We start from the raw sequence: 69893 nt of genomic DNA, 5'->3' as shown, positions 1-69893 counted from the left end.
TTTCTAGTGTCCTTCGTTTGGGAGAAAAATGCAATGGTACAAGACAGCTTTTCCTTGCCAATATCTCTCTTTTGCAAAGAGCTGCGCATTGGAAAATTCAGGGCTATGTCGTGTAGATGATGGCCTAACAGGAGGCTTTAAAATTTTCTTTCTAGTGTCCTTCGTTTGGGAGAAAAATGCAAAGGTACAAGACAGCTTTTCCTTGCCAATATCTCTCTTTTGCAAAGAGCTACGCATTGGAAAATTCAGGGCTATGTCGTGTAGATGATGGCCTAACAGGAGGCTTTAAAATTTTCTTTCTAGTGTCCTTCGTTTGGGAGAAAAATGCAATGGTACAAGACAGCTTTTCCTTGCCAAGAGCTGCGCATTGGAAAATTCAGGGCTATGTCGTGTAGATGATGGCCTAACAGGAGGCTTTAAAATTTTCTTTCTAGTGACCTTCGTTTGGGAGAAAAATGCAAAGGTACAAGACAGCTTTTCCTTGCCAATATCTCTCTTTTGCAAAGAGCTGCGCAATGGAAAATTCAGGGCTATGTCGTGTAGATGATGGCCTAACAGGAGGCTTTAAAATGTTCTTTCTAGTGTCCTTCGTTTGGGAGAAAAATGCAATGGTACAAGACAGCTTTTCCTTGCCAATATCTCTCTTTTGCAAAGAGCTGCGCATTGGAAAATTCAGGGCTATGTCGTGTAGATGATGGCCTAACAGGAGGCTTTAAAATTTTCTTTCTAGTGTCCTTCGTTTGGGAGAAAAATGCAATGGTACAAGACAGCTTTTCCTTGCCAATATCTCTCTTTTGCAAAGAGCTGCGCATTGGAAAATTCAGGGCTATGTCGTGTAGATAATGGCCTAACAGGAGGCTTTAAAATTTTCTTTCTAGTGTCCTTCGTTTGGGAGAAAAATGCAAAGGTACAAGACAGCTTTTCCTTGCCAATATCTCTCTTTTGCAAAGAGCTACTCATTGGAAAATTCAGGGCTATGTCGTGTAGATGATGGCCTAACAGGAGGCTTTAAAATTTTCTTTCTAGTGCCCTTCGTTTGGGAGAAAAATGCAAAGGTACAAGACAGCTTTTCCTTGCCAATATCTCTCTTTTGCAAAGAGCAAGGCATTGGAAAATTCAGGGCTATAATGTGTAGATGAAGCACTAACAGGAGGCTTTAAAATTTTCATTCTAGTGTCCTTCGTTTGGGAGAAAAATGCAAAGGTACAATACAGCTTTTCCTTGCCGATATCTCTCTTTTGCAAAGAGATAGGCATTGGAAAATTCAGGGCTATAACGTGTAGATGAAGCACTAATAGGAGGCTTTAAAATTTTCATTCTAGTGTCCTTCGTTTGGGAGAAAAATGCAAAGGTTCAATACAGCTTTTCCTTGCCGATATCTCTTTTTTGCAAAGAGCTAGGCATTGGAAAATTCAGGGCTATAACGTGTAGATGAAGCACTAACAGGAGGCTTTAAAATTTTCATTCTAGTGTCTTTCGTTTGGGAGAAAAATGCAAAGGTACAATACAGTTTTTCCTTGCCGATATCTCTCTTTTGCAAAGAGCTGCGCATTGGAAAATTCAGGGCTATGTCGTGTAGATGATGGCCTAACAGGAGGCTTTAAAATGTTCTTTCTAGTGTCCTTCGTTTGGGAGAAAAATGCAATGGTACAAGACAGCTTTTCCTTGCCAATATCTCTCTTTTGCAAAGAGCTGCGCATTGGAAAATTCAGGGCTATGTCGTGTAGATGATGGCCTAACAGGAGGCTTTAAAAATTTTCTTTCTAGTGTCCTTCGTTTGGGAGAAAAATGCAAAGGTACAAGACAGCTTTTCCTTGCCAATATCTCTCTTTTGCAAAGAGCTACGCATTGGAAAATTCAGGGCTATGTCGTGTAGATGATGGCCTAACAGGAGGCTTTAAAATTTTCTTTCTAGTGTCCTTCGTTTGGGAGAAAAATGCAATGGTACAAGACAGCTTTTCCTTGCCAAGAGCTGCGCATTGGAAAATTCAGGGCTATGTCGTGTAGATGATGGCCTAACAGGAGGCTTTAAAATTTTCTTTCTAGTGTCCTTCGTTTGGGAGAAAAATGCAAAGGTACAAGACAGCTTTTCCTTGCCAATATCTCTCTTTTGCAAAGAGCTACGGATTGGAAAATTCAGGGCTATGTCGTGTAGATGATGGCCTAACAGGAGGCTTTAAAATTTTCTTTCTAGTGTCCTTCGTTTGGGAGAAAAATGCAAAGGTACAAGACAGCTTTTCCTTGCCAATATCTCTCTTTTGCAAAGAGCTACGCATTGGAAAATTCAGGGCTATGTCGTGTAGATGATGGCCTAACAGGAGGCTTTAAAATTTTCTTTCTAGTGTCCTTCGTTTGGGAGAAAAATGCAAAGGTACAAGACAGCTTTTCCTTGCCAATATCTCTCTTTTGCAAAGAGCTACGCATTGGAAAATTCAGGGCTATGTCGTGTAGATGATGGCCTAACAGGAGGCTTTAAAATTTTCTTTCTAGTGACCTTCGTTTGGGAGAAAAATGCAAAGGTACAAGACAGCTTTTCCTTGCCAATATCTCTCTTTTGCAAAGAGCTGCGCATTGGAAAATTCAGGGCTATGTCGTGTAGATGATGGCCTAACAGGAGGCTTTAAAATGTTCTTTCTAGTGTCCTTCGTTTGGGAGAAAAATGCAATGGTACAAGACAGCTTTTCCTTGCCAATATCTCTCTTTTGCAAAGAGCTGCGCATTGGAAAATTCAGGGCTATGTCGTGTAGATGATGGCCTAACAGGAGGCTTTAAAATTTTCTTTCTAGTGTCCTTCGTTTGGGAGAAAAATGCAAAGGTACAAGACAGCTTTTCCTTGCCAATATCTCTCTTTTGCAAAGAGCTACTCATTGGAAAATTCAGGGCTGTGTCGTGTAGATGATGGCCTAACAGGAGGCTTTAAAATTTTCTTTCTAGTGCCCTTCGTTTGGGAGAAAAATGCAAAGGTACAAGACAGCTTTTCCTTGCCAATATCTCTCTTTTGCAAAGAGCTGCGCATTAAAAAATTCAGGGCTATGTCGTGTAGATGATGGCCTAACAGGAGGCTTTAAAATTTTCTTTCTAGTGCCCTTCGTTTGGGAGAAAAATGCAATGGTACAAGACAGCTTTTCCTTGCCAATATCTCTCTTTTGCAAAGAGCTGCGCATTGGAAAATTCAGGGCTATGTCGTGTAGATGATGGCCTAACAGGAGGCTTTAAAATTTTCTTTCTAGTGTCCTTCGTTTGGGAGAAAAATGCAAAGGTACAAGACAGCTTTTCCTTGCCAATATCTCTCTTTTGCAAAGAGCTACGCATTGGAAAATTCAGGGCTATGTCGTGTAGATGATGGCCTAACAGGAGGCTTTAAAATTTTCTTTCTAGTGCCCTTCGTTTGGGAGAAAAATGCAAAGGTACAAGACAGCTTTTCCTTGCCAATATCTCTCTTTTGCAAAGAGCTAGGCATTGGAAAATTCAGGGCTATGTCGTGTAGATGATGGCCTAACAGGAGGCTTTAAAATGTTCTTTCTAGTGTCCTTCGTTTGGGAGAAAAATGCAATGGTACAAGACAGCTTTTCCTTGCCAATATCTCTCTTTTGCAAAGAGCTGCGCATTGGAAAATTCAGGGCTATGTCGTGTAGATGATGGCCTAACAGGAGGCTTTAAAATTTTCTTTCTAGTGTCCTTCGTTTGGGAGAAAAATGCAAAGGTACAAGACAGCTTTTCCTTGCCAATATCTCTCTTTTGCAAAGAGCTACTCATTGGAAAATTCAGGGCTGTGTCGTGTAGATGATGGCCTAACAGGAGGCTTTAAAATTTTCTTTCTAGTGCCCTTCGTTTGGGAGAAAAATGCAAAGGTACAAGACAGCTTTTCCTTGCCAATATCTCTCTTTTGCAAAGAGCTGCGCATTAAAAAATTCAGGGCTATGTCGTGTAGATGATGGCCTAACAGGAGGCTATAAAATTTTCTTTCTAGTGCCCTTCGTTTGGGAGAAAAATGCAATGGTACAAGACAGCTTTTCCTTGCCAATATCTCTCTTTTGCAAAGAGCTGCGCATTGGAAAATTCAGGGCTATGTCGTGTAGATGATGGCCTAACAGGAGGCTTTAAAATTTTCTTTCTAGTGTCCTTCGTTTGGGAGAAAAATGCAAAGGTACAAGACAGCTTTTCCTTGCCAATATCTCTCTTTTGCAAAGAGCTACGCATTGGAAAATTCAGGGCTATGTCGTGTAGATGATGGCCTAACAGGAGGCTTTAAAATTTTCTTTCTAGTGCCCTTCGTTTGGGAGAAAAATGCAAAGGTACAAGACAGCTTTTCCTTGCCAATATCTCTCTTTTGCAAAGAGCTAGGCATTGGAAAATTCAGGGCTATAATGTGTAGATGAAGCACTAACAGGAGGCTTTAAAATTTTCATTCTAGTGTCCTTCGTTTGGGAGAAAAATGCAAAGGTACAATACAGCTTTTCCTTGCCGATATCTCTCTTTTGCAAAGAGATAGGCATTGGAAAATTCAGGGCTATAACGTGTAGATGAAGCACTAATAGGAGGCTTTAAAATTTTCATTCTAGTGTCCTTCGTTTGGGAGAAAAATGCAAAGGTTCAATACAGCTTTTCCTTGCCGATATCTCTCTTTTGCAAAGAGCTAGGCATTGGAAAATTCAGGGCTATAACGTGTAGATGAAGCACTAACAGGAGGCTTTAAAATTTTCATTCTAGTGTCTTTCGTTTGGGAGAAAAATGCAAAGGTACAATACAGTTTTTCCTTGCCGATATCTCTCTTTTGCAAAGAGCTGCGCATTGGAAAATTCAGGGCTATGTCGTGTAGATGATGGCCTAACAGGAGGCTTTAAAATGTTCTTTCTAGTGTCCTTCGTTTGGGAGAAAAATGCAATGGTACAAGACAGCTTTTCCTTGCCAATATCTCTCTTTTGCAAAGAGCTGCGCATTGGAAAATTCAGGGCTATGTCGTGTAGATGATGGCCTAACAGGAGGCTTTAAAATTTTCTTTCTAGTGTCCTTCGTTTGGGAGAAAAATGCAAAGGTACAAGATAGCTTTTCCTTGCCAATATCTCTCTTTTGCAAAGAGCTACGCATTGGAAAATTCAGGGCTATGTCGTGTAGATGATGGCCTAACAGGAGGCTTTAAAATTTTCTTTCTAGTGTCCTTCGTTTGGGAGAAAAATGCAATGGTACAAGACAGCTTTTCCTTGCCAAGAGCTGCGCATTGGAAAATTCAGGGCTATGTCGTGTAGATGATGGCCTAACAGGAGGCTTTAAAATTTTCTTTCTAGTGTCCTTCGTTTGGGAGAAAAATGCAAAGGTACAAGACAGCTTTTCCTTGCCAATATCTCTCTTTTGCAAAGAGCTACGGATTGGAAAATTCAGGGCTATGTCGTGTAGATGATGGCCTAACAGGAGGCTTTAAAATTTTCTTTCTAGTGTCCTTCGTTTGGGAGAAAAATGCAAAGGTACAAGACAGCTTTTCCTTGCCAATATCTCTCTTTTGCAAAGAGCTACGCATTGGAAAATTCAGGGCTATGTCGTGTAGATGATGGCCTAACAGGAGGCTTTAAAATTTTCTTTCTAGTGTCCTTCGTTTGGGAGAAAAATGCAAAGGTACAAGACAGCTTTTCCTTGCCAATATCTCTCTTTTGCAAAGAGCTACGCATTGGAAAATTCAGGGCTATGTCGTGTAGATGATGGCCTAACAGGAGGCTTTAAAATTTTCTTTCTAGTGACCTTCGTTTGGGAGAAAAATGCAAAGGTACAAGACAGCTTTTCCTTGCCAATATCTCTCTTTTGCAAAGAGCTGCGCATTGGAAAATTCAGGGCTATGTCGTGTAGATGATGGCCTAACAGGAGGCTTTAAAATGTTCTTTCTAGTGTCCTTCGTTTGGGAGAAAAATGCAATGGTACAAGACAGCTTTTCCTTGCCAATATCTCTCTTTTGCAAAGAGCTGCGCATTGGAAAATTCAGGGCTATGTCGTGTAGATGATGGCCTAACAGGAGGTTTTAAAATTTTCTTTCTAGTGTCCTTCGTTTGGGAGAAAAATGCAATGGTACAAGACAGCTTTTCCTTGCGAATATCTCTCTTTTGCAAAGAGCTGCGTATTGGAAAATTCAGGGCTATGTCGTGTAGATGATGGCCTAACAGGAGGCTTTAAAATTTTCTTTCTAGTAACCTTCGTTTGGGAGAAAAATGCAAAGGTACAAGACAGCTTTTCCTTGCCAATATCTCTCTTTTGCAAAGAGCTGCGTATTGGAAAATTCAGGGTTATGTCGTGTAGATGATGGCCTAACAGGAGGCTTTAAAATGTTCTTTCTAGTGTCCTTCGTTTGGGAGAAAAATGCAATGGTACAAGACAGCTTTTCCTTGCCAATATCTCTCTTTTGCAAAGAGCTGCGCATTGGAAAATTCAGGGCTATGTCGTGTAGATGATGGCCTAACAGGAGGCTTTAAAATTTTCTTTCTAGTGTCCTTCGTTTGGGAGAAAAATGCAAAGGTACAAGACAGCTTTTCCTTGCCAATATCTCTCTTTTGCAAAGAGCTACGCATTGGAAAATTCAGGGCTATGTCGTGTAGATGATGGCCTAACAGGAGGCTTTAAAATTTTCTTTCTAGTGACCTTCGTTTGGGAGAAAAATGCAATGGTACAAGACAGCTTTTCCTTGCCAATATCTCTCTTTTGCAAAGAGCTGCGCATTGGAAAATTCAGGGCTATGTCGTGTAGATGATGGCCTAACAGGAGGCTTTAAAATTTTCTTTCTAGTGTCCTTCGTTTGGGAGAAAAATGCAAAGGTACAAGACAGCTTTTCCTTGCCAATATCTCTCTTTTGCAAAGAGCTACGCATTGGAAAATTCAGGGCTATGTCGTGTAGATGATGGCCTAACAGGAGGCTTTAAAATTTTCTTTCTAGTGACCTTCGTTTGGGAGAAAAATGCAATGGTACAAGACAGCTTTTCCTTGCCAATATCTCTCTTTTGCAAAGAGCTGCGCATTGGAAAATTCAGGGCTATGTCGTGTAGATGATGGCCTAACAGGAGGCTTTAAAATGTTCTTTCTAGTGTCCTTCGTTTGGGAGAAAAATGCAATGGTACAAGACAGCTTTTCCTTGCCAATATCTCTCTTTTGCAAAGAGCTGCGCATTGGAAAATTCAGGGCTATGTCGTGTAGATGATGGCCTAACAGGAGGCTTTAAAATTTTCTTTCTAGTGTCCTTCGTTTGGGAGAAAAATGCAATGGTACAAGACAGCTTTTCCTTGCCAATATCTCTCTTTTGCAAAGAGCTGCGCATTGGAAAATTCAGGGCTATGTCGTGTAGATGATGGCCTAACAGGAGGCTTTAAAATTTTCTTTCTAGTGTCCTTCGTTTGGGAGAAAAATGCAAAGGTACAAGACAGCTTTTCCTTGCCAATATCTCTCTTTTGCAAAGAGCTACGCATTGGAAAATTCAGGGCTATGTCGTGTAGATGATGGCCTAACAGGAGGCTTTAAAATTTTCTTTCTAGTGACCTTCGTTTGGGAGAAAAATGCAATGGTACAAGACAGCTTTTCCTTGCCAATATCTCTCTTTTGCAAAGAGCTGCGCATTGGAAAATTCAGGGCTATGTCGTGTAGATGATGGCCTAACAGGAGGCTTTAAAATTTTCTTTCTAGTGTCCTTCGTTTGGGAGAAAAATGCAAAGGTACAAGACAGCTTTTCCTTGCCAATATCTCTCTTTTGCAAAGAGCTACGCATTGGAAAATTCAGGGCTATGTCGTGTAGATGATGGCCTAACAGGAGGCTTTAAAATTTTCTTTCTAGTGACCTTCGTTTGGGAGAAAAATGCAAAGGTACAAGACAGCTTTTCCTTGCCAATATCTCTCTTTTGCAAAGAGCTGCGCATTGGAAAATTCAGGGCTATGTCGTGTAGATGATGGCCTAACAGGAGGCTTTAAAATGTTCTTTCTAGTGTCCTTCGTTTGGGAGAAAAATGCAATGGTACAAGACAGCTTTTCCTTGCCAATATCTCTCTTTTGCAAAGAGCTGCGCATTGGAAAATTCAGGGCTATGTCGTGTAGATGATGGCCTAACAGGAGGCTTTAAAATTTTCTTTCTAGTGACCTTCGTTTGGGAGAAAAATGCAAAGGTACAAGACAGCTTTTCCTTGCCAATATCTCTCTTTTGCAAAGAGCTGCGCATTGGAAAATTCAGGGCTATGTCGTGTAGATGATGGCCTAACAGGAGGCTTTAAAATTTTCTTTCTAGTGCCCTTCGTTTGGGAGAAAAATGCAATGGTACAAGACAGCTTTTCCTTGCCAATATCTCTCTTTTGCAAAGAGCTGCGCATTGGAAAATTCAGGGCTATGTCGTGTAGATGATGGCCTAACAGGAGGCTTTAAAATTTTCTTTCTTGTGTCCTTCGTTTGGGAGAAAAATGCAAAGGTACAAGACAGCTTTTCCTTGCCAATATCTCTCTTTTGCAAAGAGCTACGCATTGGAAAATTCAGGGCTATGTCGTGTAGATGATGGCCTAACAGGAGGCTTTAAAATTTTCTTTCTAGTGACCTTCGTTTGGGAGAAAAATGCAAAGGTACAAGACAGCTTTTCCTTGCCAATATCTCTCTTTTGCAAAGAGCTGCGCATTGGAAAATTCAGGGCTATGTCGTGTAGATGATGGCCTAACAGGAGGCTTTAAAATTTTCTTTCTAGTGACCTTCGTTTGGGAGAAAAATGCAAAGGTACAAGACAGCTTTTCCTTGCCAATATTTCTCTTTTGCAAAGAGATGCGCATTGGAAAATTCAGGGCTATGTCGTGTAGATGATGGCCTAACAGGAGGCTTTAAAATTTTCTTTCTAGTGACCTTCGTTTGGGAGAAAAATGCAAAGGTACAAGACAGCTTTTCCTTGCCAATATCTCTCTTTTGCAAAGAGCTGCGCATTGGAAAATTCAGGGCTATGTCGTGTAGATGATGGCCTAACAGGAGGCTTTAAAATTTTCTTTCTAGTGCCCTTCGTTTGGGAGAAAAATGCAATGGTACAAGACAGCTTTTCCTTGCCAATATCTCTCTTTTGCAAAGAGCTGCGCATTGGAAAATTCAGGGCTATGTCGTGTAGATGATGGCCTAAAAGGAGGCTTTAAAATTTTCTTTCTAGTGTCCTTCGTTTGGGAGAAAAATGCAAAGGTACAAGACAGCTTTTCCTTGCCAATATCTCTCTTTTGCAAAGAGCTACGCATTGGAAAATTCAGGGCTATGTCGTGTAGATGATGGCCTAACAGGAGGCTTTAAAATTTTCTTTCTAGTGACCTTCGTTTGGGAGAAAAATGCAATGGTACAAGACAGCTTTTCCTTGCCAATATCTCTCTTTTGCAAAGAGCTGCGCATTGGAAAATTCAGGGCTATGTCGTGTAGATGATGGCCTAACAGGAGGCTTTAAAATTTTCTTTCTAGTGTCCTTCGTTTGGGAGAAAAATGCAAAGGTACAAGACAGCTTTTCCTTGCCAATATCTCTCTTTTGCAAAGAGCTACGCATTGGAAAATTCAGGGCTATGTCGTGTAGATGATGGCCTAACAGGAGGCTTTAAAATTTTCTTTCTAGTGACCTTCGTTTGGGAGAAAAATGCAAAGGTACAAGACAGCTTTTCCTTGCCAATATCTCTCTTTTGCAAAGAGCTGCGCATTGGAAAATTCAGGGCTATGTCGTGTAGATGATGGCCTAACAGGAGGCTTTAAAATGTTCTTTCTAGTGTCCTTCGTTTGGGAGAAAAATGCAATGGTACAAGACAGCTTTTCCTTGCCAATATCTCTCTTTTGCAAAGAGCTGCGCATTGGAAAATTCAGGGCTATGTCGTGTAGATGATGGCCTAACAGGAGGCTTTAAAATTTTCTTTCTAGTGACCTTCGTTTGGGAGAAAAATGCAAAGGTACAAGACAGCTTTTCCTTGCCAATATCTCTCTTTTGCAAAGAGCTGCGCATTGGAAAATTCAGGGCTATGTCGTGTAGATGATGGCCTAACAGGAGGCTTTAAAATTTTCTTTCTAGTGCCCTTCGTTTGGGAGAAAAATGCAATGGTACAAGACAGCTTTTCCTTGCCAATATCTCTCTTTTGCAAAGAGCTGCGCATTGGAAAATTCAGGGCTATGTCGTGTAGATGATGGCCTAACAGGAGGCTTTAAAATTTTCTTTCTAGTGTCCTTCGTTTGGGAGAAAAATGCAAAGGTACAAGACAGCTTTTCCTTGCCAATATCTCTCTTTTGCAAAGAGCTACGCATTGGAAAATTCAGGGCTATGTCGTGTAGATGATGGCCTAACAGGAGGCTTTAAAATTTTCTTTCTAGTGACCTTCGTTTGGGAGAAAAATGCAATGGTACAAGACAGCTTTTCCTTGCCAATATCTCTCTTTTGCAAAGAGCTGCGCATTGGAAAATTCAGGGCTATGTCGTGTAGATGATGGCCTAACAGGAGGCTTTAAAATTTTCTTTCTAGTGACCTTCGTTTGGGAGAAAAATGCAAAGGTACAAGACAGCTTTTCCTTGCCAATATTTCTCTTTTGCAAAGAGATGCGCATTGGAAAATTCAGGGCTATGTCGTGTAGATGATGGCCTAACAGGAGGCTTTAAAATTTTCTTTCTAGTGACCTTCGTTTGGGAGAAAAATGCAAAGGTACAAGACAGCTTTTCCTTGCCAATATCTCTCTTTTGCAAAGAGCTGCGCATTGGAAAATTCAGGGCTATGTCGTGTAGATGATGGCCTAACAGGAGGCTTTAAAATTTTCTTTCTAGTGCCCTTCGTTTGGGAGAAAAATGCAATGGTACAAGACAGCTTTTCCTTGCCAATATCTCTCTTTTGCAAAGAGCTGCGCATTGGAAAATTCAGGGCTATGTCGTGTAGATGATGGCCTAAAAGGAGGCTTTAAAATTTTCTTTCTAGTGTCCTTCGTTTGGGAGAAAAATGCAAAGGTACAAGACAGCTTTTCCTTGCCAATATCTCTCTTTTGCAAAGAGCTACGCATTGGAAAATTCAGGGCTATGTCGTGTAGATGATGGCCTAACAGGAGGCTTTAAAATTTTCTTTCTAGTGTCCTTCGTTTGGGAGAAAAATGCAAAGGTACAAGACAGCTTTTCCTTGCCAATATCTCTCTTTTGCAAAGAGCTACGCATTGGAAAATTCAGGGCTATGTCGTGTAGATGATGGTCTAACAGGAGGCTTTAAAATTTTCTTTCTAGTGACCTTCGTTTGGGAGAAAAATGCAATGGTACAAGACAGCTTTTCCTTGCCAATATCTCTCTTTTGCAAAGAGCTGCGCATTGGAAAATTCAGGGCTATGTCGTGTAGATGATGGCCTAACAGGAGGCTTTAAAATTTTCTTTCTAGTGTCCTTCGTTTGGGAGAAAAATGCAAAGGTACAAGACAGCTTTTCCTTGCCAATATCTCTCTTTTGCAAAGAGCTACGCATTGGAAAATTCAGGGCTATGTCGTGTAGATGATGGCCTAACAGGAGGCTTTAAAATTTTCTTTCTAGTGACCTTCGTTTGGGAGAAAAATGCAAAGGTACAAGACAGCTTTTCCTTGCCAATATCTCTCTTTTGCAAAGAGCTGCGCATTGTAAAATTCAGGGCTATGTCGTGTAGATGATGGCCTAACAGGAGGCTTTAAAATGTTCTTTCTAGTGTCCTTCGTTTGGGAGAAAAATGCAATGGTACAAGACAGCTTTTCCTTGCCAATATCTCTCTTTTGCAAAGAGCTGCGCATTGGAAAATTCAGGGCTATGTCGTGTAGATGATGGCCTAACAGGAGGCTTTAAAATTTTCTTTCTAGTGCCCTTCGTTTGGGAGAAAAATGCAATGGTACAAGACAGCTTTTCCTTGCCAATATCTCTCTTTTGCAAAGAGCTGCGCATTGGAAAATTCAGGGCTATGTCGTGTAGATGATGGCCTAACAGGAGGCTTTAAAATTTTCTTTCTAGTGTCCTTCGTTTGGGAGAAAAATGCAAAGGTACAAGACAGCTTTTCCTTGCCAATATCTCTCTTTTGCAAAGAGCTACGCATTGGAAAATTCAGGGCTATGTCGTGTAGATGATGGCCTAACAGGAGGCTTTAAAATTTTCTTTCTAGTGACCTTCGTTTGGGAGAAAAATGTAAAGGTACAAGACAGCTTTTCCTTGCCAATATCTCTCTTTTGCAAAGAGCTGCGCATTGGAAAATTCAGGGCTATGTCGTGTAGATAATGGCCTAACAGGAGGCTTTACAATTTTCTTTCTAGTGACCTTCGTTTGGGAGAAAAATGCAAAGGTACAAGACAGCTTTTCCTTGCCAATATCTCTCTTTTGCAAAGAGCTGCGCATTGGAAAATTCAGGGCTTTGTCGTGTAGATGATGGCCTAACAGGAGGCTTTAAAATGTTCTTTCTAGTGTCCTTCGTTTGGGAGAAAAATGCAATGGTACAAGACAGCTTTTCCTTGCCAATATCTCTCTTTTGCAAAGAGCTGCGCATTGGAAAATTCAGGGCTATGTCGTGTAGATGATGGCCTAACAGGAGGCTTTAAAATTTTCTTTCTAGTGTCCTTCGTTTGGGAGAAAAATGCAAAGGTACAAGACAGCTTTTCCTTGCCAATATCTCTCTTTTGCAAAGAGCTACTCATTGGAAAATTCAGGGCTATGTCGTGTAGATGATGGCCTAACAGGAGGCTTTAAAATTTTCTTTCTAATGCCCTTCGTTTGGGAGAAAAATGCAAAGGTACAAGACAGCTTTTCCTTGCCAATATCTCTCTTTTGCAAAGAGCTGCGCATTAAAAAATTCAGGGCTATGTCGTGTAGATGATGGCCTAACAGGAGGCTTTAAAATTTTCTTTCTAGTGCCCTTCGTTTGGGAGAAAAATGCAATGGTACAAGACAGCTTTTCCTTGCCAATATCTCTCTTTTGCAAAGAGCTGCGCATTGGAAAATTCAGGGCTATGTCGTGTAGATGATGGCCTAACAGGAGGCTTTAAAATTTTCTTTCTAGTGACCTTCGTTTGGGAGAAAAATGCAATGGTACAAGACAGCTTTTCCTTGCCAATATCTCTCTTTTGCAAAGAGCTGCGCATTGGAAAATTCAGGGCTATGTCGTGTAGATGATGGCCTAACAGGAGGCTTTAAAATTTTCTTTCTAGTGTCCTTCGTTTGGGAGAAAAATGCAAAGGTACAAGACAGCTTTTCCTTGCCAATATCTCTCTTTTGCAAAGAGCTGCGCATTGGAAAATTCAGGGCTATGTCGTGTAGATGATGGCCTAACAGGAGGCTTTAAAATGTTCTTTCTAGTGTCCTTCGTTTGGGAGAAAAATGCAATGGTACAAGACAGCTTTTCCTTGCCAATATCTCTCTTTTGCAAAGAGCTGCGCATTGGAAAATTTAGGGCTATGTCGTGTAGATGATGGCCTAACAGGAGGCTTTAAAATTTTCTTTCTAGTGTCCTTCGTTTGGGAGAAAAATGCAATGGTACAAGACAGCTTTTCCTTGCCAATATCTCTCTTTTGCAAAGAGCTGCGCATTGGAAAATTCAGGGCTATGTCGTGTAGATGATGGCCTAACAGGAGGCTTTAAAATTTTCTTTCTAGTGTCCTTCGTTTGGGAGAAAAATGCAAAGGTACAAGACAGCTTTTCCTTGCCAATATCTCTCTTTTGCAAAGAGCTACGCATTGGAAAATTCAGGGCTATGTCGTGTAGATGATGGCCTAACAGGAGTCTTTAAAATTTTCTTTCTAGTGACCTTTGTTTGGGAGAAAAATGCAATGGTACAAGACAGCTTTTCCTTGCCAATATCTCTCTTTTGCAAAGAGCTGCGCATTGGAAAATTCAGGGCTATGTCGTGTAGATGATGGCCTAACAGGAGGCTTTAAAATTTTCTTTCTAGTGTCCTTCGTTTGGGAGAAAAATGCAATGGTACAAGACAGCTTTTCCTTGCCAATATCTCTCTTTTGCAAAGAGCTGCGCATTGGAAAATTCAGGGCTATGTCGTGTAGATGATGGCCTAAAAGGAGGCTTTAAAATTTTCTTTCTAGTGTCCTTCGTTTGGGAGAAAAATGCAATGGTACAAGACAGCTTTTCCTTGCCAATATCTCTCTTTTGCAAAGAGCTGCGCATTGGAAAATTCAGGGCTATGTCGTGTAGATGATGGCCTAACAGGAGGCTTTAAAATTTTCTTTCTAGTGTCCTTCGTTTGGGAGAAAAATGCAAAGGTACAAGACAGCTTTTCCTTGCCAATATCTCTCTTTTGCAAAGAGCTGCGCATTGGAAAATTCAGGGCTATGTCGTGTAGATGATGGCCTAACAGGAGGCTTTAAAATTTTCTTTCTAGTGTCCTTCGTTTGGGAGAAAAACGCAATGGTACAAGACAGCTTTTCCTTGCCAATATCTCTCTTTTGCAAAGAGCTGCGCATTGGAAAATTCAGGGCTATGTCGTGTAGATGATGGCCTAACAGGAGGCTTTAAAATTTTCTTTCTAGTGACCTTCGTTTGGGAGAAAAATGCAAAGGTACAAGACAGCTTTTCCTTGCCAATATCTCTCTTTTGCAAAGAGCTGCGCATTGGAAAATTTAGGGCTATGTCGTGTAGATGATGGCCTAACAGGAGGCTTTAAAATTTTCTTTCTAGTGTCCTTCGTTTGGGAGAAAAATGCAATGGTACAAGACAGCTTTTCCTTGCCAATATTTCTCTTTTGCAAAGAGCTGCGCATTGGAAAATTCAGGGCTATGTCGTGTAGAGGATGGCCTAACAGGAGGCTTTAAAATTTTCTTTCTAGTGACCTTCGTTTGGGAGAAAAATGCAAAGGTACAAGACAGCTTTTCCTTGCCAATATCTCTCTTTTGCAAAGAGCTGCGCATTGGAAAATTCAGGGCTATGTCGTGTAGATGATGGCCTAACAGGAGGCTTTAAAATTTTCTTTCTAGTGACCTTCGTTTGGGAGAAAAATGCAAAGGTACAAGACAGCTTTTCCTTGCCAATATCTCTCTTTTGCAAAGAGCTGCGCATTGGAAAATTCAGGGCTATGTCGTGTAGATGATGGCCTAACAGGAGGCTTTAAAATTTTCTTTCTAGTGCCCTTCGTTTGGGAGAAAAATGCAATGGTACAAGACAGCTTTTCCTTGCCAATATCTCTCTTTTGCAAAGAGCTGCGCATTGGAAAATTCAGGGCTATGTCGTGTAGATGATGGCCTAACAGGAGGCTTTAAAATTTTCTTTCTAGTGTCCTTCGTTTGGGAGAAAAATGCAAAGGTACAAGACAGCTTTTCCTTGCCAATATCTCTCTTTTGCAAAGAGCTACGCATTGGAAAATTCAGGGCTATGTCGTGTAGATGATGGCCTAACAGGAGGCTTTAAAATTTTCTTTCTAGTGACCTTCGTTTGGTAGAAAAATGCAAAGGTACAAGACAGCTTTTCCTTGCCAATATCTCTCTTTTGCAAAGAGCTGCGCATTGGAAAATTCAGGGCTATGTCGTGTAGATGATGGCCTAACAGGAGGCTTTAAAATATTCTTTCTAGTGTCCTTCGTTTGGGAGAAAAATGCAATGGTACAAGACAGCTTTTCCTTGCCAATATCTCTCTTTTGCAAAGAGCTGCGCATTGGAAAATTCAGGGCTATGTCGTGTAGATGATGGCCTAACAGGAGGCTTTACAATTTTCTTTCTAGTGACCTTCGTTTGGGAGAAAAATGCAAAGGTACAAGACAGCTTTTCCTTGCCAATATCTCTCTTTTGCAAAGAGCTGCGCATTGGAAAATTCAGGGCTATGTCGTGTAGATGATGGCCTAACAGTAGGCTTTAAAATTTTCTTTCTAGTGTCCTTCGTTTGGGAGAAAAATGCAAAGGTACAAGACAGCTTTTCCTTGCCAATATCTCTCTTTTGCAAAGAGCTGCGCATTGGAAAATTCAGGGCTATGTCGTGTAGATGATGGCCTAACAGGAGGCTTTAAAATGTTCTTTCTAGTGTCCTTCGTTTGGGAGAAAAATGCAATGGTACAAGACAGCTTTTCCTTGCCAATATCTCTCTTTTGCAAAGAGCTGCGCATTGGAAAATTCAGGGCTATGTCGTGTAGATGATGGCCTAACAGGAGGCTTTAAAATTTTCTTTCTAGTGTCCTTCGTTTGGGAGAAAAATGCAATGGTACAAGACAGCTTTTCCTTGCCAATATCTCTCTTTTGCAAAGAGCTGCGCATTGGAAAATTCAGGGCTATGTCGTGTAGATGATGGCCTAACAGGAGGCTTTAAAATTTTCTTTCTAGTGACCTTCGTTTGGGAGAAAAATGCAATGGTACAAGACAGCTTTTCCTTGCCAATATCTCTCTTTTGCAAAGAGCTGCGCATTGGAAAATTCAGGGCTATGTCGTGTAGATGATGGCCTAACAGGAGGCTTTAAAATTTTCTTTCTAGTGACCTTCGTTTGGGAGAAAAATGCAAAGGTACAAGACAGCTTTTCCTTGCCAATATCTCTCTTTTGCAAAGAGCTGCGCATTGGAAAATTCAGGGCTATGTCGTGTAGATGATGGCCTAACAGGAGGCTTTAAAATTTTCTTTCTAGTGACCTTCGTTTGGGAGAAAAATGCAATGGTACAAGACAGCTTTTCCTTGCCAATATCTCTCTTTTGCAAAGAGCTGCGCATTGGAAAATTCAGGGCTATGTCGTGTAGATGATGGCCTAACAGGAGGCTTTAAAATTTTCTTTCTAGTGACCTTCGTTTGGGAGAAAAATGCAAAGGTACAAGACAGCTTTTCCTTGCCAATATCTCTCTTTTGCAAAGAGCTGCGCATTGGAAAATTCAGGGCTATGTCGTGTAGATGATGGCCTAACAGGAGGCTTTAAAATTTTCTTTCTAGTGTCCTTCGTTTGGGAGAAAAATGCAATGGTACAAGACAGCTTTTCCTTGCCAATATCTCTCTTTTGCAAAGAGCTGCGCATTGGAAAATTCAGGGCTATGTCGTGTAGATGATGGCCTAACAGGAGGCTTTACAATTTTCTTTCTAGTGACCTTCGTTTGGGAGAAAAATGCAATGGTACAAGACAGCTTTTCCTTGCCAATATCTCTCTTTTGCAAAGAGCTGCGCATTGGAAAATTCAGGGCTATGTCGTGTAGATGATGGCCTAACAGTAGGCTTTAAAATTTTCTTTCTAGTGTCCTTCGTTTGGGAGAAAAATGCAAAGGTACAAGACAGCTTTTCCTTGCCAATATCTCTCTTTTGCAAAGAGCTGCGCATTGGAAAATTCAGGGCTATGTCGTGTAGATGATGGCCTAACAGGAGGCTTTAAAATGTTCTTTCTAGTGTCCTTCGTTTGGGAGAAAAATGCAATGGTACAAGACAGCTTTTCCTTGCCAATATCTCTCTTTTGCAAAGAGCTGCGCATTGGAAAATTCAGGGCTATGTCGTGTAGATGATGGCCTAACAGGAGGCTTTAAAATTTTCTTTCTAGTGTCCTTCGTTTGGGAGAAAAATGCAATGGTACAAGACAGCTTTTCCTTGCCAATATCTCTCTTTTGCAAAGAGCTGCGCATTGGAAAATTCAGGGCTATGTCGTGTAGATGATGGCCTAAAAGGAGGCTTTAAAATTTTCTTTCTAGTGTCCTTCGTTTGGGAGAAAAATGCAATGGTACAAGACAGCTTTTCCTTGCCAATATCTCTCTTTTGCAAAGAGCTGCGCATTGGAAAATTCAGGGCTATGTCGTGTAGATGATGGCCTAACAGGAGGCTTTAAAATTTTCTTTCTAGTGTCCTTCGTTTGGGAGAAAAATGCAAAGGTACAAGACAGCTTTTCCTTGCCAATATCTCTCTTTTGCAAAGAGCTGCGCATTGGAAAATTCAGGGCTATGTCGTGTAGATGATGGCCTAACAGGAGGCTTTAAAATTTTCTTTCTAGTGTCCTTCGTTTGGGAGAAAAATGCAATGGTACAAGACAGCTTTTCCTTGCCAATATCTCTCTTTTGCAAAGAGCTGCGCATTGGAAAATTCAGGGCTATGTCGTGTAGATGATGGCCTAACAGGAGGCTTTAAAATTTTCTTTCTAGTGACCTTCGTTTGGCAGAAAAATGCAAAGGTACAAGACAGCTTTTCCTTGCCAATATCTCTCTTTTGCAAAGAGCTGCGCATTGGAAAATTCAGGGCTATGTCGTGTAGATGATGGCCTAACAGGAGGCTTTAAAATTTTCGTTCTAGTGCCCTTCGTTTGGGAGAAAAATGCAATGGTACAAGACAGCTTTTCCTTGCCAATATCTCTCTTTTGCAAAGAGCTGCGCATTGGAAAATTCAGGGCTATGTCGTGTAGATGATGGCCTAACAGGAGGCTTTAAAATTTTCTTTCTAGTGACCTTCGTTTGGGAGAAAAATGCAAAGGTACAAGACAGCTTTTCCTTGCCAATATCTCTCTTTTGCAAAGAGCTGCGCATTGGAAAATTCAGGGCTATGTCGTGTAGATGATGGCCTAACAGGAGGCTTTAAAATTTTCTTTCTAGTGCCCTTCGTTTGGGAGAAAAATGCAATGGTACAAGACAGCTTTTCCTTGCCAATATCTCTCTTTTGCAAAGAGCTGCGCATTGGAAAATTCAGGGCTATGTCGTGTAGATGATGGCCTAACAGGAGGCTTTAAAATTTTCTTTCTAGTGTCCTTCGTTTGGGAGAAAAATGCAAAGGTACAAGACAGCTTTTCCTTGCCAATATCTCTCTTTTGCAAAGAGCTGCGCATTGGAAAATTCAGGGCTATGTCGTGTAGATGATGGCCTAACAGGAGGCTTTAAAATTTTCTTTCTAGTGTCCTTCGTTTGGGAGAAAAATGCAATGGTACAAGACAGCTTTTCCTTGCCAATATCTCTCTTTTGCAAAGAGCTGCGCATTGGAAAATTCAGGGCTATGTCGTGTAGATGATGGCCTAACAGGAGGCTTTAAAATTTTCTTTCTAGTGACCTTCGTTTGGGAGAAAAATGCAAAGGTACAAGACAGCTTTTCCTTGCCAATATCTCTCTTTTGCAAAGAGCTGCGCATTGGAAAATTCAGGGCTATGTCGTGTAGATGATGGCCTAACAGGAGGCTTTAAAATTTTCGTTCTAGTGCCCTTCGTTTGGGAGAAAAATGCAATGGTACAAGACAGCTTTTCCTTGCCAATATCTCTCTTTTGCAAAGAGCTGCGCATTGGAAAATTCAGGGCTATGTCGTGTAGATGATGGCCTAACAGGAGGCTTTAAAATTTTCTTTCTAGTGACCTTCGTTTGGGAGAAAAATGCAAAGGTACAAGACAGCTTTTCCTTGCCAATATCTCTCTTTTGCAAAGAGCTGCGCATTGGAAAATTCAGGGCTATGTCGTGTAGATGATGGCCTAACAGGAGGCTTTAAAATTTTCTTTCTAGTGCCCTTCGTTTGGGAGAAAAATGCAATGGTACAAGACAGCTTTTCCTTGCCAATATCTCTCTTTTGCAAAGAGCTGCGCATTGGAAAATTCAGGGCTATGTCGTGTAGATGATGGCCTAACAGGAGGCTTTAAAATTTTCTTTCTAGTGTCCTTCGTTTGGGAGAAAAATGCAAAGGTACAAGACAGCTTTTCCTTGCCAATATCTCTCTTTTGCAAAGAGCTACGCATTGGAAAATTCAGGGCTATGTCGTGTAGATGATGGCCTAACAGGAGGCTTTAAAATTTTCTTTCTAGTGACCTTCGTTTGGTAGAAAAATGCAAAGGTACAAGACAGCTTTTCCTTGCCAATATCTCTCTTTTGCAAAGAGCTGCGCATTGGAAAATTCAGGGCTATGTCGTGTAGATGATGGCCTAACAGGAGGCTTTAAAATTTTCTTTCTAGTGTCCTTCGTTTGGGAGAAAAATGCAATGGTACAAGACAGCTTTTCCTTGCCAATATCTCTCTTTTGCAAAGAGCTGCGCATTGGAAAATTCAGGGCTATGTCGTGCAGATGATGGCCTAACAGGAGGCTTTAAAATTTTCTTTCTAGTGACCTTCGTTTGGGAGAAAAATGCAAAGGTACAAGACAGCTTTTCCTTGCCAATATCTCTCTTTTGCAAAGAGCTGCGCATTGGAAAATTCAGGGCTATGTCGTGTAGATGATGGCCTAACAGGAGGCTTTAAAATGTTCTTTCTAGTGTCCTTCGTTTGGGAGAAAAATGCAATGGAACAAGACAGCTTTTCCTTGCCAATATCTCTCTTTTGCAAAGAGCTGCGCATTGGAAAATTCAGGGTTATGTCGTGTAGATGATGGCCTAACAGGAGGCTTTAAAATTTTCTTTCTAGTGTCCTTCGTTTGGGAGAAAAATGCAAAGGTACAAGACAGCTTTTCCTTGCCAATATCTCTCTTTTGCAAAGAGCTGCGCATTGGAAAATTCAGGGCTATGTCGTGTAGATGATGGCCTAACAGGAGGCTTTAAAATTTTCTTTCTAGTGACCTTCGTTTGGGAGAAAAATGCAAAGGTACAAGACAGCTTTTCCTTGCCAATATCTCTCTTTTGCAAAGAGCTGCGCATTGGAAAATTCAGGGCTATGTCGTGTAGATGATGGCCTAACAGGAGGCTTTAAAATGTTCTTTCTAGTGTCCTTCGTTTGGGAGAAAAATGCAATGGTACAAGACAGCTTTTCCTTGCCAATATCTCTCTTTTGCAAAGAGCTGCGCATTGGAAAATTCAGGGCTATGTCGTGTAGATGATGGCCTAACAGGAGGCTTTAAAATTTTCTTTCTAGTGTCCTTCGTTTGGGAGAAAAATGCAAAGGTACAAGACAGCTTTTCCTTGCCAATATCTATCTTTTGCAAAGAGCTACGCATTGGAAAATTAAGGGCTATGTCGTGTAGATGATGGCCTAACAGGAGGCTTTAAAATTTTCTTTCTAGTGTCCTTCGTTTGGGAGAAAAATGCAATGGTACAAGACAGCTTTTCCTTGCCAAGAGCTGCGCATTGGAAAATTCAGGGCTATGTCGTGTAGATGATGGCCTAACAGGAGGCTTTAAAATTTTCTTTCTAGTGTCCTTCGTTTGGGAGAAAAATGCAAAGGTACAAGACAGCTTTTCCTTGCCAATATCTCTCTTTTGCAAAGAGCTACGCATTGGAAAATTCAGGGCTATGTCGTGTAGATGATGGCCTAACAGGAGGCTTTAAAATTTTCTTTCTAGTGTCCTTCGTTTGGGAGAAAAATGCAATGGTACAAGACAGCTTTTCCTTGCCAATATCTCTCTTTTGCAAAGAGCTGCGCATTGGAAAATTCAGGGCTATGTCGTGTAGATGATGGCCTAACAGGAGGCTTTAAAATTTTCTTTCTAGTGTCCTTCGTTTGGGAGAAAAATGCAAAGGTACAAGACAGCTTTTCCTTGCCAATATCTCTCTTTTGCAAAGAGCTACGCATTGGAAAATTCAGGGCTATGTCGTGTAGATGATGGCCTAACAGGAGGCTTTAAAATTTTCTTTCTAGTGTCCTTCGTTTGGGAGAAAAATGCAAAGGTACAAGACAGCTTTTCCTTGCCAATATCTCTCTTTTGCAAAGAGCTGCGCATTGGAAAATTCAGGGCTATGTCGTGTAGATGATGGCCTAACAGGAGGCTTTAAAATGTTCTTTCTAGTGTCCTTCGTTTGGGAGAAAAATGCAATGGTACAAGACAGCTTTTCCTTGCCAATATCTCTCTTTTGCAAAGAGCTGCGCATTGGAAAATTCAGGGCTATGTCGTGTAGATGATGGCCTAACAGGAGGCTTTAAAATTTTCTTTCTAGTGCCCTTCGTTTGGGAGAAAAATGCAATGGTACAAGACAGCTTTTCCTTGCCAATATCTCTCTTTTGCAAAGAGCTGCGCATTGGAAAATTCAGGGCTATGTCGTGTAGATGATGGCCTAACAGGAGGCTTTAAAATTTTCTTTCTAGTGCCCTTCGTTTGGGAGAAAAATGCAATGGTACAAGACAGCTTTTCCTTGCCAATATCTCTCTTTTGCAAAGAGCTGCGCATTGGAAAATTCAGGGCTATGTCGTGTAGATGATGGCCTAACAGGAGGCTTTAAAATTTTCGTTCTAGTGCCCTTCGTTTGGGAGAAAAATGCAATGGTACAAGACAGCTTTTCCTTGCCAATATCTCTCTTTTGCAAAGAGCTGCGCATTGGAAAATTCAGGGCTATGTCGTGTAGATGATGGCCTAACAGGAGGCTTTAAAATTTTCTTTCTAGTGACCTTCGTTTGGGAGAAAAATGCAAAGGTACAAGACAGCTTTTCCTTGCCAATATCTCTCTTTTGCAAAGAGCTGCGCATTGGAAAATTCAGGGCTATGTCGTGTAGATGATGGCCTAACAGGAGGCTTTAAAATTTTCTTTCTAGTGCCCTTCGTTTGGGAGAAAAATGCAATGGTACAAGACAGCTTTTCCTTGCCAATATCTCTCTTTTGCAAAGAGCTGCGCATTGGAAAATTCAGGGCTATGTCGTGTAGATGATGGCCTAACAGGAGGCTTTAAAATTTTCTTTCTAGTGTCCTTCGTTTGGGAGAAAAATGCAAAGGTACAAGACAGCTTTTCCTTGCCAATATCTCTCTTTTGCAAAGAGCTACGCATTGGAAAATTCAGGGCTATGTCGTGTAGATGATGGCCTAACAGGAGGCTTTAAAATTTTCTTTCTAGTGACCTTCGTTTGGTAGAAAAATGCAAAGGTACAAGACAGCTTTTCCTTGCCAATATCTCTCTTTTGCAAAGAGCTGCGCATTGGAAAATTCAGGGCTATGTCGTGTAGATGATGGCCTAACAGGAGGCTTTAAAATTTTCTTTCTAGTGTCCTTCGTTTGGGAGAAAAATGCAATGGTACAAGACAGCTTTTCCTTGCCAATATCTCTCTTTTGCAAAGAGCTGCGCATTGGAAAATTCAGGGCTATGTCGTGCAGATGATGGCCTAACAGGAGGCTTTAAAATTTTCTTTCTAGTGACCTTCGTTTGGGAGAAAAATGCAAAGGTACAAGACAGCTTTTCCTTTCCAATATCTCTCTTTTGCAAAGAGCTGCGCATTGGAAAATTCAGGGCTATGTCGTGTAGATGATGGCCTAACAGGAGGCTTTAAAATGTTCTTTCTAGTGTCCTTCGTTTGGGAGAAAAATGCAATGGAACAAGACAGCTTTTCCTTGCCAATATCTCTCTTTTGCAAAGAGCTGCGCATTGGAAAATTCAGGGTTATGTCGTGTAGATGATGGCCTAACAGGAGGCTTTAAAATTTTCTTTCTAGTGTCCTTCGTTTGGGAGAAAAATGCAAAGGTACAAGACAGCTTTTCCTTGCCAATATCTCTCTTTTGCAAAGAGCTGCGCATTGGAAAATTCAGGGCTATGTCGTGTAGATGATGGCCTAACAGGAGGCTTTAAAATTTTCTTTCTAGTGACCTTCGTTTGGGAGAAAAATGCAAAGGTACAAGACAGCTTTTCCTTGCCAATATCTCTCTTTTGCAAAGAGCTGCGCATTGGAAAATTCAGGGCTATGTCGTGTAGATGATGGCCTAACAGGAGGCTTTAAAATGTTCTTTCTAGTGTCCTTCGTTTGGGAGAAAAATGCAATGGTACAAGACAGCTTTTCCTTGCCAATATCTCTCTTTTGCAAAGAGCTGCGCATTGGAAAATTCAGGGCTATGTCGTGTAGATGATGGCCTAACAGGAGGCTTTAAAATTTTCTTTCTAGTGTCCTTCGTTTGGGAGAAAAATGCAAAGGTACAAGACAGCTTTTCCTTGCCAATATCTATCTTTTGCAAAGAGCTACGCATTGGAAAATTAAGGGCTATGTCGTGTAGATGATGGCCTAACAGGAGGCTTTAAAATTTTCTTTCTAGTGTCCTTCGTTTGGGAGAAAAATGCAATGGTACAAGACAGCTTTTCCTTGCCAAGAGCTGCGCATTGGAAAATTCAGGGCTATGTCGTGTAGATGATGGCCTAACAGGAGGCTTTAAAATTTTCTTTCTAGTGTCCTTCGTTTGGGAGAAAAATGCAAAGGTACAAGACAGCTTTTCCTTGCCAATATCTCTCTTTTGCAAAGAGCTACGCATTGGAAAATTCAGGGCTATGTCGTGTAGATGATGGCCTAACAGGAGGCTTTAAAATTTTCTTTCTAGTGTCCTTCGTTTGGGAGAAAAATGCAATGGTACAAGACAGCTTTTCCTTGCCAATATCTCTCTTTTGCAAAGAGCTGCGCATTGGAAAATTCAGGGCTATGTCGTGTAGATGATGGCCTAACAGGAGGCTTTAAAATTTTCTTTCTAGTGTCCTTCGTTTGGGAGAAAAATGCAAAGGTACAAGACAGCTTTTCCTTGCCAATATCTCTCTTTTGCAAAGAGCTACGCATTGGAAAATTCAGGGCTATGTCGTGTAGATGATGGCCTAACAGGAGGCTTTAAAATTTTCTTTCTAGTGTCCTTCGTTTGGGAGAAAAATGCAAAGGTACAAGACAGCTTTTCCTTGCCAATATCTCTCTTTTGCAAAGAGCTGCGCATTGGAAAATTCAGGGCTATGTCGTGTAGATGATGGCCTAACAGGAGGCTTTAAAATGTTCTTTCTAGTGTCCTTCGTTTGGGAGAAAAATGCAATGGTACAAGACAGCTTTTCCTTGCCAATATCTCTCTTTTGCAAAGAGCTGCGCATTGGAAAATTCAGGGCTATGTCGTGTAGATGATGGCCTAACAGGAGGCTTTAAAATTTTCTTTCTAGTGCCCTTCGTTTGGGAGAAAAATGCAATGGTACAAGACAGCTTTTCCTTGCCAATATCTCTCTTTTGCAAAGAGCTGCGCATTGGAAAATTCAGGGCTATGTCGTGTAGATGATGGCCTAACAGGAGGCTTTAAAATTTTCTTTCTAGTGCCCTTCGTTTGGGAGAAAAATGCAATGGTACAAGACAGCTTTTCCTTGCCAATATCTCTCTTTTGCAAAGAGCTGCGCATTGGAAAATTCAGGGCTATGTCGTGTAGATGATGGCCTAACAGGAGGCTTTAAAATTTTCGTTCTAGTGCCCTTCGTTTGGGAGAAAAATGCAATGGTACAAGACAGCTTTTCCTTGCCAATATCTCTCTTTTGCAAAGAGCTGCGCATTGGAAAATTCAGGGCTATGTCGTGTAGATGATGGCCTAACAGGAGGCTTTAAAATTTTCTTTCTAGTGACCTTCGTTTGGGAGAAAAATGCAAAGGTACAAGACAGCTTTTCCTTGCCAATATCTCTCTTTTGCAAAGAGCTGCGCATTGGAAAATTCAGGGCTATGTCGTGTAGATGATGGCCTAACAGGAGGCTTTAAAATTTTCTTTCTAGTGCCCTTCGTTTGGGAGAAAAATGCAATGGTACAAGACAGCTTTTCCTTGCCAATATCTCTCTTTTGCAAAGAGCTGCGCATTGGAAAATTCAGGGCTATGTCGTGTAGATGATGGCCTAACAGGAGGCTTTAAAATTTTCTTTCTAGTGTCCTTCGTTTGGGAGAAAAATGCAAAGGTACAAGACAGCTTTTCCTTGCCAATATCTCTCTTTTGCAAAGAGCTACGCATTGGAAAATTCAGGGCTATGTCGTGTAGATGATGGCCTAACAGGAGGCTTTAAAATTTTCTTTCTAGTGACCTTCGTTTGGTAGAAAAATGCAAAGGTACAAGACAGCTTTTCCTTGCCAATATCTCTCTTTTGCAAAGAGCTGCGCATTGGAAAATTCAGGGCTATGTCGTGTAGATGATGGCCTAACAGGAGGCTTTAAAATTTTCTTTCTAGTGTCCTTCGTTTGGGAGAAAAATGCAATGGTACAAGACAGCTTTTCCTTGCCAATATCTCTCTTTTGCAAAGAGCTGCGCATTGGAAAATTCAGGGCTATGTCGTGCAGATGATGGCCTAACAGGAGGCTTTAAAATTTTCTTTCTAGTGACCTTCGTTTGGGAGAAAAATGCAAAGGTACAAGACAGCTTTTCCTTTCCAATATCTCTCTTTTGCAAAGAGCTGCGCATTGGAAAATTCAGGGCTATGTCGTGTAGATGATGGCCTAACAGGAGGCTTTAAAATGTTCTTTCTAGTGTCCTTCGTTTGGGAGAAAAATGCAATGGAACAAGACAGCTTTTCCTTGCCAATATCTCTCTTTTGCAAAGAGCTGCGCATTGGAAAATTCAGGGTTATGTCGTGTAGATGATGGCCTAACAGGAGGCTTTAAAATTTTCTTTCTAGTGTCCTTCGTTTGGGAGAAAAATGCAAAGGTACAAGACAGCTTTTCCTTGCCAATATCTCTCTTTTGCAAAGAGCTGCGCATTGGAAAATTCAGGGATATGTCGTGTAGATGATGGCCTAACAGGAGGCTTTAAAATTTTCTTTCTAGTGACCTTCGTTTGGGAGAAAAATGCAAAGGTACAAGACAGCTTTTCCTTGCCAATATCTCTCTTTTGCAAAGAGCTGCGCATTGGAAAATTCAGGGCTATGTCGTGTAGATGATGGCCTAACAGGAGGCTTTAAAATGTTCTTTCTAGTGTCCTTCGTTTGGGAGAAAAATGCAATGGTACAAGACAGCTTTTCCTTGCCAATATCTCTCTTTTGCAAAGAGCTGCGCATTGGAAAATTCAGGGCTATGTCGTGTAGATGATGGCCTAACAGGAGGCTTTAAAATTTTCTTTCTAGTGTCCTTCGTTTGGGAGAAAAATGCAAAGGTACAAGACAGCTTTTCCTTGCCAATATCTATCTTTTGCAAAGAGCTACGCATTGGAAAATTAAGGGCTATGTCGTGTAGATGATGGCCTAACAGGAGGCTTTAAAATTTTCTTTCTAGTGTCCTTCGTTTGGGAGAAAAATGCAATGGTACAAGACAGCTTTTCCTTGCCAAGAGCTGCGCATTGGAAAATTCAGGGCTATGTCGTGTAGATGATGGCCTAACAGGAGGCTTTAAAATTTTCTTTCTAGTGTCCTTCGTTTGGGAGAAAAATGCAAAGGTACAAGACAGCTTTTCCTTGCCAATATCTCTCTTTTGCAAAGAGCTACGGATTGGAAAATTCAGGGCTATGTCGTGTAGATGATGTCCTAACAGGAGGCTTTAAAATTTTCTTTCTAGTGTCCTTCGTTTGGGAGAAAAATGCAAAGGTACAAGACAGCTTTTCCTTGCCAATATCTCTCTTTTGCAAAGAGCTACGCATTGGAAAATTCAGGGCTATGTCGTGTAGATGATGGCCTAACAGGAGGCTTTAAAATTTTCTTTCTAGTGTCCTTCGTTTGGGAGAAAAATGCAATGGTACAAGACAGCTTTTCCTTGCCAATATCTCTCTTTTGCAAAGAGCTGCGCATTGGAAAATTCAGGGCTATGTCGTGTAGATGATGGCCTAACAGGAGGCTTTAAAATTTTCTTTCTAGTGTCCTTCGTTTGGGAGAAAAATGCAAAGGTACAAGACAGCTTTTCCTTGCCAATATCTCTCTTTTGCAAAGAGCTACGCATTGGAAAATTCAGGGCTATGTCGTGTAGATGATGGCCTAACAGGAGGCTTTAAAATTTTCTTTCTAGTGTCCTTCGTTTGGGAGAAAAATGCAAAGGTACAAGACAGCTTTTCCTTGCCAATATCTCTCTTTTGCAAAGAGCTGCGCATTGGAAAATTCAGGGCTATGTCGTGTAGATGATGGCCTAACAGGAGGCTTTAAAATGTTCTTTCTAGTGTCCTTCGTTTGGGAGAAAAATGCAATGGTACAAGACAGCTTTTCCTTGCCAATATCTCTCTTTTGCAAAGAGCTGCGCATTGGAAAATTCAGGGCTATGTCGTGTAGATGATGGCCTAACAGGAGGCTTTAAAATGTTCTTTCTAGTGTCCTTCGTTTGGGAGAAAAATGCAAAGGTACAAGACAGCTTTTCCTTGCCAATATCTCTCTTTTGCAAAGAGCTGCGCATTGGAAAATTCAGGGCTATGTCGTGTAGATGATGGCCTAACAGGAGGCTTTAAAATTTTCATTCTAGTGTCTTTCGTTTGGGAGAAAAATGCAAAAGTACAATGCTGCTTTTCCTTGCCGATATCTCTCTTTTGCAAAGAGATAAGCATTGGAAAATTCAGGGCTATAACGTGTAGATGAAGCACTAACAGGAGGCTTTAAAATTTTCATTCTAGTGTCTTTCGTTTGGGAGAAAAATGCAAAGGTACAATACAGCTTTTCCTTGCCAATATCTCTCTTTTGCAAAGAGCTAGGCATTGGAAAATGCAGGGCTATAACGTGTAGATGAAGCACTAACAGGAGGCTTTACAATTTTCATTCTAGTGTCTTTCGTTTGGGAGAAAAATGCAAAGGTACAATACAGCTTTTCCTTGCCGATATCTCTCTTTTGCAAAGAGATAGGCATTGGAAAATTCAGGGCTATAACGTGTAGATGAAGCACTAACAGGAGGCTTAAAAATTTTCATTCTAGTGTCCTTCGTTTGGGAGAAAAATGCAAAGGTACAATACAGCTTTTCCTTGCCAATATCTCTCTTTTGCAAAGAGATAGGCATTGAAAAATTCAGGGCTATAACGTGTAGATGAAGCACTAACAGGAGGCTTTAAAATTTTTAATCTAGTGTCTTTCGTTTGGGAGAAAAATGCAAAGGTACAATACAGCTTTTCCTTGCCGATATCTCTCTTTTGCAAAGAGATAGGCATTGGAAAATTCTGGGCTATAACGTGTAGATGAAGCACTAACAGGAGGCTTTAAAATTTTCATTCTAGTGTCCTTCGTTTGGGAGAAAAATGCAAAGGTACAATACAGCTTTTCCTTGCCGATATCTCTCTTTTGCAAAGAGATAGGCATTGGAAAATTCAGGGCTATAACGTGTAGATGATGCACTAATAGGAGGCTTTAAAATTTTCATTCTAGTGTCCTTCTTTTGGGAGAAAAATGCAAAGGTACAATACAGCTTTTCCTTGCCGATATCTCTCTTTTGCAAAGAGCTAGGCATTGGAAAATTCAGGACATTAACGTGTAGATGAAGCACTAACAGTAGGCTTTAAAATTTTCATTCTAGTGTCTTTCGTTTGGGAGAAAAATGCAAAGGTACAATACAGCTTTTCCTTGCCAATATCTCTCTTTTGCAAAGAGCTAGGCATTGGAAAATTCAGGGCTATAACGTGTAGATGAAGCACTAACAGGAGGCTTTAAAATTTTCATTCTAGTGTCTTTCGTTTGGGAGAAAAATGCAAAGGTACAATACAGTTTTTCCTTGCCGATATCTCTCTTTTGCAAAGAGATAGGCATTGGAAAATTCAGGGCTATAACGTGTAGATGAAGCACTAACAGGAGGCTTTAAAATTTTCATTCTAGTGTCCTTCGTTTGGGAGAAAAATGCAAAGGTACAATACAGCTTTTCCTTGCCAATATCTCTCTTTTGCAAAGAGCTAGGCATTGGAAAATGCAGGGCTATAACGTGTAGATGAAGCACTAACAGGAGGCTTTACAATTTTCATTCTAGTGTCTTTCGTTTGGGAGAAAAATGCAAAGGTACAATGCTGCTTTTCCTTGCCGATATCTCTCTTTTGCAAAGAGATAGGCATTGGAAAATGCAGGGCTATAACGTGTAGATGAAGCACTAACAGGAGGCTTTAAAATTTTCATTCTAGTGTCTTTCGTTTGGGAGAAAAATGCAAAGGTACAATACAGTTTTTCCTTGCCGATATCTCTCTTTTGCAAAGAGATAGGCATTGGAAAATTCAGGGCTATAACGTGTAGATGAAGCACTAACAGGAGGCTTTAAAATTTTCATTCTAGTGTCCTTCGTTTGGGAGAAAAATGCAAAGGTACAATACAGCTTTTCCTTGCCAATATCTCTCTTTTGCAAAGAGCTAGGCATTGGAAAATTCAGGGCTATACCGTGTAGATGAAGCACTAACAGGAGGCTTTTAAATTTTCATTCTAGTGTCCTTCGTTTGGTAGAAAAATGCAAAGGTACAATACTGCTTTTCCTTGCCGATATCTCTCTTTTGCAAAGAGATAGGCATTGGAAAATTCTGGGCTAAAACGTGTAGATGAAGCACTAACAGGAGGCTTTAAAATTTTCATTCTAGTGTCCTTCGTTTGGGAGAAAAATGCAAAGGTAAAATACAGCTTTTCCTTGCCGATATCTCTCTTTTGCAAAGAGATAGGCATTGGAAAATTCAGGGCTATAACGTGTAGATGAAGCACTAATAGGAGGCTTTAAAATTTTAATTCTAGTGTCCTTCATTTGGGAGAAAAATGCAAAGGTACAATAAAGCTTTTCCTTGCCGATATCTCTCTTTTGCAAAGAGATAGGCATTGGAAAATTCAGGGCTATAACGTGTAGATGAAGCACTAACAGGAGGCTTTAAAATTTTCATTCTAGTGTCTTTCGTTTGGGAGAAAAATGCAAAGGTACAATACAGCTTTTCCTTGCCGATATCTCTCTTTTGCAAAGAGCTAGGCATTGGAAAATTCAGGGCTATAACGTGTAGATGAAGCACTAACAGGAGGCTTTAAAATTTTCATTCTAGTGTCCTTCGTTTGGGAGAAAAATGCAAAGGTACAATACAGCTTTTCCTTGCCAATATCTCTCTTTTGCAAAGAGCTAGGCATTGGAAAATGCAGGGCTATAACGTGTAGATGAAGCACTAACAGGAGGCTTTACAATTTTCATTCTAGTGTCTTTCGTTTGGGAGAAAAATGCAAAGGTACAATGCTGCTTTTCCTTGCCGATATCTCTCTTTTGCAAAGAGATAGGCATTGGAAAATGCAGGGCTATAACGTGTAGATGAAGCACTAACAGTAGGCTTTAAAATTTTCATTCTAGTGTCTTTCGTTTGGGAGAAAAATGCAAAGGTACAATACAGTTTTTCCTTGCCGATATCTCTCTTTTGCAAAGAGATAGGCATTGGAAAATTCAGGGCTATACCGTGTAGATGAAGCACTAACAGGAGGCTTTTAAATTTTCATTCTAGTGTCCTTCGTTTGGTAGAAAAATGCAAAGGTACAATACTGCTTTTCCTTGCCGATATCTCTCTTTTGCAAAGAGATAGGCATTGGAAAATTCTGGGCTATAACGTGTAGATGAAGCACTAACAGGAGGCTTTAAAATTTTCATTCTAGTGTCCTTCGTTTGGGAGAAAAATGCAAAGGTAAAATACAGCTTTTCCTTGCCGATATCTCTCTTTTGCAAAGAGATAGGCATTGGAAAATTCAGGGCTATAACGTGTAGATGAAGCACTAATAGTAGGCTTTAAAATTTTCATTCTAGTGTCTTTCGTTTGGGAGAAAAATGCAAAGGTACAATAAAGCTTTTCCTTGCCGATATCTCTCTTTTGCAAAGAGATAGGCATTGGAAAATTCAGGGCTATAACGTGTAGATGAAGCACTAACAGGAGGCTTTAAAATATTCATTCTAGTGTCTTTCGTTTGGGAGAAAAATGCAAAAGTACAATGCAGCTTTTCCTTGCCGATATCTCTCTTTTGCAAAGAGATAGGCATTGGAAAATGCAGGGCTATAACGTGTAGATGAAGCACTAACAGTAGGCTTTAAAATTTTCATTCTAGTGTCTTTCGTTTGGGAGAAAAATGCAAAGGTACAATACAGCATTTCCTTGCCGATATCTCTCTTTTGCAAAGAGATAGGCATTGGAAAATTCAGGGCTATTACGTGTAGATGAAGCACTAAAAGGAGGCTTTAAAATTTTCATTCTAGTGTCTTTCGTTTGGGAGAAAAATGCAAAAGTACAATGCAGCTTTTCCTTGCCGATATCTCTCTTTTGCAAAGAGATAGGCATTGGAAAATGCAGGGCTATAACGTGTAGATGAAGCACTAACAGTAGGCTTTAAAATTTTCATTCTAGTGTCTTTCGTTTGGGAGAAAAATGCAAAGGTACAATACAGCATTTCCTTGCCGATATCTCTCTTTTGCAAAGAGATAGGCATAGGAAAATTCAGGGCTATTACGTGTAGATGAAGCACTAAAAGGAGGCTTTAAAATTTTTATTCTAGTGTCTTTCATTTGGGAGAAAAATGCAAAAGTACAATGCAGCTTTTCCTTGCCGATATCTCTCTTTTGCAAAGAGCTACGCATTGGAAAATTCAGGGCTATGTCGTGTAGATGATGGCCTAACAGGAGGCTTTAAAATTTTCTTTCTAGTGTCCTTCGTTTGGGAGAAAAATGCAATGGTACAAGACAGCTTTTCCTTGCCAATATCTCTCTTTTGCAAAGAGCTGCGCATTGGAAAATTCAGGGCTATGTCGTGTAGATGATGGCCTAACAGGAGGCTTTAAAATTTTCTTTCTAGTGTCCTTCGTTTGGGAGAAAAATGCAAAGGTACAAGACAGCTTTTCCTTGCCAATATCTCTCTTTTGCAAAGAGCTACGCATTGGAAAATTCAGGGCTATGTCGTGTAGATGATGGCCTAACAGGAGGCTTTAAAATTTTCTTTCTAGTGTCCTTCGTTTGGGAGAAAAATGCAAAGGTACAATGCAGCTTTTCCTTGCCGATATCTCTCTTTTGCAAAGAGCTACGCATTGGAAAATTCAGGGCTATGTCGTGTAGATGATGGCCTAACAGGAGGCTTTAAAATTTTCTTTCTAGTGTCCTTCGTTTGGGAGAAAAATGCAATGGTACAAGACAGCTTTTCCTTGCCAATATCTCTCTTTTGCAAAGAGCTGCGCATTGGAAAATTCAGGGCTATGTCGTGTAGATGATGGCCTAACAGGAGGCTTTAAAATTTTCTTTCTAGTGTCCTTCGTTTGGGAGAAAAATGCAAAGGTACAAGACAGCTTTTCCTTGCCAATATCTCTCTTTTGCAAAGAGCTACGCATTGGAAAATTCAGGGCTATGTCGTGTAGATGATGGCCTAACAGGAGGCTTTAAAATTTTCATTCTAGTGTCCTTCGTTTGGGAGAAAAATGCAAAGGTACAAGACAGCTTTTCCTTGCCAATATCTCTCTTTTGCAAAGAGCTAGGCATTGGAAAATTCAGGGCTATAACGTGTAGATGAAGCACTAACAGGAGGCTTTAAAATTTTCATTCTAGTGTCTTTCGTTTGGGAGAAAAATGCAAAGGTACAATACAGTTTTTCCTTGCCGATATCTCTCTTTTGCAAAGAGATAGGCATTGGAAAATTCAGGGCTATACCGTGTAGATGAAGCACTAAACAGGAGGCTTTTAAATTTTCATTCTAGTGTCCTTCGTTTGGGAGAAAAATGCAAAGGTACAATACAGCTTTTCCTTGCCAATATCTCTCTTTTGCAAAGAGCTAGGCATTGGAAAATGCAGGGCTATAACGTGTAGATGAAGCACTAACAGGAGGCTTTAAAATTTTCATTCTAGTGTCTTTCGTTTGGGAGAAAAATGCAAAAGTACAATGCAGCTTTTCCTTGCCGATATCTCTCTTTTGCAAAGAGATAGGCATTGGAAAATTCAGGGCTATAACGTGTAGATGAAGCACTAATAGGAGGCTTTAAAATTTTCAATCTAGTGTCCTTCGTTTGGGAGAAAAATGCAAAGGTACAATACAGCTTTTCCTTGCCAATATCTCTCTTTTGCAAAGAGCTAGGCATTGGAAAATGCAGGGCTATAACGTGTAGATGAAGCACTAACAGGAGGCTTTACAATTTTCATTCTAGTGTCTTTTGTTTGTGAGAAAAATGCAAAGGTACAATGCAGCTTTAACTTGCCAATATCTCTCTTTTGCAAAGAGATAGGCATTGGAAAATGCAGGGCTATAACGTGTAGATGAAGCACTAACAGGAGGCTTTAAAATTTTCATTCTAGTGTCTTTCGTTTGGGAGAAAAATGCAAAGGTACAATACAGCATTTCCTTGCCGATATCTCTCTTTTGCACAGAGATAGGCATTGGAAAATTCAGGGCTATAACGTGTAGATGAAGCACTAACAGGAGGCTTTAAAATTTTCATTCTAGTGTCTTTCGTTTGGGAGAAAAATGCAAAGGTACAATACAGCTTTTCCTTGCCGATATCTCTCTTTTGCAAAGAGATAGGCATTGGAAAATTCAGGGCTTATACGTGTAGATGAAGCACTAACAGGAGGCTTTAAAATTTTCATTCTAGTGTCTTTCGTTTGGGAGAAAAATGCAAAGGTACAATACAGCATTTCCTTGCCGATATCTCTCTTTTGCACAGAGATAGGCATTGGAAAATTCAGGGCTATAACGTGTAGATGAAGCACTAACAGGAGGCTTTAAAATTTTCATTCTAGTGTCTTTCGTTTGGGAGAAAAATGCAAAGGTACAATACAGCTTTTCCTTGCCGATATCTCTCTTTTGCAAAGAGATAGGCATTGGAAAATTCAGGGCTTATACGTGTAGATGAAGCACTAACAGGAGGCTTTAAAATTTTCATTCTAGTGTCCTTCGTTTGGGAGAAAAATGCAAAGGTACAATACAGCATTTCCTTGCCGATATCTCTCTTTTGCACAGAGATAGGCATTGGAAAATTCAGGGCTATAACGTGTAGATGAAGCACTAACAGGAGGCTTTAAAATTTTCATTCTAGTGTCTTTCGTTTGGGAGAAAAATGCAAAGGTACAATACAGTTTTTCCTTGCCGATATCTCTCTTTTGCAAAGAGATAGGCATTGGAAAATTCAGGGCTATAACGTGTAGATGAAGCACTAACAGGAGGCTTTAAAATTTTCATTCTAGTGTCCTTCGTTTGGGAGAAAAATGCAAAGGTACAATACAGCTTTTCCTTGCCAATATCTCTCTTTTGCAAAGAGCTAGGCATTGGAAAATTCAGGGCTATACCGTGTAGATGAAGCACTAACAGGAGGCTTTTAAATTTTCATTCTAGTGTCCTTCGTTTGGTAGAAAAATGCAAAGGTACAATACTGCTTTTCCTTGCCGATATCTCTCTTTTGCAAAGAGATAGGCATTGGAAAATTCTGGGCTAAAACGTGTAGATGAAGCACTAACAGGAGGCTTTAAAATTTTCATTCTAGTGTCCTTCGTTTGGGAGAAAAATGCAAAGGTAAAATACAGCTTTTCCTTGCCGATATCTCTCTTTTGCAAAGAGATAGGCATTGGAAAATTCAGGGCTATAACGTGTAGATGAAGCACTAATAGGAGGCTTTAAAATTTTAATTCTAGTGTCCTTCATTTGGGAGAAAAATGCAAAGGTACAATAAAGCTTTTCCTTGCCGATATCTCTCTTTTGCAAAGAGATAGGCATTGGAAAATTCAGGGCTATAACGTGTAGATGAAGCACTAACAGGAGGCTTTAAAATTTTCATTCTAGTGTCTTTCGTTTGGGAGAAAAATGCAAAGGTACAATACAGCTTTTCCTTGCCGATATCTCTCTTTTGCAAAGAGCTAGGCATTGGAAAATTCAGGGCTATAACGTGTAGATGAAGCACTAACAGGAGGCTTTAAAATTTTCATTCTAGTGTCCTTCGTTTGGGAGAAAAATGCAAAGGTACAATACAGCTTTTCCTTGCCAATATCTCTCTTTTGCAAAGAGCTAGGCATTGGAAAATGCAGGGCTATAACGTGTAGATGAAGCACTAACAGGAGGCTTTACAATTTTCATTCTAGTGTCTTTCGTTTGGGAGAAAAATGCAAAGGTACAATGCTGCTTTTCCTTGCCGATATCTCTCTTTTGCAAAGAGATAGGCATTGGAAAATGCAGGGCTATAACGTGTAGATGAAGCACTAACAGTAGGCTTTAAAATTTTCATTCTAGTGTCTTTCGTTTGGGAGAAAAATGCAAAGGTACAATACAGTTTTTCCTTGCCGATATCTCTCTTTTGCAAAGAGATAGGCATTGGAAAATTCAGGGCTATACCGTGTAGATGAAGCACTAACAGGAGGCTTTTAAATTTTCATTCTAGTGTCCTTCGTTTGGTAGAAAAATGCAAAGGTACAATACTGCTTTTCCTTGCCGATATCTCTCTTTTGCAAAGAGATAGGCATTGGAAAATTCTGGGCTATAACGTGTAGATGAAGCACTAACAGGAGGCTTTAAAATTTTCATTCTAGTGTCCTTCGTTTGGGAGAAAAATGCAAAGGTAAAATACAGCTTTTCCTTGCCGATATCTCTCTTTTGCAAAGAGATAGGCATTGGAAAATTCAGGGCTATAACGTGTAGATGAAGCACTAATAGTAGGCTTTAAAATTTTCATTCTAGTGTCTTTCGTTTGGGAGAAAAATGCAAAGGTACAATAAAGCTTTTCCTTGCCGATATCTCTCTTTTGCAAAGAGATAGGCATTGGAAAATTCAGGGCTATAACGTGTAGATGAAGCACTAACAGGAGGCTTTAAAATATTCATTCTAGTGTCTTTCGTTTGGGAGAAAAATGCAAAAGTACAATGCAGCTTTTCCTTGCCGATATCTCTCTTTTGCAAAGAGATAGGCATTGGAAAATGCAGGGCTATAACGTGTAGATGAAGCACTAACAGTAGGCTTTAAAATTTTCATTCTAGTGTCTTTCGTTTGGGAGAAAAATGCAAAGGTACAATACAGCATTTCCTTGCCGATATCTCTCTTTTGCAAAGAGATAGGCATTGGAAAATTCAGGGCTATTACGTGTAGATGAAGCACTAAAAGGAGGCTTTAAAATTTTCATTCTAGTGTCTTTCGTTTGGGAGAAAAATGCAAAAGTACAATGCAGCTTTTCCTTGCCGATATCTCTCTTTTGCAAAGAGATAGGCATTGGAAAATGCAGGGCTATAACGTGTAGATGAAGCACTAACAGTAGGCTTTAAAATTTTCATTCTAGTGTCTTTCGTTTGGGAGAAAAATGCAAAGGTACAATACAGCATTTCCTTGCCGATATCTCTCTTTTGCAAAGAGATAGGCATAGGAAAATTCAGGGCTATTACGTGTAGATGAAGCACTAAAAGGAGGCTTTAAAATTTTTATTCTAGTGTCTTTCATTTGGGAGAAAAATGCAAAAGTACAATGCAGCTTTTCCTTGCCGATATCTCTCTTTTGCAAAGAGCTACGCATTGGAAAATTCAGGGCTATGTCGTGTAGATGATGGCCTAACAGGAGGCTTTAAAATTTTCTTTCTAGTGTCCTTCGTTTGGGAGAAAAATGCAATGGTACAAGACAGCTTTTCCTTGCCAATATCTCTCTTTTGCAAAGAGCTGCGCATTGGAAAATTCAGGGCTATGTCGTGTAGATGATGGCCTAACAGGAGGCTTTAAAATTTTCTTTCTAGTGTCCTTCGTTTGGGAGAAAAATGCAAAGGTACAAGACAGCTTTTCCTTGCCAATATCTCTCTTTTGCAAAGAGCTACGCATTGGAAAATTCAGGGCTATGTCGTGTAGATGATGGCCTAACAGGAGGCTTTAAAATTTTCTTTCTAGTGTCCTTCGTTTGGGAGAAAAATGCAAAGGTACAATGCAGCTTTTCCTTGCCGATATCTCTCTTTTGCAAAGAGCTACGCATTGGAAAATTCAGGGCTATGTCGTGTAGATGATGGCCTAACAGGAGGCTTTAAAATTTTCTTTCTAGTGTCCTTCGTTTGGGAGAAAAATGCAATGGTACAAGACAGCTTTTCCTTGCCAATATCTCTCTTTTGCAAAGAGCTGCGCATTGGAAAATTCAGGGCTATGTCGTGTAGATGATGGCCTAACAGGAGGCTTTAAAATTTTCTTTCTAGTGTCCTTCGTTTGGGAGAAAAATGCAAAGGTACAAGACAGCTTTTCCTTGCCAATATCTCTCTTTTGCAAAGAGCTACGCATTGGAAAATTCAGGGCTATGTCGTGTAGATGATGGCCTAACAGGAGGCTTTAAAATTTTCATTCTAGTGTCCTTCGTTTGGGAGAAAAATGCAAAGGTACAAGACAGCTTTTCCTTGCCAATATCTCTCTTTTGCAAAGAGCTAGGCATTGGAAAATTCAGGGCTATAACGTGTAGATGAAGCACTAACAGGAGGCTTTAAAATTTTCATTCTAGTGTCTTTCGTTTGGGAGAAAAATGCAAAGGTACAATACAGTTTTTCCTTGCCGATATCTCTCTTTTGCAAAGAGATAGGCATTGGAAAATTCAGGGCTATACCGTGTAGATGAAGCACTAAACAGGAGGCTTTTAAATTTTCATTCTAGTGTCCTTCGTTTGGGAGAAAAATGCAAAGGTACAATACAGCTTTTCCTTGCCAATATCTCTCTTTTGCAAAGAGCTAGGCATTGGAAAATGCAGGGCTATAACGTGTAGATGAAGCACTAACAGGAGGCTTTAAAATTTTCATTCTAGTGTCTTTCGTTTGGGAGAAAAATGCAAAAGTACAATGCAGCTTTTCCTTGCCGATATCTCTCTTTTGCAAAGAGATAGGCATTGGAAAATTCAGGGCTATAACGTGTAGATGAAGCACTAATAGGAGGCTTTAAAATTTTCAATCTAGTGTCCTTCGTTTGGGAGAAAAATGCAAAGGTACAATACAGCTTTTCCTTGCCAATATCTCTCTTTTGCAAAGAGCTAGGCATTGGAAAATGCAGGGCTATAACGTGTAGATGAAGCACTAACAGGAGGCTTTACAATTTTCATTCTAGTGTCTTTTGTTTGTGAGAAAAATGCAAAGGTACAATGCAGCTTTAACTTGCCAATATCTCTCTTTTGCAAAGAGATAGGCATTGGAAAATGCAGGGCTATAACGTGTAGATGAAGCACTAACAGGAGGCTTTAAAATTTTCATTCTAGTGTCTTTCGTTTGGGAGAAAAATGCAAAGGTACAATACAGCATTTCCTTGCCGATATCTCTCTTTTGCACAGAGATAGGCATTGGAAAATTCAGGGCTATAACGTGTAGATGAAGCACTAACAGGAGGCTTTAAAATTTTCATTCTAGTGTCTTTCGTTTGGGAGAAAAATGCAAAGGTACAATACAGCTTTTCCTTGCCGATATCTCTCTTTTGCAAAGAGATAGGCATTGGAAAATTCAGGGCTTATACGTGTAGATGAAGCACTAACAGGAGGCTTTAAAATTTTCATTCTAGTGTCCTTCGTTTGGGAGAAAAATGCAAAGGTACAATACAGCTTTTCCTTGCCGATATCTCTCTTTTGCAAAGAGATAGGCATTGGAAAATTCAGGGCTATAACGTGTAGATGAAGCACTAATAGTAGGCTTTAAAATTTTCATTCTAGTGTCCTTCGTTTGGGAGAAAAATGCAAAGGTACAATACAGCTTTTCCTTGCCGATATCTCTCTTTTGCAAAGAGATAGGCATTGGAAAATTCAGGGCTATAACGTGTAGATGAAGCACTAACAGGAGGCTTTAAAATTTTCATTCTAGTGTCTTTCGTTTGGGAGAAAAATGCAAAGGTACAATACCGCTTTTCCTTGCCGATATCTCTCTTTTGCAAAGAGATAGGCATTGGAAAATTCAGGGCTATAACGTGTAGATGAAGCACTAACAGGAGGCTTTCAAATTTTCATTCTAGTGTCTTTCGTTTGGGAGAAAAATGCAAAGGTACAATACAGCTTTTCCTTGCCGATATCTCTCTTTTGCAAAGAGATAGGCATTGGAAAATTCAGGGCTATAACGTGTAGATGAAGCACTAACAGGAGGCTTTAAAATTTTCATTCTAGTGTCCTTCGTTTGGGAGAAAAATGCAAAGGTACAATACAGCTTCTCCTTGCCGATATCTCTCTTTTGCAAAGAGATAGGCATTGGAAAATTCAGGGCTATAACGTGTAGATGAAGCACTAATAGGAGGCTTTAAAATTTTTATTCTAGTGTCCTTCGTTTGGGAGAAAAATGCAAAGGTACAATACAGCTTTTCCTTGCCGATATCTCTCTTTTGTAAAGAGATAGGCATTGGAAAATTCAGGGCTATAACGTGTAGATGAAGCACTAACAGGAGGCTTTAAAATTTTCATTCTAGTGTCTTTCGTTTGGGAGAAAAATGCAAAGGTACAATACAGCTTTTCCTTGCCGATATCTCTCTTTTGCAAAGAGATAGGCATTGGAAAATTCAGGGCTATAACGTGTAGATGAAGCACTAACAGGAGGCTTTAAAATTTTCATTCTAGTGTCCTTCGTTTGGGAGAAAACTGCAAAGGTACAATACAGCTTTTCCTTGCCGATATCTCTCTTTTGCAAAGAGATAGGCATTGGAAAATTCAGGCCTATAACGTGTAGATGAAGCACTAATAGGAGGCTTTAAAATTTTCATTCTAGTGTCCTTCGTTTGGGAGAAAAATGCAAAGGTACAATACAGCTTTTCCTTGCCGATATCTCTCTTTTGCAAAGAGATAGGCATTGGAAAATTCAGGGCTATAACGTGTAGATGAAGCACTAACAGGAGGCTTTAAAATTTTTATTCTAGTGTATTTCGTTTGGGAGAAAAATGCAAAGGTACAATACCGCTTTTCCTTGCCGATATCTCTCTTTTGCAAAGAGCTAGGCATTGGAAAATTCAGGGCTATAACGTGTAGATGAAGCACTAATAGGAGGCTTTAAAATTTTCAATCTAGTGTCCTTCGTTTGGGAGAAAAATGCAAAGGTACAATACAGCTTTTCCTTGCCAATATCTCTCTTTTGCAAAGAGCTAGGCATTGGAAAATTCAGGGCTATAACGTGTAGATGAAGCACTAACAGGAGGCTTTAAAATTTTCATTCTAGTGTCTTTCGTTTGGGAGAAAAATGCAAAAGTACAATGCTGCTTTTCCTTGCCGATATCTCTCTTTTGCAAAGAGATAAGCATTGGAAAATTCAGGGCTATAACGTGTAGATGAAGCACTAACAGGAGGCTTTAAAATTTTCATTCTAGTGTCTTTCGTTTGGGAGAAAAATGCAAAGGTACAATACAGCTTTTCCTTGCCAATATCTCTCTTTTGCAAAGAGCTAGGCATTGGAAAATGCAGGGCTATAACGTGTAGATGAAGCACTAACAGGAGGCTTTACAATTTTCATTCTAGTGTCTTTCGTTTGGGAGAAAAATGCAAAGGTACAATGCTGCTTTTCCTTGCCGATATCTCTCTTTTGCAAAGAGATAGGCATTGGAAAATGCAGGGCTATAACGTGTAGATGAAGCACTAACAGGAGGCTTTAAAATTTTCATTCTAGTGTCTTTCGTTTGGGAGAAAAATGCAAAGGTACAATGCAGCTTTTCCTTGCCGATATCTCTCTTTTGCAAAGAGATAGGCATTGGAAAATGCAGGGCTATAACGTGTAGATGAAGCACTAACAGGAGGCTTTAAAATTTTCATTCTAGTGTCTTTCGTTTGGGAGAAAAATGCAAAGGTACAATACAGCATTTCCTTGCCGATATCTCTCTTTTGCACAGAGATAGGCATTGGAAAATTCAGGGCTATAACGTGTAGATGAAGCACTAACAGGAGGCTTTAAAATTTTCATTCTAGTGTCTTTCGTTTGGGAGAAAAATGCAAAGGTACAATACAGCTTTTCCTTGCCGATATCTCTCTTTTGCAAAGAGATAGGCATTGGAAAATTCAGGGCTATAACGTGTAGATGAAGCACTAACAGGAGGCTTTAAAATTTTCATTCTAGTGTCCTTCGTTTGGGAGAAAAATGCAAAGGTACAATACAGCTTTTCCTTGCCGATATCTCTCTTTTGCAAAGAGATAGGCATTGGAAAATTCAGGGCTATAACGTGTAGATGAAGCACTAATAGTAGGCTTTAAAATTTTCATTCTAGTGTCCTTCGTTTGGGAGAAAAATGCAAAGGTACAATACAGCTTTTCCTTGCCGATATCTCTCTTTTGCAAAGAGATAGGCATTGGAAAATTCAGGGCTATAACGTGTAGATGAAGCACTAATAGGAGGCTTTAAAATTTTCAATCTAGTGTCCTTCGTTTGGGAGAAAAATGCAAAGGTACAATACAGCTTTTCCTTGCCAATATCTCTCTTTTGCAAAGAGCTAGGCATTGGAAAATTCAGGGCTATAACGTGTAGATGAAGCACTAATAGGAGGCTTTAAAATTTTCAATCTAGTGTCCTTCGTTTGGGAGAAAAATGCAAAGGTACAATACAGCTTTTCCTTGCCAATATCTCTCTTTTGCAAAGAGCTAGGCATTGGAAAATGCAGGGCTATAACGTGTAGATGAAGCACTAACAGGAGGCTTTACAATTTTCATTCTAGTGTCTTTCGTTTGGGAGAAAAATGCAAAGGTACAATACAGCTTTTCCTTGCCGATATCTCTCTTTTGCAAAGAGATAGGCATTGGAAAATTCAGGGCTATAACGTGTAGATGAAGCACTAACAGGAGGCTTAAAAAATTTCATTCTAGTGTCCTTCGTTTGGGAGAAAAATGCAAAGGTACAATACAGCTTTTCCTTGCCAATATCTCTCTTTTGCAAAGAGATAGGCATTGGAAAATTCAGGGCTATAACGTGTAGATGAAGCACTAACAGGAGGCTTTAAAATTTTCATTCTAGTGTCTTTCGTTTGGGAGAAAAATGCAAAGGTACAATACAGCTTTTCCTTGCCGATATCTCTCTTTTGCAAAGAGATAGGCATTGGAAAATTCAGGGCTATAACGTGTAGATGAAGCACTAACAGGAGGCTTTAAAATTTTCATTCTAGTGTCCTTCGTTTGGGAGAAAAATGCAAAGGTACAATACAGCTTTTCCTTGCCGATATCTCTCTTTTGCAAAGAGATAGGCATTGGAAAATTCAGGGCTATAACGTGTAGATGAAGCACTAATAGTAGGCTTTAAAATTTTCATTCTAGTGTCCTTCGTTTGGGAGAAAAATGCAAAGGTACAATACAGCTTTTCCTTGCCGATATCTCTCTTTTGCAAAGAGATAGGCATTGGAAAATTCAGGGCTATAACGTGTAGATGAAGCACTAACAGGAGGCTTTAAAATTTTCATTCTAGTGTCTTTCGTTTGGGAGAAAAATGCAAAGGTACAATACCGCTTTTCCTTGCCGATATCTCTCTTTTGCAAAGAGATAGGCATTGGAAAATTCAGGGCTATAACGTGTAGATGAAGCACTAACAGGAGGCTTTCAAATTTTCATTCTAGTGTCTTTCGTTTGGGAGAAAAATGCAAAGGTACAATACAGCTTTTCCTTGCCGATATCTCTCTTTTGCAAAGAGATAGGCATTGGAAAATTCAGGGCTATAACGTGTAGATGAAGCACTAACAGGAGGCTTTAAAATTTTCATTCTAGTGTCCTTCGTTTGGGAGAAAAATGCAAAGGTACAATACAGCTTCTCCTTGCCGATATCTCTCTTTTGCAAAGAGATAGGCATTGGAAAATTCAGGGCTATAACGTGTAGATGAAGCACTAATAGGAGGCTTTAAAATTTTTATTCTAGTGTCCTTCGTTTGGGAGAAAAATGCAAAGGTACAATACAGCTTTTCCTTGCCGATATCTCTCTTTTGTAAAGAGTTAGGCATTGGAAAATTCAGGGCTATAACGTGTAGATGAAGCACTAACAGGAGGCTTTAAAATTTTCATTCTAGTGTCTTTCGTTTGGGAGAAAAATGCAAAGGTACAATACAGCTTTTCCTTGCCGATATCTCTCTTTTGCAAAGAGATAGGCATTGGAAAATTCAGGGCTATAACGTGTAGATGAAGCACTAACAGGAGGCTTTAAAATTTTCATTCTAGTGTCCTTCGTTTGGGAGAAAACTGCAAAGGTACAATACAGCTTTTCCTTGCCGATATCTCTCTTTTGCAAAGAGATAGGCATTGGAAAATTCAGGCCTATAACGTGTAGATGAAGCACTAATAGGAGGCTTTAAAATTTTCATTCTAGTGTCCTTCGTTTGGGAGAAAAATGCAAAGGTACAATACAGCTTTTCCTTGCCGATATCTCTCTTTTGCAAAGAGATAGGCATTGGAAAATTCAGGGCTATAACGTGTAGATGAAGCACTAACAGGAGGCTTTAAAATTTTTATTCTAGTGTATTTCGTTTGGGAGAAAAATGCAAAGGTACAATACCGCTTTTCCTTGCCGATATCTCTCTTTTGCAAAGAGCTAGGCATTGGAAAATTCAGGGCTATAACGTGTAGATGAAGCACTAATAGGAGGCTTTAAAATTTTCAATCTAGTGTCCTTCGTTTGGGAGAAAAATGCAAAGGTACAATACAGCTTTTCCTTGCCAATATCTCTCTTTTGCAAAGAGCTAGGCATTGGAAAATTCAGGGCTATAACGTGTAGATGAAGCACTAACAGGAGGCTTTAAAATTTTTATTCTAGTGTATTTCGTTTGGGAGAAAAATGCAAAGGTACAATACAGCTTTTCCTTGCCGATATCTCTCTTTTGCAAAGAGATAGGCATTGGAAAATTCAGGCCTATAACGTGTAGATGAAGCACTAATAGGAGGCTTTAAAATTTTCATTCTAGTGTCCTTCGTTTGGGAGAAAAATGCAAAGGTACAATACAGCTTTTCCTTGCCGATATCTCTCTTTTGCAAAGAGATAGGCATTGGAAAATTCAGGGCTATAACGTGTAGATGAAGCACTAACAGGAGGCTTTAAAATTTTCATTCTAGTGTCTTTCGTTTGGGAGAAAAATGCAAAAGTACAATGCTGCTTTTCCTTGCCGATATCTCTCTTTTGCAAAGAGCTAGGCATTGGAAAATGCAGGGCTATAACGTGTAGATGAAGCACTAACAGGAGGCTTTACAATTTTCATTCTAGTGTCTTTCGTTTGGGAGAAAAATGCAAAGGTACAATGCTGCTTTTCCTTGCCGATATCTCTCTTTTGCAAAGAGATAGGCATTGGAAAATGCAGGGCTATAACGTGTAGATGAAGCACTAACAGGAGGCTTTAAAATTTTCATTCTAGTGTCTTTCGTTTGGGAGAAAAATGCAAAGGTACAATACAGCTTTTCCTTGCCGATATCTCTCTTTTGCAAAGAGATAGGCATTGGAAAATTCAGGGCTATAACGTGTAGATGAAGCACTAACAGGAGGCTTAAAAAATTTCATTCTAGTGTCCTTCGTTTGGGAGAAAAATGCAAAGGTACAATACAGCTTTTCCTTGCCAATATCTCTCTTTTGCAAAGAGATAGGCATTGGAAAATTCAGGGCTATAACGTGTAGATGAAGCACTAACAGGAGGCTTTAAAATTTTCATTCTAGTGTCTTTCGTTTGGGAGAAAAATGCAAAGGTACAATACAGTTTTTCCTTGCCGATATCTCTCTTTTGCAAAGAGATAGGCATTGGAAAATTCAGGGCTATAACGTGTAGATGAAGCACTAACAGGAGGCTTTAAAAGCACTCTGGGTGTGCTGCTCCTACGATTTCCCCAAATGTGGGACACTTGATTACATAATTTGTGTTTCCTCTGGTCGGCTCTCGTATAATTCAGATCTCTTTGTCTCAGGTCTCTCTCCAGCCTAGTTTGCTGTCTGTTTCCACTTCTCTTTTCTTGAGCCGCTCCCTTCTATGCCCTTGTGCACTATCCTGACTTCCCCGTCTGCTTACTTTGTGCCTTCCAACGCACAATGCAAACTACAGGTAGTGCTGCAGGGCCCACACCCTTTTACTTGCTTTACAGAGCAGCTCTGGAGCTGTTACAGTGCCCAGCTGCTGCAAGAAATCAGCTTGAATGCTTCAGGGGCTGGGGCATAGCCAACATGAGCCCCACACCGAAGGAGGGTGGAGGTGTTTAATGCGAACTAGGGGTCATCCAAGCGCCGCAAAAGGCTGCCATGCCCTGCACACCCCTTTTTTATTTTCATATGCAGACGAGGGTTGAAGCCAACTTTGACCCACTGCTTGGATGACATCACCATATGCAAATCCATCTGTGGCAGGCCTTCCCCCAGGAATGCTTGCACTAGTTGTTGCATTTGGTTTGTTGTTTGGGGGTGCTTCAGTATTAGGCAGCCTTCTGCCCTCCCATGTTCATCTGAAAATATATGTTCTCCCTGCAGTTGTTGTCCCAAGATGAGAGTTCCCTTGTGCTGCCTCAGTTGAATCTCCTTTACTTGACAGAGATGTGCATGAGCAGCGGCCCTCCCCAGCCCTATTCCAAATCATACTTATTTTGCATAGGAGATACCATGGTCATGAAGATTTTTCTCCCAGGGTTACTCTAGGGGTTACATTTGGGGAAATCACATGGGTCAGCATACCCAGAATGCAGTGAATGAACCTCACCCTGGGAGAATAATCTTCATGACCATGGTATCTCCTATGCAAAATAAGTATGATTTGGGATAGAGCAGGGGAGGGCCACTGCTCAGGCACATCTCTGTCAAGTTAAGGAGATTCAACTGAGGCAGCACAAGGGAACTCTCATCTTGGGACAACAACTGCAGGGAGAACATATATTTTCAGATGAACATGGGAGGGCAGAAGGCTGCCTAATACTGAAGCACCCCCAAACAACAAACCAAATGCAACAACTAGTGCAAGCATTCCTGGGGGAAGGCCTGCCACAGATGGATTTGATGGATTTGATTATGAAAAGAGAAAAGGGGCATGCAGGGCATGGCGGCCTTTTGCGGCGCTTGGCTGACCCCTAGTTTGCATTAAACACCTCCACCCTCCGTCGGTGTGGGGCTCTTGTTGGCTATGCCCCAGCACCTGAAGCATTCAAGCTGATTTCTTGCTGCAGCTGGGCACTGTAACAGCTCCAGAGCTGCTCTGTAAGGCAAGTAAAAGGGTGTGGGCCGTGCAGCACTAACTGTAGTTTGCATTGTGCGTTGGAAGGCACAAAGTAAGCAGACAGGAGAAGTCAGGAGAGTGCACAAGGGCATAGAAGGCAGCGGCTCAAGAAAAGAGAAGTGGAAACAAACAGCAAACTAGGCTGGAGAGAGACCTGAGACAAAGAGATCTGAATTATACGAGAGCCGACCAGGGGAAACACAAATTATGCAGTCAAGTTTCCCACAGGAGTATATAGGATACGACCCAGTGGTACCTGACGACATAGATACTAACAGCTATTTAATAACATTATGCTAGAAAGTGATTATTAGCAACATATATATCTATATAAACAACCCCGCCAGGGTTGTGCCTTCAAAAATAATCACACACGGACACGCTTTTTAAACCTTTTTTTCACATCTCTTTATTCTTCTTATGCACATGTATGTTAGTTCTGTGATTTTAACCTTTATGTTTCACTGCAGTTTGGGATAATAATATTAATATTTATCCAATTCTAATACATACTTAATAAAGGTTATATTTTATGTTTCATTCATTCTGTCCAGTGCGTCAACAGTGCAGATTTCTTCTTGTTTTTTCTCCCAAATTCTATAACAATGACAGTAAATGTTGTTTCTTTTCAAACAGAACTTTCTTGACCATGCTTCTTTTTTGAAAGATCTGGGAGCACATGGAAAACAGTACAAACCATGCAGTATCACAAGAGCCTTTATTTGATCTTTCATGAAGATAGAGCAGAATTGAGGACACGTCAACAATTTCTGCCGAAGGTGGTTCATCTTTCCACATGGCGCCTTTGGCCACTGACACCTTCGTTGAGTCAAAGTCTCTGGCTGTGGTCAGAACTTTGAAAATTTATGTCACCAGAACGGTTCAGATTAGGAAAACAGAGGCTCTGTTTGTCCTGTATGCTCCCAACAGGATTGGGTGTCCTGCTTCCATGTAGACCATTATGCGCTGGATCTGTGGTAAGATTCAGCATGCTCATTCCACGGCAGGATTGCCGTTACTGAATTAGGTGAAGACCCATTCTACTAGAAAGGTGGGTTCATCCTGGGCAGCTGGTCGGGGAGTCTCGGCATTGCAACTTTGCCGAGCAGCTATTTAGTAAACACTTTTGCTAAGTTTTAAAAGTTTTAGAGTAAAGGAGATTCAACTGAGGCAGCACAAGGGAACTCCCATCTGGGGACAACAACTGCAGTGAGAACACATATTTTCAGATGAACATGGGAGGGCAGAAGGCTGCCTAATACTGAAGCACCCCCAAACAACAAACCAAATGCAACAACTAGTACAAGCATTCCTGGGGGAAGGTCTGCAGAAGACGGATTTGCATACAGTGATGTCATCCAAGCAGTGGGCCAAAGTTGGCTGGAACCCTCATCTGCATATGAAAAGAGAAAAGGGGTATGCAGGGCGCCGCCATGGCCTTTTGCGGCGCTTGGATGACCCTTAGTTCGCATTAAACACCCCCACCCTCCTTTGGTGTGGGGCTCATGTTGGCCATGCCCCAGCCCCTGAAGCATTCAGGCTGATTTCTTGCAGCAGCTTGGCACTGTAACAGCTCCAGAGCTGCTCTGTAAGGCAAGTAAAAGGGTGTGGGCCCTGCAGCACTACCTGTAGTTTGCATTGTGCATTGGAAGGCACAAAGTAAGCAGACAGGAGGAGAAGTCAGGATAGTTCACAAGGGTATAGAAGGGAGGGGCTCAAGAAAAAAGAAGTGGAAACAGACAGCAAACTAGGCTGGAGAGAGACCTGAGACAAAGAGATCTGAATTATATGAGAGCCGACCAGGGGAAACACAAATTATGCAGTCAAGTTTCCCACATTTGGGGAAATCGCAGGGGCAGCACACCCAGGTGAGATACTATAATCAGGACGGTGCTTCTCCCAGGGCAAGGCTCACCCATTGCACTCTGGGTGTGCTGCTCCTACGATTTCCCCAAATGTGGGACACTTGACTGCATAATTTGTGTTTCCTCTGGTCAGCTCTCGTATAATTCAGATCTCTTTGTCTCAGGTCTCTCTCCAGCCTAGTTTGCTGTCTGTTTCCACTTCTTTTTTTCTTGAGCCCCTCCCTTCTATACCCTTGTGCACTATCCTGACTTCTCCTCCCGTCTGCTTACTTTGTGCCTTCCAATGCACAATGCAAACTACAGGTAGTGCTGCAGGGCCCACACCCTTTTACTTGCCTTACAGAGCAGCTCTGGAGCTGTTACAGTGCCCAGCTGCTGCAAGAAATCAGCTTGAATGCTTCATGGGATGGGGCATGGCCAACATGAGCCCCACACCAAAGGAGGGTGGGGGTGTTTAATGCGATCTAGGGGTCATCCAAGCACCGCAAAAGGCTGCCATGCCCTGCACGCCCCTTTTCTCTTTTAATATGCAGATGAGGGTTGAAGCCAACTTTGACCCACTGCTTGGATAACATCACCATATGCAAATCCATCTGCTGCAGGCCTTCCCCCAGGAATGCTTGCACTAGTTGTTGCATTTGGTTTGTTGTTTGGGGGTGCTTCAGTATTAGGCAGCCTTCTGCCCTCCCATGTTCATCTGAAAATATGTGTTCTCCCTGCAGTTGTTGTCCCCAGATGAGAGTTCCCTTGTGCTGCCTCAGTTGAATCTCCTTTACTTGACAGAGATGTGCCTGAGCAGCGGCCCTCCCCAGCCCTATCCCAAATCATACTTATTTTGCATAGGAGACACCATGGTCATGAAAATTGTTCACCCAGGGTTAGGTTCATTCATTGCATTCTGGGTATGCTGACCCCTGTGATTTCCCCAAATGTGGGAAACTCGCCTGCATTATTTGTTGTAGTGGGGGACTGTGTTTGTGTTTTCCGCTGGTCAGCTCTGGTAAAAGTCAGATTTCTTTGTCTCAGATCTTCCTCTAGCCTTGTTCTTCTTTCGAGAGTTCCATTGTGCTGCCTCAGTTGGATCTCCTTCACTTGACAGGGGGGTGCCCGAGCAGCGACCCTCCCCAGCTCTAGCCCAACTCCTACTTACCTGCCAGGTGAGATACTATGATCAGGAAGTTGCTTCTCCCAGGGCAAGGCTCACCCATTGCACTCTGGGTGTGCTGCTCCTACGATTTCCCCAAATGTGGGACACTTGACTGCATAATTTGTGTTTCCTCTGGTCGGCTCTCGTATAATTCAGATCTCTTTGTCTCAGGTCTTTCTCCAGCCTAGTTTGCTGTCTGTTTCCACTTCTTTTATCTTGAGCCCCTCCCTTCTATACCCTTGTGCACTATCCTGACTTCTCCTCCCGTCTGCTTACTTTGTGCCTTCCAATGCACAATGCAAACTACAGGTAGTGCTGCAGGGCCCACACAATCTTTTACTTGCCTTACAGAGCAGCTCTGGAGCTGTTACAGTGCCCAGCTGCTGCAAGAAATCAGCTTGAATGCTTCAGGGGATGGGGCATGGCCAACATGAGCCCCACACCAAAGGTGGATGGGGGTGTTTAATGCGAACTAGGGGTCATCCAAGCACCGCAAAAGGCCGCCATGCCCTGCACGCCCCTTTTCTCTTTTCATATGCAGATGAGGGTTGAAGCCAACTTTGACCCACTGCTTGGATGACATCACCATATGCAAATCCATCTGCTGCAGGCCTTCCCCCAGGAATGCTTGCACTAGTTGTTGCATTTGGTTTGTTGTTTGGGGGTGCTTCAGTTTTAGGCAGCCTTCTGCCCTCCCATGTTCATCTGAAAATATGTGTTCTCCCTGCAGTTGTTGTCCCCAGATGAGAGTTCCCTTGTGCTGCCTCAGTTGAATCTCCTTTACTTGACAGAGATGTGCCTGAGCAGCGGCCCTCCCAGCCCTATCCAAAATCATACTTATTTTGCATAGGAGACACCATGGTCATGAAGATTGTTCTCCCAGGGTGAGGTTCATTCATTGCATTCTGGGTATGCTGACCCCTGTGATTTCCCCAAATGTGGGAAACTCGCCTGCATTTTTTGTGGTAGTGGGGGACTGTGTTTGTGTTTTCCTCTGGTCAGCTCTGGTAAAAGTCAGATTTCTTTGTCTCATATATTCCTCTAGCCTTGTTCTTCTTTCGAGAGTACCCTTGTGCTGCCTCAGTTGGATCTCCTTCACTTGACAGGGGGGTGCCCGAGCAGTGACCCTCCCCAGCTCTAGCCCAACTCCTACTTACCTGCCAGGTGAGATACTATGATCATGAAGGTGCTTCTCCAAGGGCAAGGCTCACCCATTGCACTCTGGGTGTGCTGCTCCTGCGATTTCCCCAAATGTGGGAAACTTGATTGCATAATTTGTGTTTCCCCTGGTCGGCTCTCGTATAATTCAGATCTCTTTGTCTCAGGTCTCTCTCCAGCCTAGTTTGCTGTCTGTTTCCACTTCTCTTTTCTGGAGCCACTGCCTTCTATGCCCTTGCGCACTATCCTGACTTCTCCCGTCTGCTTACTTTGTGCCTTCCAACACACAATGCGAACTACAGGTAGTGCTGCAGGGCCCACACCCTTTTAGTTGCCTTACAGAGCAGCTCTGGAGCTGTTACAGTGCCCAGCTGCTGCAAGAAATCAGCTTGAATGCTTCAGGGGCTGGGGCATAGCCAACATGAGCCCCACACCAAAGGAGGGTGGGGGTGTTTAATGCGAACTAGGGGTCATCCAAGCACCGCAAAAGGCCGCCATGCCCTGCATGCCCCTTTTCTCTTTTCATATGCAAATGAGGGTTCCAGCCAACTTTGGCCCACTGCTTGGATGACATCACCGTATGCAAATCCGTCTGCTGCAGACCTTCCCCCAGGAATGCTTGTACTAGTTGTTGCATATGGTTTGATATTTGATGGTGCTTCAGTATTAGGCAGCCTTCCGCCCTCCCATGTTCATCTGAAAAGATGTGGTCTCCCTGCAGTTGTTGTCCCCAGACGAGAGTTCCCTTGTGCTTCCTCAGTTGAATCTCCTTAACTTGACGGGGGAGGGGCCGAGCAGCCACCCTCCCCAGCCCTATCCCAACTCATACTTATTTTGCATATGAGATCTCTTGATCATGAAGATTGTTCTCACAGGGTGAAGTTCATCCATTATATTTTAAAATAGGAAGGTACAAATTACATATTTGAATTGCATCTATGTGCTGGATTCAAATGTCCCCCCCCCTTCCTTTCTCAATTGTGCCCATCAGCAGCTATTCTAAGGTTGCTGCCAATGGGTGTGACACATTAATTTCTTCTGTGGGGTACACAGGACTCCACAAGGATTCACATTGGGGTGTAGAGTAGGATCTTGATCTGAGGCACCAACCGGCTCAAAGCTTTTGACTGTTCCCAAGATGCTCAGTGCATCCTCCTCTATAACCCCGCTTCCATGAACAGGGAGCTCAGTTTGTAGTTGGTGCCTTCAGTAGCAGGCCACTTAACAGGGGCCTGCCTCAGGCAGCCTATTCTTAGCTATTCATTTTGACAAGAAAAGAAGAACTTGTTTTATGAGAATCTACAAGGGCTGCAGCAGGCTAGGTCTAATAGACATCTTTACTACAGCTTCATCACTCCCAGCGGCGCTGTATACTCCCGTGCCCTGGTTGCTGGGTCACTGCAGCGGAGGCTCCGGTTTCTTCCTAAGGTCAGTCACACACACACCGCCCTTCCGGATCACGAGGCCGCTGATGAAGGGGAGCGTGGCCGTAGGGGGTGGACCGTGTGCGCACTGGCGTGGACACTGATTACTGGGCAGCCGCTCCACTAGCCACCAGGTACAGTTAAGGAGCACAGGTCTGGGGGTTTTTCTCCTATATTAAACCAATTTTGTACTGCCCGCAGCGCATTGTGATAGGTAATAGGGCCTGATTCAGGTTGGATTGCAATCACAATAAGTGATCCAACTGCAAAAATTGCTAAGAGCATACGCATGTGCCTGCATTTTCTGCGGCACCCCGCAGAGAATGCGATCGCCTCTGCCTGTCAATCGGGGCAGGGGGGGAGAGGGGGGTCAGCAACACTCCATTTCCAAGTCAGGGATGGAGCGGTGCGGGGGCAAGGCTTCAAAATGGGGTCTGCAATGGAGGAGACACAGGGGGCGTGGTCACAGCGGCTGTATGACATCACATTCAGCCGCTGTGATCACAAAAATGGTGGCGGCTTCCTGCGCGCACATACAGTCTGCACCAGCAGGAGGCTACACCATTTTTTATGATCACGCTGAACTGCAGTGCGACTGCAATTACAGCATGGTCAAGAAGGGAGGCGTCATGCTGGGTGGCCATAAGAGATGAGCGGGTTCGGTTCCTCGGAATCCGAACCCGCCCGAACTTCACCCTTTTTTGCACGGGTCCGAGCAGACTCGGATCCTCCCGCCTTGCTCGGTTAACCCGAGCGCGCCCGAACGTCATCATCCCGCTGTCGGATTCTCACGAGACTTGGATTCTATATAAGGAGCCGCGCGTCGCCGCCATTTTCACACATGCATTGAGATTGATAGGGAGAGGACGTGGCTGGCGTCCTCTCCGTTTAGATTAGAAGATAGAGACGAGTGACATTTGATTTACTACTAATTTGGGGAGCAGTTGAACTTGTCAGGAGTACTCAGTAGTGTAGAGTTTTGCTGATAGTGACCACCAGTTTTATTATTTATAATCCGTTCTCTGCCTGAAAAAAAACGATACACATACCATATCTGTGCTCAGCCTCAGTGTGCTGCATGATATATCATCTATGTATATCTGACTGTGCTGAGTGCTCACTGCTCACACAGCTTAATTGTGGGGGAGACTGGGGAGCAGTTATAGCAGGAGTACAGTGAACACTTTTGCTGCCAGTGTGACCACCAGTATATTGTCTGCCTGAAAAAGTTAAACACTCCTGTGGTGTTTTTTTTTTATTCTATAAACGCATTCTGCTGACAGTGTCCAGCAGGTCCGTCATACATATATTATATAAATATTTATCTGCAGTAGTGTTATATTTTTTTTTTCATCTTTATCATCTCTATATTAGCAGACGCAGTACGGTAGTCCACGGCTGTGGCTATCTCTGTGTCGTCAGTGCTCGTCCATAATTGTATACCTACCTACCTGTGGTGGGTTTTTTTTTTCTATCTTCTTCATACTAGTAGTTTAGGAGTCTACTGACAGTGTCCACCAGGTCCATCATTATATTATATACCTACAGTAGTAATATATTTATTATATTATCTATACTAGTAGACGCAGTACGGTAGCCCACGGCTGTGGCTATCTCTGTGTCGTCAGTGCTCGTCCATAATTGTATACCTACCTACCTGTGGTGGGTTTTTTTTTTATCTTCTTCATACTAGTAGTTTAGCAGTCTGCTGACAGTGTCCACCAGGTCCGTCATTATATTATATACCTACAGTAGTAATATATTTATTATATTATCTATACTAGCAGACGCAGTACGGTAGTCCACGGCTGTACCTACCTCTGTGTCGTCAGTGCTCGTCCATAATTGTATACCTACCTGTGGTGGGGTTTTTTTTTCTATCTTCTTCATACTAGTAGTTTAGGAGTCTGCTGACAGTGTCCACCAGGTCCGTCATTATATTATATACCTACAGTAGTAATATATTTAGTATATTATCTATACTAGCAGACGCAGTACGGTAGTTCACGGCTGTACCTACCTCTGTGTCGTCACTCGTCCATAATTGTATACCTAACTGTGGTGGTTTTTTTTTTCTATCTTCTTCATACTAGTAGTTTAGCAGTCTGCTGACAGTGTCCACCAGGTCCGTCATTATATTATATATACCTACAGTAGTTATATATATTTTTTTTTATATCATTAATTATCATCTCTATACTAGCAGACGCAGTACGGTAGTCCACGGCTGTGGCTATCTCTGTGTCGTCAGTGCTCGTCCATAATTGTATACCTACCTACCTGTGGTGGAAGTTTTTTTCTATCTTCTTCATACTAGTAGTTTAGCAGTCTGCTGACAGTGTCCACCAGGTCCGTCATTATATTATATATACCTACAGTAGTTATATATATATTTTTTTTATATCATTAATTATCATCTCTATACTAGCAGACGCAGTACGGTAGTCCACGGCTGTAGCTACCTCTGTGTCGTCAGTCACTCGTCATCCATAAGTATACTAGTATCCATCCATCTCCATTGTTTACCTGAGGTGCCTTTTAGTTGTGCCTATTAAAATATGGAGAACAAAAATGTTGAGGTTCCAAAAATAGGGAAAGATCAAGATCCACTTCCACCTCGTGCTGAAGCTGCTGCCACTAGTCATGGCCGAGACGATGAAATTCCATCAACGTCGTCTGCCAAGGCCGATGCCCAATGTCATAGTACAGAGCATGTAAAATCCAAAACACAAAAGATCAGTAAAAAAAGGACTCAAAAATCTAAATAAAAATCGTCGGAGGAGAAGCGTAAACTTGCCAATATGCCATTTACCACACGGAGTGGCAAGGAACGGCTGAGGCCCTGGCCTATGTTCATGGCTAGTGGTTCAGCTTCACATGAGGATGGAAGCACTCAGCCTCTCGCTAGAAAAATGAAAAGACTTAAGCTGGCAAAAGCACAGCAAAGAACTGTGCGTTCTTCAAAATCACAAATCCACAAGGAGAGTCCAATTGTGTCGGTTGCGATGCCTGACCTTCCCAACACTGGACGTGAAGAGCATGCACCTTCCACCATTTGCATGCCCCCTGCAAGTGCTGGAAGGAGCACCCGCAGTCCAGTTCCTGATAGTCAGATTGAAGATGTCAGTGTTGAAGTACACCAGGATGAGGAGGATATGGGTGTTGCTGGCGCTGGGGAGGAAATTGACAAGGAGGATTCTGATGGTGAGGTGGTTTGTTTAAGTCAGGCACCCGGCGAGACACCTGTTGTCCGTGGGAGGAATATGGCCATTGACATGCCTGGTGAAAATACCAAAAAAATCAGCTCTTCGGTGTGGAAGTATTTCAACAGAAATGCGGACAACAGGTGTCAAGCCGTGTGTTGCCTTTGTCAAGCTGTAATAAGTAGGGGTAAGGACGTTAACCACCTCGGAACATCCTCCCTTATACGTCACCTGCAGCGCATTCATCATAAGTCAGTGACAAGTTCAAAAACTTTGGGCGACAGCGGAAGCAGTCCACTGACCAGTAAATCCCTTCCTCTTGTAACCAAGCTCACGCAAACCACCCCACCAACTCCCTCAGTGTCAATTTCCTCCTTCCCCAGGAATGCCAATAGTCCTGCAGGCCATGTCACTGGCAATTCTGACAAGTTCTCTCCTGCCTGGGATTCCTCCGATGCATCCTTGAGTGTAACGCCTACTGCTGCTGGCGCTGCTGTTGTTGCTGCTGGGAGTCGATGGTCATCCCAGAGGGGAAGTCGTAAGACCACTTTTACTACTTCCACCAAGCAATTGACTGTCCAACAGTCCTTTGCAAGGAAGATGAAATATCACAGCAGTCATCCTGCTGCAAAGCGGATAACTGAGGCCTTGGCATCCTGGGCAGTGAGAAACGTGGTTCCGGTATCCATCATTACTTCAGAGCCAACTATAGACTTGATTGAGGTACTGTGTCCCCGGTACCAAATACCATCTAGGTTCCATTTCTCTAGGCAGGCGATACCGAAAATGTACACAGACCTCAGAAAAAGACTCACCAGTGTCCTAAAAAATGCAGTTGTACCCAATGTCCACTTAACCACGGACATGTGGACAAGTGGAGTAGGGCAGACTCAGGACTATATGACTGTGACAGCCCACTGGGTAGATGTATTGACTCCCGCCGCAAGAACAACAGCGGCGGCACCAGTAGCAGCATCTCGCAAACGCCAACTCTTTCCTAGGCAGGCTACGCTTTGTATCACCGCTTTCCAGAATACGCACACAGCTGAAAACCTCTTACGGCAACTGAGGAAGATCATCACAGAATGGCTTACCCCAATTGGACTCTCCTGTGGATTTGTGGCATCGGACAACACCAGCAATATTGTGCGTGCATTATATCTGGGCAAATTCCAGCACGTCCCATGTTTTGCACATACCTTGAATTTGGTGGTGCAGAATTATTTAAAAAACGACAGGGGCGTGCAAGAGATGCTGTCGGTGGCCACAAGAATTGCGGGACACTTTCGGCGTACAGGCACCACGTACAGAAGACTGGAGCAACACCAAAAACGCCTGAACCTGCCCTGCCATCATCTGAAGCAAGAAGTGGTAACGAGGTGGAATTCAACCCTCTATATGCTTCAGAGGATGGAGGAGCAGCAAAAGGCCATTCAAGCCTATACATCTGACCACGATATAGGAGGTGGAATGCACCTGTCTCAAGCGCAGTGGAGAATGATTTCAACGTTGTGCAAGGTTCTGCAACCTTTTGAACTTGCCACACGTGAAGTCAGTTCAGACACTGCCAGCCTGAGTCAGGTCATTCCCGTCATCAGGCTTTTGCAGAAGAAGCTGGAGACATTGAAGGAGGAGCTAAGACAGAGCGATTCCGCTAGGCATGTGGGACTTGTGGATGGAGCCCTTCATTCGCTTAACCAGGATTCACGGGTGGTCAATCTGTTGAAATCAGAGCACTACATTTTGGCCACCGTGCTCGATCCTAGATTTAAAACCTACGTTGTATCTCTCTTTCCGGCAGACACAAGTCTGCAGGGGTTCAAAGACCTGCTGGTGAGAAAATTATCAAGTCAAGCGGAACTTGATCGGTCAACAGCTCCTCCTTCACATTCTCCCGCAATTGGGGGTGCGAGGAAAAGGCTCAGAATTCCGAGCCCACCCGCTGGCGGTGATGCAGGGCAGTCTGGAGCGACTGCTGATGCTGACATCTGGTCCGGACTGAAGGACCTGCCAACGATTACGGACATGTCGTCTACTGTCACTGCATATGATTCTCTCACCATTGAAAGAATGGTGGAGGATTATATGAGTGACCGCATCCAAGTAGGCACGTCAGACAGTCCGTACGTATACTGGCAGGAAAAAGAGGCAATTTGGAGGCCCTTGCACAAACTGGCTTTATTCTACCTAAGTTGCCCTCCCACAAGTGTGTACTCCGAAAGAGTGTTTAGTGCCGCCGCTCACCTTGTCAGCAATCGGCGTACGAGGTTACTTCCAGAAAATGTGGAGAAGATGATGTTCATTAAAATGAATTATAATCAATTTCTCCGTGGAGACATTGACCAGCAGCAATTGCCTCCACAAAGTACACAGGGAGCTGAGATGGTGGATTCCAGTGGGGACGAATTGATAATCTGTGAGGAGGGGGATGTACACGGTGATGAATCGAAGGATGATGATGAGGTGGACATCTTGCCTCTATAGAGCCAGTTTGTGCAAGGAGAGATTAATTGCTTCTTTTTTGGTGGGGGTCCAAACCAACCCGTCATTTCAGTCACAGTCGTGTGGCAGACCCTGTCACTGAAATGATGGGTTGGTTAAAGTGTGCATGTCCTGTTTATACAACATAAGGGTGGGTGGGAGGGCCCAAGGCAATTCCACCTTGCACCTCTTTTTTCTTTTATTTTTCTTTGCGTCATGTGCTGTTTGGGGAGTGTTTTTTGGAAGGGCCATCCTGCGTGACACTGCAGTGCCACTCCTAGATGGGCCAGGTGTTTGTGTCGGCCACTTGGGTCGCTGAGCTTAGTCACACAGCTACCTCATTGCGCCTCTTTTTTTCTTTGCGTCATGTGCTGTTTGGGGAGTGTTTTTTGGAAGGGCAATCCTGCGTGACACTGCAGTGACACTCCTAGATGGGCCAGGTGTTTGTGTCGTCCACTTGGGTCGCTGAGCTTAGTCACACAGCTACCTCATTGCGCCTCTTTTTTTCTTTGCGTCATGTGCTGTTTGGGGAGTGTTTTTTGGAAGGGCCATCCTGCGTGACACTGCAGTGCCACTCCTAGATGGGCCAGGTGTTTGTGTCGGCCACTTGGGTCGCTGAGCTTAGTCACACAGCTACCTCATTGCGCCTCTTTTTTTCTTTGCGTCATGTGCTGTTTGGGGAGTGTTTTTGGAAGGGCCATCCTGCGTGACACTGCAGTGCCACTCCTAGATGGGCCAGGTGTTTGTGTCGGCCACTTGGGTCGCTGAGCTTAGTCACACAGCTACCTCATTGCGCCTCTTTTTTTCTTTGCGTCATGTGCTGTTTGGGGAGTGTTTTTTGGAAGGGCCATCCTGCGTGACACTGCAGTGCCACTCCTAGATGGGCCAGGTGTTTGTGTCGGCCACTTGGGTCGCTGAGCTTAGTCACACAGCTACCTCATTGCGCCTCTTTTTTTCTTTGCGTCATGTGCTGTTTGGGGAGTGTTTTTTGGAAGGGCCATCATGCGTGACACTGCAGTGCCACTCCTAGATGGGCCAGGTGTTTGTGTCGGCCACTTGGGTCACTGAGCTTAGTCATCCAGCGACCTCGGTGCAAATTTTAGGACTAAAAATAATATTGTGAGGTGTGAGGTGTTAAGAATAGACTGAAAATGAGTTGAAATTATGGTTATTGAGGTTAATAATACTTTGGGATCAAAATGACTCCCAAATTCTATGATTTAAGCTGTTTTTTAGGGTTTTTTGAAAAAAACACCCGAATCCAAAACACACCCGAATCCGACAAAAAAAATTCGGTGAGGTTTAGCCAAAACGCGTTCGAACCCAAAACACGGCCGCGGAACCGAACCCAAAACCAAAACACAAAACCCGAAAAATTTCCGGTGCACATCTCTAGTGGCCATGCCATGTCACTGTGCAGGAGCCAGCACCGCTCACACACTAGTCCCCGGTGCAGCCCCCAACCCCCGGGACACCCGGAGCAACAAAATGTAGATTCAGGCCACCAGGCAACGCCCCTACCTATGAAACCATGCCTCCTTTTTACCATTGCGCTGCTTATCTGCGCGCACTGCATTACAATCTCCCTCGCCACCTCTCTGGGTGTCACCAGTGATAGTGACACCTCTGCCATGCTTGTAGCAGCTGGTCCTAAGATCTACGCCTCAAGCCCTGAGTGTTTGCCCTTGTGACTTGTTGATCATCATAGCAAAGCAGATGCTTACAGAAAACTGCAGGGGCTTAGATTGAAAATAAAAAAAATTGATGGGTATAAGGTAGAGAGGAGCGGGTTCGGTTCTCCGAGAACCGAATTCCCCACGAACTCCACGTGGTTTACACTGGTACGAGGCAGGCTCGGTTGTTCCCGCCTGACTCGGAAAACCTGAACAAGGGAAAATGTCATCATCCCGCTGTCGGATTCTCGCGAGATTCGGATTCCATATAAAGAGCTGCGCGTTGCCGCCATTTTTACTCGTGCATTGAAGAGAGAGCGGAGAGGACGTGGCTATGTTCTCTCAGTGGAAATCTCAATATCAGTGCTCAGTATCAGTGGATACTTATTGCTGCTCAGTAATACTAGTAGTGTGTCTCTCCTGCTCAGTGTCAGTTCTCAGTAGTATCCTCATCAGTGCTCAGTATCACTGCTCATTGTCTTGTGCTGCATTGTTGTGCTCAGCATACTACAGTACATTACTAATAGTCCAGTGCTGCATCTTGCTGCTCAGTGTCAGTTCTAGTATCCTCATCAGTGCTCACTATCCCTGCTCATTGCATTGTGGTGTTCTGTATACTACAGTAACATAGTAATATAGTAACATATAGTAACATAGTTTTTGAGGTTGAATAGAGGCAAATTGCCCATCGTGTTCAACCTGTTTTAAGTTGTGATGATTCTACATACTTGCTGAATAATGTTATATGACTACTTAGCTACTACAACTCATGTTACCCCCGGATTAACCATGTTGATATTTTAAGTATTATAACCTTGGATAGCTTTTTCATTCAGAAATTTATCCATTCCTTTTTTAAATCCAATTACAGAGTCCGCCATTACCACCTTCCCTGGCAGGGAATTCCACATCCTGATTGCCCTAACAGTGAAGATCATAGTATCTCACCTGGCAGGTAAGTAGGAGTTGGGCCAGAGCTGTGGAGGATTGCTGCTCGGGCACCCCCTGTCAAGTGAAGGAGATCCAACTGAGGCAGCACAAGGGAACTCTCGAAAGAAGAACAAGGCTAGAGGAAGATCTGAGACAAAGAAATCTGACTTTTACCAGAGCTGACCAGAGGAAAGCACAAACACAGTCCCCCACTACCACAAATAATGCAGTCGAGTTTCCCACATTTGGGGAAATCACAGGGGTCAGCATACCCAGAATGCAATGAATGAACCTCACCCTGGGAGAACAATCTTCATGACCATGGTATCGCCTATGCAAAATAAGTATGATTTGGGATAGGGCTGGGGAGGGCCGCTGCTCAGGCACATCTCTGTCAAGTAAAGGAGATTCAACTGAGGCAGCACAAGGGAACTCTCATCTGGGGACAACAACTGCAGGGAGAACACATATTTTCAGATGAACATGGGAGGGCAGAAGGCTGCCTAATACTGAAGCACCCCCAAACAACAAACCAAATGCAACAACTAGTACAAGCATTCCTGGGGGAAGTTCTGCAGAAGACGGATTTGCATACGGTGATGTCATCCAAGCAGTGGGCCAAAGTTGGCTGGAACCCTCATCTGCATATGAAAAGAGAAAAGGGGTATGCAGGGCATGGCGGCCTTTTGCGGCGCTTGGATGACCCTTAGTTCGCATTAAACACCCCCACCCTCCTTCGGTGTGGGGCTCATGTTGCCAATGCCCCAGCCCCTGAAGCATTCAAGCTGATTTCTTACAGCAGCTTGGCACTGTAACAGCTCCAGAGCTGCTCTGTAAGGCAAGTAAAAGGGTGTGTAGTTTGCATTGTGCATTGGAAGGCACAAAGTAAGCAGACAGGAGGAGAAGTCAGGATAGTGCACAAGGGTATAAAAGGGAGGGGCTCAAGAAAAAAGAAGTGGAAACAGACAGCAAACTAGGCTGGAGAGAGACCTGAGACAAAGAGATCTGAATTATACGAGAGCCGACCAGGGGAAACACAAATTCTGCAGTCAAGTTTCCCACATTTGGGGAAATCGCAGGGGCAGCACACCCAGAGTGCAATGGGTGAGCCTTGCCCTGGGAGAAGCACCTTCATGATCATAGTATCTCACCTGGCAGGTAAGTAGGAGTTGGGCTTGAGCTGGGGAGGGTCGCTGCTCGGGCACCCCCCTGTCAAGTGAAGGAGATCCAACTGAGGCAGCACAAGGGAACTCTCGAAAGAAGAACAAGGCTAGAGGAAGATCTGAAACAAAGAAATCTGACTTTTACCAGAGCTGACCAGAGGAAAACACAAACACAGTCCCCCACTACCACAAATAATGCAGTCGAGTTACCCACATTTGGGGAAATCACAGGGGTCAGCATACCCAGAATGCAATGAATGAACCTCACCCTGGGAGAATAATCTTCATGACCATGGTATCTCCTATGCAAAATAAGTATGATTTGGGATAGGGCTGGGGAGGGCCGCTGCTCAGGCACATCTCTGTCAAGTAAAGGAGATTCAACTGAGGCAGCACAAGGGAACTCTCATCTGGGACAACAACTGCAGGGAGAACACATATTTTCAGATGAACATGGGAGGGCAGAAGGCTGCCTAATACTGAAGCACCCCCAAACAACAAACCAAATGCAACAACTAGTGCAAGCATTCCTGGGGGAAGGCCTGCCGCAGATTGATTTGCATATGGTGATGTCATCCAAGCAGTGGGTCAAAGTTGGCTTCAACCTTCGTCTGCATATGAAAAGAGAAAAGGGGCGTGCAGGGCATGGCGGCCTTTTGCGGTGCTTGGATGACCCTTAGTTTGCATTAAACACCCCCACCCTCCTTCGGTGTGGGTCTCATGTTGGCCATGCCCCAGCCCCTGAAGCATTCAAGCTGATTTCTTGCAGCAGCTTGGCACTGTAACAGCTCCAGAGCTGCTCTGTAAGGCAAGTAAAAGGGTGTGGGCCCTGCAGCACTACCTGTAGTTTGCATTGTGCATTGGAAGGCACAAAGTAAGCAGACAGGAGGAGAAGTCAGGATAGTGCACAAGGGTATAAAAGGGAGGGGCTCAAGAAAAAAGAAGTGGAAACAGACAGCAAACTAGGCTGTAGAGAGACCTGAGACAAAGAGATCTGAATTATACAAGAGCCGACCAGGGGAAACACAAATTCTGCAGTCAAGTTTCCCACATTTGGGGAAATCGCAGGGGCAGCACACCCAGAGTGCAATGGGTGAGCCTTGCCCTGGGAGAAGCACCTTCATGATCATAGTATCTCACCTGGCAGGTAAGTAGGAGTTGGGCTAGAGCTGGGGAGGGTCGCTGCTCGGGCACCCCCCTGTCAAGTGAAGGAGATCCAACTGAGGCAGCACAAGGGAACTCTCGAAAGAAGAACAAGGCTAGAGGAAGATCTGAGACAAAGAAATCTGACTTTTACCAGAGCTGACCAGAGGAAAACACAAACACAGTCCCCCACTACAACAAATAATGCAGTCGAGTTACCCACATTTGGGGAAATCACAGGGGTCAGCATACCCAGAATGCAATGAATGAACCTCACCCTGGGAGAACAATCTTCATGACCATGGTATCTCCTATGCAAAATAAGTATGATTTGGGATAGGGCTGGGGAGGGCCGCTGCTCAGGCACATCTCTGTCAAGTAAAGGAGATTCAACTGAGGCAGCACAAGGGAACTCTCATCTGGGGACAACAACTGCAGGGAGAACACATATTTTCAGATGAACATGGGAGGGAAGAAGGCTGCCTAATACTGAAGCACCCCCAAACAACAAACCAAATGCAACAACTAGTGCAAGCATTCCTGGGGGAAGGCCTGCAGCAGATGGATTTGCATATGGTGATGTCATCCAAGCAGTGGGTCAAAGTTGGCTTCAACCCTCGTCTGCATATGAAAAGAGAAAAGCGGCGTGCAGGGCATGGCGGCCTTTTGCGGCGCTTGGATGACCCCTAGTTCGCATTAAACACCTCCACCCTCCTTCGGTGTGGGGCTCATGTTGGCTATGCCCCAGCCCCTGAAGCATACAAGCTGATTTCTTGCAGCAGCTGGGCACTGAAACAGCTCTAGAGCTGCTCTGTACGGCAAGTAAAAGGGTGTGGGCCCTGCAGCACTACCTGTAGTTTGCATTGTGCATTGGAAGGCACAAAGTAAGCAGACGGGAGAAGTCAGGATAGTGCGCAAGGGCATAGAAGGGAGCAGCTCAAAAAAAGAGAAGTGGAAACAGACAGCAAACTAGGCTGGAGAGAGACCTGAGACAAAGAGATCTGAACTATACGAGAGCCGACCAGGGGAAACACAAATTATGCAGTCAAGTTTCCCACATTTGGGGAAATCGCAGGAGCAGCACACCCAGAGTGCAATGGGTGAGCCTTGCCCTGGGAGAAGCACCTTCATGATCATAGTATCTCACCTGGCAGGTAAGTAGGATTTGGGCTAGAGCTGGGGAGGGTCGCTGCTCGGGTACCCCCCTGTCAAGTGAAGGAGATCCAACTGAGGCAGCACAAGGGAACTCTCGAAAGAAGAACAAGGCTAGAGGAAGATCTGAGACAAAGAAATCTGACTTTTACCAAAGCTGACCAGAGGAAAGCACAAACACAGTCCCCCACTACCACAAATAATGCAGTCGAGTTTCCCACATTTGGGGAAATCACAGGGGTCAGCATACCCAGAATGCAATGAATGAACCTCACCCTGGGAAAACAATCTTCATGACCATGGTATCGCCTATGCAAAATAAGTATGATTTGGGATAGGGCTGGGGAGGGCCGCTGCTCAGGCACATCTCTGTCAAGTAAAGGAGATTCAACTGAGGCAGCACAAGGGAACTCTCATCTGGGGACAACAACTGCAGGGAGAACACATATTTTCAGATGAACATGGGAGGGCAGAAGGCTGCCTAATACTGAAGCAACCCCAAACAACAAACCAAATGCAACAACTAGTGCAAGCATTCCTGGGGGAAGGCCTGCAGCAGATGGATTTGCATATGGTGATGTCATCCAAGCAGTGGGTCAAAGTTGGCTTCAACCCTCGTCTGCATGTGAAAAGAGAAAAGGGGCGTGCAGGGCATGGCGGCCTTTTGCGGCGCTTGGATGACCCCTAGTCCGCATTAAACACCTCCACCCTCCTTCGGTGTGGGGCTCATGTTGGCTATGCCTCAGCCCCTGAAGCATTCAAGCTGATTTCTTGCAGCAGCTGGGCTCTGTAACAGCTCCAGAGCTGCTCTGTACGGCAAGTAAAAGGGTGTGGGCCCTGCAGCACTACCTGTAGTTTGCATTGTGCATTGGAAGGCACAAAGTAAGCAGACGGGAGAAGTCAGGATAGTGCGCAAGGGCATAGAAGGGAGCAGCTCAAGAAAAGAGAAGTGGAAACAGACAGCAAACTAGGCTGGAGAGAGACCTGAGACAAAGAGATCTGAATTATACGAGAGCCGACCAGGGGAAACACAAATTATGCAGTCAAGTTTCCCACATTTGGGGAAATCGCAGGAGCAGCACACCCAGAGTGCAATGGGTGAGCCTTGCTGTCACGTTTGAATAGAGAAAGGAGGATCACAAATTATATGTGATCTAAGGTGTGGTGATTACCTGCAGGAATAATCACCAATAATGTTTTCAAGTGACTGTATATATATAATTTTGTATTCTTTCAGCCGAGATGTGACAACATGGCTGACATGCAATGTCCTGCATTTGACCCCCATAGGTCCAGGCCAAGAGAGATCTGCAGTCCATTTAAAGTAATCCAAAACTGGGATTGATATTTTAGCTTTTATTTTTACTTAAAGTACAATAACTTGTACCATTTTAATTTGTTTTAATAGTATATTGACAGTATTGTTTTCTTTCAAAAATCCACTTAATTTTCTTTACCCTATTATTAAAATGGTAATTGACAAAAACAAACTACATTGTCACCAGAAGAGCAATACAAAATGTACAAGTGATATATTAAAATCATCTTTCCAGCTTGAATTTCAATGATGCATTGGGGCAAAAATTTTGTGAGAAACATCTTCACCCTTAAATAAAGATTTTCTTAATTCCTTACCTGTGTGCTAATTAGATATCACCTTGTTTTCACATTAAACAGACTTCCACATGAGAAAGCAGCATGAGAATGCTTATTAGCCTTTGTCAGTATGTACTTTTGCAAAGTGTCGCTCTGGCGCAATCAGTTAGTGTGTACGGCTATTAACCAAAAGGTTTGTGGTTCAATCCCACCCAGGGATGTAATTGACCTTGTTATCAGATTTTGGTGATCTTTAAGTAGACAAGTCAAAATTTCGAAAACCCCTGTTATGGTGTAGGGTACCTGGCCTTCTTGCTGCAATTGTTCATGCCGTTGGCTTGTGTTCTGTTGAATGCCACGTTCTGCCACGTTCTGCGGCATGCTTAAGGTGTGAGCTGGTAAGATGCTCACCTTAGTTTAACAATAAATCATTTCCTCGAAATGTCCGTCTCCCTGGGCACAGTTCCTATAACTGGAGTCTGGAGGAGGGGCATAGAGGGAGGAGCCAGTTCACACCCTTTGAAAGTCTTAAAGTGCCCATGTCTCTTGCGGATCCCATCTATACCCCATGGTTCTTAATGTGACCCCAGCATCCTTTACGGACTAAGAGAAAAGGATGCCCTTGTGTACTATCCTGACTTCTCCTCCCGTATTGTGCCTTCCAACGCACAATGCGAACTACAGGTGGTGCTGCAGGGCCCACACCCTTTTACTTGCCTTACAGAGCAGCTCTGGAGCTGTTACAGTGCCCAGCTGCTGCAAGAAATCAGCATGAATGCTTCAGGGGATGGGGCATGGCCAACATGAGCCCCACACCAAAGGAGGGTGGGGGTGTTTAATGCGAACTAGGGGTCATCCAAGCACTGCAAAAGGCCGCCATGCCCTGCATGCCCCTTTTCTCTTTTTATATGCAGATGAGGGTTCCAGCCAACTTTGGCCCACTGCTTGGATGACATCACCGTATGCAAATCCGTCTGCTGCAGACCTTCCCCCAGGAATGCTTGTACTAGTTGTTGCATATGGTTTGATATTTGATGGTGCTTCAGTATTAGGCAGCCTTCCGCCCTCCCATGTTCATCTGAAAAGATGTGGTCTCCCTGCAGTTGTTGTCCCCAGACGAGAGTTCCCTTGTGCTTCCTCAGTTGAATCTCCTTAACTTGACGGGGGAGGGGCTGCCCGAGCTGCCACCCTCCCCAGCCCTATCCCAACTCATACTTATTTTACATATTAGATCTCTTGATCATGAAGATTGTTCTCACAGGGTGAGGTTCATCCATTATATTTTAAAATAGGAAGGTACAAATTACATATTTGAATTGCATCTATGTGCTGGATTCAAATGCCCCCCCCCCCTTCCTTTCTCAATTGTGCCCGTCAGCAGCTATTCTAAGGTTGCTGCCAATGGGTGTGACACATTAATTTCTTCTGTGGGGTACACTGGACTCCACAAGGATTCACATTGGGGTGTAGAGTAGGATCTTGATCTGAGGCACCAACCGGCTCAAAGCTTTTGACTGTTCCCAAGATGCTCAGCGCATCCTCCTCTATAACCCCGCTTCCATGAACAGGGAGCTCAGTTTGTAGTTGGTGCCTTCAGTAGCAGGCCACTTAACAGGGGCCTGCCTCAGGCAGCCTATTCTTAGCTATTAATTTTGACAAGAAAAGAAGAACTTGTTTTATGAGAATCTACAAGGGCTGCAGCAGGCTAGGTCTAATAGACATCTTTACTGCAGCTTCATCACTCCCAGCGGCGCTGTATACTCCCGTGCCCTGGTTGCTGGGTCACTGCAGCGGAGGCTCCGGTTTCTTCCTAAGGTCAGTCACACACACACCGCCCTTCCGGATCACGAGGCCGCTGATTAAGGGGAGCGTGGCCGTAGGGGGTGGGCCGTGTGCGCACTGGGGTGGACACTGATTACTGGGCAGCCGCTCCACTAGCCACCAGGTACAGTTAAGGAGCACAGGTCTGGGGGTTTTTCTCCTATATTAACCCAATTTTGTACTGCCCGCAGCGCTATGTGATAGGTAATAGGGCCTGATTCAGGTTGGATTGCAATCACAATAAGCAATCCAACTGCAAAAATTGCTAAGAGCATACGCATGTGCCTGCATGCGATCGCCTCTGCCTGTCAATCGGGGCAGGGGGGGAGAGTGGGGTCAGCAACACTCCATTTCCAAGTCAGGGATGGAGCAGTGCGGGGGCAAGGCTTCAAAATGGGGTCTGCAATGGAGGAGACACAGGGGGCGTGGTCACAGCGGCTGTATGACATCACATTCAGCCGCTGTGATCACAAAAATGGTGGCGGCTTCCTGCGCGCACATACAGTCTGCACCAGCAGGAGGCTACACCATTGTTTATGATCACGCTGAACTGCAGTGCGACTGCAATTACAGCATGGTCAAGAAGGGAGGTGTCATACTGGGTGGCCATGCCCTGTCACTGTGCAGGAGCCAGCACCGCTTACACACTAGTCCCTGGGTGCAGCCCCCAACCCCCGGGACACCCGGAGCAACAAAATGTAGATTCAGGCCACCAGGCCACGCCCCTACCTATGAAATCATGCCTCCTTTTTACCATTGCGCTGCTTATTTGCACGCACTGCATTACAATCTCCCTCGCCACCTCTCTGGGTGTCACCAGTGATAGTGACACCTCTGCCATGCTTGTAGCAGCTGGTCCAAAGATCTATGCCTCAAGCCCTGAGTGTTTGCCCTTGTGACTTGTTGATCATCATAGCGAAGCAGATGCTTACAGAAAACTGCAGGGGCTTAGATTGAAAATAAAAAAAATTGATGGGTATAAGGTAGAGAGGAGCGGGTTCGGTTCTCCGAGAACCGAATTCCCCACGAACTCCACGTGGTTTACACTGGTCTGAGGCAGGCTCGGTTGTTCCCGCCTGACTCGGAAAACCTGAACAAGGGAAAATGTCATCATCCCGCTGTCGGATTCTCGCGAGATTCGGATATTATATATAGAGCTGCGCGTTGCCGCCATTTTTACTCGTGCATTGAAGAGAGAGCGGAGAGGACGTGGCTATGTTCTCTCAGTGGAAATCTCAATATCAGTGCTCAGTATCAGTGGTTACTTATTGCTGCTCAGTAATACTAGTAGTGTGTCTCTCCTGCTCAGTGTCAGTTCTCAGTAGTATCCTCATCAGTGCTCAGTATCACTGCTCATTGTCTTGTGCTGCATTGTGGTGCTCAGCATACTACAGTACATTACTAATAGTCCAGTGCTGCATCTTGCTGCTCAGTGTCAGTTCTAGTATCCTCATCAGTGCTCACTATCACTGCTCATTGCATTGTGGTGTTCTGTATACTACAGTAATATAGTAACATATAGTAACATAGTTTTTGAGGTTGAATAGAGGCAAATTGCCCATCGTGTTCAACCTGTTTTAAGTTGTGATGATTCTACATACTTGCTGAATAATGTTTTATGACTAGTTAACTACTATAACTCATGTTACCCCCGGATTAACCATGTTGATATTTTAAGTATTATAACCTTGGATAGCTTTTTCATTCAGAAATGTATCCATTCCTTTTTTAAATCCAATTACAGAGTCCGCCATTACCACCTTCCCTGGCAGGGAATTCCCCATCCTGATTGCCCTAACAGTGAAGAACCCTTTCCTCCATTGCATTCTGAATTTCCTCCAGTCGCAGCGAGTGACCACGTGTTCTTTTAATAAATAATTCCTCTGATAACTCTTTGTTATGTATCTTTACATATTTGAAGATATTAATAATATCTCCTCTTAGGCACCTCTTTTCTAGTGTATACATATTCAGCCTAGTAAGTCTTGGGTATGGGTGAAGATGTTTCTCACAAAATTGTTGCACCAAAGCATCATTGAAATTCAAGCTGGAAAGATGATTTTAATATATCACTTGTACATTTTGTACTGCTCTTCTGGTGACAATGTAGTTTGTTTTTGTCAATTACCATTTTAATAATAGGGTAAAGAAAATTAAGTGGATTTTTGAAAGAAAACAATACTGTCAATATACTATTAAAACAAATTAAAATGGTAAAAGTTATTGTACTTTAAGTAAAAATAAAAGAGCCAAAATATCAATCCCAGTTTTGGATTACTTTAATTAACAAAAAACAATGCATATAGCAGAGGATAGTTTCAATCTGCCTACCTCTGGGTTATGGGCCCAGCATGCTTCCGTTGCAGTACTCTGCTGCTCATGTAAGTGCAAGAGATCCTGAAGCACTCACTCATCATGGGAAAGTACCAATGTGTTTCTTACAAAAACTCTCCAGATTATTGACTTTTTAAAGTTTTTCTAGGAAACGTTCTAGATGAATGCTTATTAGCCTTTGTCAGTATATACTTTTACGAGGTGTCTCTGTGGTGCAATCGGTTAGCATGTTTGGCTATTAACCAAAAGGTTGGTGGTTCAATCCCACCCATGGATGTAATTGACCTTGTGATTAGATTTTGGTAATCTTTAAGTAGACAAGTCAAAATGTCAAACTCCCTTTTATGGTGTAGGGTACCTGGCCTTCTC

General features: G+C 42.7%; 12 non-coding genes across 12 annotated transcripts; 5 read left to right on the top strand and 7 right to left on the bottom strand.

Annotated features, from left to right (window-relative positions):
• The first annotated feature begins 48294 nt into the window (after positions 1-48294).
• Positions 48295-48450, top strand: LOC135033628 (U1 spliceosomal RNA). The gene has a single exon (XR_010228973.1). It is a non-coding gene; the product is annotated as a U1 spliceosomal RNA (small nuclear RNA).
• A 675-nt stretch (positions 48451-49125) lies between these two features.
• On the top strand, positions 49126-49289 carry LOC135033564 (U1 spliceosomal RNA). The gene has a single exon (XR_010228918.1). It is a non-coding gene; the product is annotated as a U1 spliceosomal RNA (small nuclear RNA).
• Positions 49290-49441: 152 nt separating this feature from the next.
• Positions 49442-49604, top strand: LOC135033613 (U1 spliceosomal RNA). The gene has a single exon (XR_010228963.1). It is a non-coding gene; the product is annotated as a U1 spliceosomal RNA (small nuclear RNA).
• A 675-nt stretch (positions 49605-50279) lies between these two features.
• On the top strand, positions 50280-50443 carry LOC135033666 (U1 spliceosomal RNA). The gene has a single exon (XR_010229008.1). It is a non-coding gene; the product is annotated as a U1 spliceosomal RNA (small nuclear RNA).
• Positions 50444-50595: 152 nt separating this feature from the next.
• On the top strand, positions 50596-50758 carry LOC135033618 (U1 spliceosomal RNA). Its single transcript, XR_010228968.1, has one exon. It is a non-coding gene; the product is annotated as a U1 spliceosomal RNA (small nuclear RNA).
• Positions 50759-60499: 9741 nt separating this feature from the next.
• Positions 60500-60663, bottom strand: LOC135033651 (U1 spliceosomal RNA). Its single transcript, XR_010228994.1, has one exon. It is a non-coding gene; the product is annotated as a U1 spliceosomal RNA (small nuclear RNA).
• Positions 60664-61318: 655 nt separating this feature from the next.
• Positions 61319-61481, bottom strand: LOC135033599 (U1 spliceosomal RNA). The gene has a single exon (XR_010228951.1). It is a non-coding gene; the product is annotated as a U1 spliceosomal RNA (small nuclear RNA).
• Positions 61482-61633: 152 nt separating this feature from the next.
• Positions 61634-61797, bottom strand: LOC135033667 (U1 spliceosomal RNA). Its single transcript, XR_010229009.1, has one exon. It is a non-coding gene; the product is annotated as a U1 spliceosomal RNA (small nuclear RNA).
• Positions 61798-62470: 673 nt separating this feature from the next.
• Positions 62471-62633, bottom strand: LOC135033605 (U1 spliceosomal RNA). The gene has a single exon (XR_010228956.1). It is a non-coding gene; the product is annotated as a U1 spliceosomal RNA (small nuclear RNA).
• A 152-nt stretch (positions 62634-62785) lies between these two features.
• On the bottom strand, positions 62786-62949 carry LOC135033657 (U1 spliceosomal RNA). Its single transcript, XR_010229000.1, has one exon. It is a non-coding gene; the product is annotated as a U1 spliceosomal RNA (small nuclear RNA).
• Positions 62950-63620: 671 nt separating this feature from the next.
• LOC135033581 (U1 spliceosomal RNA) lies at positions 63621-63783 on the bottom strand. Its single transcript, XR_010228934.1, has one exon. It is a non-coding gene; the product is annotated as a U1 spliceosomal RNA (small nuclear RNA).
• Positions 63784-63935: 152 nt separating this feature from the next.
• On the bottom strand, positions 63936-64099 carry LOC135033653 (U1 spliceosomal RNA). Its single transcript, XR_010228996.1, has one exon. It is a non-coding gene; the product is annotated as a U1 spliceosomal RNA (small nuclear RNA).
• Between the last annotated feature and the right edge of the window lie 5794 nt (positions 64100-69893).

This window comes from Pseudophryne corroboree, unplaced genomic scaffold (genome assembly GCF_028390025.1).
Source record: "Pseudophryne corroboree isolate aPseCor3 unplaced genomic scaffold, aPseCor3.hap2 scaffold_574, whole genome shotgun sequence".
NCBI classification, from domain to species: domain Eukaryota; kingdom Metazoa; phylum Chordata; class Amphibia; order Anura; family Myobatrachidae; genus Pseudophryne; species Pseudophryne corroboree.
Note: the sequence above shows the minus strand (reverse complement) of the source record. Positions and strands in the feature narration are given on the sequence as shown.